Consider the following 72,089-nt stretch of genomic DNA (forward strand, 5'->3'; position numbering starts at 1 on the left):
GTATTATAGGTACATGCCACCATACCCAGCTCAGACCTCCCTATTTGTACTTAAGGAAACAACTTCCTGTCACTTATAAATTACTTGTTTCAGGAAGGCTTCTCAGGATTCCTCTTACAATGCCTGCCACTCCCCTATCAACACTCAACACTTGTCAACACTCCCCTATCTCGGTACACTCTTAGCTCAGTGCAAGCCAGGAACTCATCTGCACTACCTGCTACCCACTCAATGCCTAGCATAGTATAGGTATCTTATAAGTCCTAGTTGAGAGGCTGACTGGATCAAAGAGTCAATGTAGAGAGGAGTAACTTGCTCACTAGGTAGGAAGTGGAACTGAGACTCAAGTTCAGTTGCAGTTGGCTGCCAGGTCACCAAGCAGAAGCATAGCAATTTCTTCCACCCACCAGTGGAATGGCAAACCACGGGTGTTGCCTCTTTTGTAAGGAGTGTAAGGTGTAAGGAGTCTAAACTGGGTCTCACTCAGACGATGGCCAAAGCTCTGCTCCCCTGAAGTCTTGACTTTGAGATAGTCAGGACAGAGGGGTGGGATGCATGAGATGATGCAGAATTGAGGGTGGTGGGGATCATGGAGAATTTCTTTTCTTAAATGAAAAGCCCAAATAAAGTAAATAAATGAAAACATAAATCACAGTGTCTTCTCCAGGCTCCTGGCTAGAGGAAAACAAATTAGAAAGGGCTTGAATGAAAGGCGTATTGAAAAGGCTTGACTTGAATTAAGTGGTTATATATTTTAAAAGCACTTTGTTGGGTTCTGTAAAACTGGCAAATAAAAAGGTAGTAATACCCCTGGCTCTGTGAGGCAAATGCCAGTAATAAAGTAAGCTGGGGGGCTTGGGGGTGGATTTTAAGAGTATAAACTTCAGTAGAAGGAGAAAGGAAAGCATTTGCTTTAGAAATACTTTCATTCCTCCCTTAATAATTCATGATGAGGTGCTACATTTTCAAATAGATATCATGTATCTTACACTATCTACTTTTCTCTTTAAGTGGCCTCAAGGACATAACTTGAAATTTTTATTTTTTTGACAGCCAACCTAAAGGAGCTTCTTCAAGGCTATCAAATTGAATACTTACAATTTTGGAGATTATTTTTTTTTTGTCTTTTTGAGACAGGGTCTCCCTGTAATATATATGTGCCTGGAACTCACTATGTAGACCAGTCTGGTCCCAATCTCATAGAGATCCAACTGCTTTTGCCTCCTAAGTGTTGGGATTAAAGATGTGCACCACCATACCTGGCTTGGGATATGTTTTATGATCTCTTTATTCATGGTTTGAAAAAAAATTTAATAAAGACAATTACAGCCAACATTCATCCACCACAGGAGTCAAAAAGATGCTTTGCAACTCTTTCTTGACCTGCTGTGTTATTAATTTAAAATCGGCATTTGCTGAGGAACTTGGTTGCTTCTCTAAATGTAAAAAAACTTGGGCAATGAGTCTTTTAAGAACAGTTGTAAGAGAAAATGGCACTGAAAAAGTTACCAGGAAAGAACTAGATGAACTTTCTCCTTGTTAAGAAATGTTTAGGTCCTTTTGTTTGTAAATGGCAGGTGGGTTGTACAATTCCAATGTAATTTCAGAAAGCCATCTTCTGAATGTAATAGACATGTCTGCAATAATAGGATTCAGAAAATAGCAGAATGCATTCCAGACATCCTTTGATTGTGAGAACAGAGAATTTAGCTATAATTGGCTATAACACAGTTATGGACAGCAAATGACACACTGTGGAGTTGGGTGATGTACAGTTCTGATTAGAGATGGTTATGTTTCAGAAAAATGCCAGAAATAAAATAGTGGCAGGTACATGGTGACACAGCACATCCCCTCCTCCCTCCCTCTGCTCACCCCTCTCCACCTCTCTTCTCACTCTTCCCCATCTCTTCCTTCCTTCCTTCCTTCCTTCCTTCCTTCCTTCCTTCCTTCCTTCCTTCCTTCCTTCCTTCCTTCCTTCCTTCCTTCCTTCCTTCCTTCCTTCCTTCCTTCCTTCCTTCCTTCCTTCCTTCCTTCCTTCCTTCCTTCCTTCCTTCCTTCCTTCCTTCCTTCCTTCCTTCCTTCCTTCCTTCCTTCCTTCCTTCCTTCCTTCCTTCCTTCCTTCCCCTCCCTCCCTGCCTCTGTTCCGCCTTCCTTCTATCCTCTCCCCCATTCCTCCTTTCTGTTAAATGGAAGTATCAAATTAGACTAGAAAACTTATTGTATTATTTTTCAACTAATCAATTGTCAGCCAATACACCATTTTCTTCAGAGGCTACAATGAAAAGCCCATGGAGAATTGACTTTTGGAGAACTGGGTGTAATTTGAATCAAGAATTATAATAGGAAATAAACCATTACAATAAACAAGGAAACATGTACACAATTACTTTCATGGTGTAATTTTATTCACTCTAGTTGAGAAAATAAAGAGATAATACTGACCGTAGCACCTGGGTATTTAATGCAAACTGTAAAATCTATTATATTAAACAAAGTCAAAAGCAATGTGAAAGATCTTGAATCTATTCAAGGCATGCACCTCATTACAGACTTAGCAAATTAAAACACAAATAGGATTAGAAAAGAATAATGTAACAATCTCCCACCAGGTCCCTAGAGCATTAAGTCATAAATTGGGTTTGCATTAAATTGTGCCTGCAGTATTGAATTCGGGGAAAGAGCTGTGGGCTGGAGATAAACCATGCTGGGCTACTCACCAACTTTGGCAAAGCTATGTGTTTTCTGAGACATGCAGTAAATTTGTTAGCATATAACAGGTCCAGAGAAAGAAATTGAGTACTTCATATCTTAATTTAAAAAATGTCCAGTGCCACACCGTATGTGGCTTGCTGAGATATAAATGCAGACAAAATTCACATATGAAATGGAGCTGCACTCACCAGTTAAGTGTGAAGACATTTCACTACATGCACTGTGTAATACGGGCACATTAAAAAATCAAACAACAGAAACTTCTCAACACAGCTTCTAATGAATTCTGCTTTGCTTTTGTTTTATTTTTGTTTGAGTCTGTCTAGGCAGGAATAAAAGGAGGTAAACAATCTTTTCTAGAGAACCAGGTGAGAACCAGTATTTAATGAAGGTTCCCTTTCATTCTACAACAAGCCCAGACCTTAATTATTTTGGCTGATCTGTAGAAAAATATATTATAAGGCATTTTAAAGCAAATGAATACACTTAAATCAATTTTTAAAATGACACCAGCTTTGATAAGAACTCCCCTACAAAGCATTCCTCCTATTGGGGAGTACTGTGTTGAATTTGTTTCCTAACCCTCTGAATTAGGGAGGCTGACTCAGGAAGAGGAATTGTTCTGAGTATTCTATGTCATTCGTGGGAGAAGCCCCAGTCCATAGGTTAATTAGTTCAGAAAGTCACTCGCTGTCGGTCCTTACTTTGAAGACCATTTTCAGGTGTGGAATACAATTGATTTTTCTTTTCCTTCTCCTTGACTTCTAAGACTGTGATGAGAAATAAAATTCATGTAAAAGTCTAAACAATAGTTTTAAAATGCTAGCTTCTCTCCTTTCACTTCATCATAAAGAGTAGGGCATGAAAGTGACATTTGCAAGGAGTCCCCAGCCTAGAAGGGGCTGCTGTGCTAAAGTGTGCAGGCATCCTTTGGAGCCACAGTGATACGGAGGTCGTGGCCTCTTCCTACCTCTGGGTTCTTTCCGTGGAGCTCTGGCTCCCACCGCTTTCCTCATCCTTGCAGCTAGCCATCCTGACCGCTGGGTGATGGGTGTCTACATCACACTTAGTAGCAGATGATCTGTTTAAAACAGGATTCTCTGTTTTCAAAAGCTTATTTGAAAGTCTAAATGGCTCCCATTTTGGCTTTAGGAAGACAAATATGGGCTAAAATATGCGGTGCCCCTTAAGTATGATGGATACACCAGGCCCCTTGAAGTTTCTATAACCAAAGTCTGGCTTCTCACAGTGGCAATTTTTCTGCCATGTTATTTATGTGGTGGTTTTACTTCTAATTATGGCTCATCATGGCTGTTAGTGCTGAGCAGTAAGAGAGCAAACTGCATTGTACTGCCATTTAACTCCAGGCCATAAAATGGGTGATAAAGCTGAGGGATTGAAAACCAAACCAACCCTCCCCCCTTCCCCGCCCTCCCCCAAAACATAACTTTCTGTGACAAGCTCACATCCATTTCTGCCATTCTGAGGTTAGAAACTTTTCTAGGGAATGGTTCAAGGCAGCTGATTTCCAAGGCCTGGCTGCCTCAGATTTCAGTGAGGACTTCCTCTGAAGTCATCCTTTATTTTAGACAAAACAACCCCAGACCCCTGAAATAATTAACACCTGCCAGGCTTAATCAGAACTAGCCTACTTCGTTGTTTAGAGACTAATGAAAGCAAATAGATGTTACTTAGCACGTAAATCATGAAAGGTCTTTTGTTGTTCTCAATTTTGATTACTATTTTTTGATGCTAAGAAGAATGTCACTTGGTGTGTGTGTAAACAAAGAAGATAGATGGCTGGGATGGGAATGAGTCACCATAACCCGATTAAAGCGATAGAGCTGGCTCCTAGGAGAACCGCACAGGGCTTAATGATTGGGTTGTTGTTCTTAATATGTCTAATGTTCACTCTTAAAGAAATCAGGAAAAATGTTAAGAGGTTCCTGGTATTTCATGGTGGACTGAGCTCTTTTCTGAAGAGCTGGGACACACTGTCCAGTCATGTAAGCTAATTTGCCCCAATGCTATTAGGAGGCATTTTAAAGCTGAAATCTGCCCCCTCTGCAGGCAGAGCATCAGGTTTGGTTTTGCTGAAACTTCAAAGTGTAAAACAGCTGTGAAATGCCATTTTTTTCCCCTCGTCATTCACTGCTTTTCCTTTTCTCTAGAACACTTCTGGATTTTGGTAAGATGTCTGCCAGGCTCTACAATCAGGAGTACTCAAACTGCAATCCACAGGCCACATGCATCCCAGAATATCCACAAATGCAGCCCAACATGTGTAGACCACAATCTCATGTCATAATGTCAAAGGATTAGACACTCCGGGATGATATTTAAAAGCCCATGGGTACTCTGGCCTGTTAGACTATCAGGGAAAGAACTTAGCTGGTGAGGGGGTTCTAAAGAGTTCACTGTGTATGAATAGTGACTCAATCCTCCTTTCTTTCAGCATGAGTACTGTGTTGTGTGAGTGGGAAGTGTATATGTTCACCTAAATTTTTCTTATAAGCAAAGGTGTGAATTCACATACTCTAGCAAACGCTTGGTCTGATTGTGTGTTTTGCGAGTGGCTGCCAGTACGAAATCATGCTGGGGCTTGCGCATCTTCAGATGCTTTTGGGTTCACTCCAGGAACATTCAGCTGTTAGGATCTTTGTTGCCTTCAGAACTCCAAAATTCCAGAATATCATTCAGCTTACTTTAAACCAGCAGCACAAGTGATTTTTAGATACTTCTCTTTCAGTTCTGCAAGTAGTTGAAAATCCACAGTGCTAGGGTTCCAATTCACAGAGAGAGAAGTTGATTCACGTCCTGGAGACACCGGCAGAGAGGTTGGTCAGAGCTTTAAACCCATCTGGTTCCTAAGTCCTTGCTCTTCCTACCCACCCTGTGTTTCTAATCAAGCACAACTCCTCCACATTTCCACCTACAGTAAACCTTGAAAGCTGGGCTCTTTGCTTTGTAGAGTCTGTGAATCTGCTAGAAACAGGCAGGTGACATTTTCCCAAGTCAGGAGAAGCTGCAGCTGACAGAAGCTTAGCCAAACTGCCTTCCATGTCCTGGCGGATGGCTGTAGAGTCTCAATTCTTCTGTTTCCCGGCATGCCTGTGTCCTCTTTCTATCATACCTTTGGCTGCAGTTCTTCCCAAGCCAAACAGGGCAGATCCTCAAAGATACAGGAAGGACACTGGAGTGGAAAGTGGGGCCAGAGAAAGAGAGAGAGACACCTCTTCCTGTCTTCTCTAGGTCTATTCCTTCTCATGGCTCATTTGAGAACTGTGTTATCAACTGTCACCCCAACCTGAGAGCAAGAAGACTCAATAAGAGGAGGTGAAACAAAAGCACAGTTACTGCTTATTTTGCCTTTCATATAATAATAATAATGATGATAATAATTAGAGATGGAAAGAAGACGGAACTAAATTGATTCTCTTAGAAAATGTTGGAAATAAATTTAGTCACAGGTAGGCTGGGCATGGTGATGCATATCTTTAATCCTAGCACTCAGAGGCAGGTTGAGCTCTGTGAGACTGAAGCCAACCTGGTCTACATAGGGAGTTCTAGGCCAGCTAGGGCTACAGGGAGACCTAGTCTCAAAAACAAAACCAAACAAACAAAACAACAAAAATTAGTTGAAGGTTTTTGGCATCAAAATATATTAGCTAAAGGTTTATATTTATTTATTTTAATTTTATGTTTATGAGTATTTTGCCTGAATGTATGAAGTGCATTTGTGTCGCACAATGCCTGTGGAGGTCAGAAGAGGGTGTCAGATCCCCTGGAACTGGAGTTACGGACAGGTCTTAGCCGCCATGTGGGTGCTGGGAATCGAACCTGGGTTCTCTGCAAGAGCAGCCATTGCTTTCAACCACTGAGCCATCTCTCCAGCCCCTAAAGTTTTTTCTTAATTAAAAATTTAAATTAGCATGTAAAGATGGGTTTTATGGCATTTTCATATATATCATCATAGTCTGCTCTTACTCATTTCCCTCCCTCCACTGTCATCCTGCATCCCCCTTGTTCCCCTCTTGCTGGTCACCTTTCTCTTCCCTCCTCTACTTTCTTGTCACATGTATTCCCTCGTTCTCTTTCCCCTCACCCCTTCTCTCCTTCCATAAGATCCTTTCCTCTAATCTCAGGGTCCCTTGTGTGTGTGTGTGTGTGTGTGTGTGTGTGTGTGTGTGTGTGTATACTTAATGTGTGGAGGCAGAAGGGTGACATCAGGTGTCTTCCTCAGTCACTGTCCGCCTTTTTAAAAAATTTACTTAGTGTTTTGCCTGCATGCAACTGCACCCATGTCACAATGCCTGTGGAGGCCAGAAGAAGGCATTGGAGCCCCTGGAACTGGAGTTATAGATGGCTGTCGACCACCATGTGGGTGCTGGGAACTGAACTCAGATCCTCTGCAAGAGCAGCCAAAGCTCTTCACTAAGCCATCTCTCCAGGCCGAAACCTTAATTTAAGACAGGGTCTCATACTGAACCTGAAGTTCACTGATTCTGCTAGACAGCTGGCGAGTGTGCTGGGGATCTGCCTGTCTCTGCCTCCACAGCACTGGGATCATAGACCTGTGCCTCTGTGCCCAACTTTTACCTTTTAATTATATTTTAATTTATTTATTTTGTGTGTGTGTGGTGGGAGTGGGGTACACATGCCATGACATTCACGTGGAGTTCAGAGGACAACTTGTGGGAATCAGTTCTCTTCTACCTTGTGAGTCCTGAATTCAGGTTGGCAGGATTGGTACCAGATATCTTACCTGCTGAGCTAGCCTGCCAGCCCAAGCCCCAGTTTTTGATGTGAATTCTGGGAATCAAAACTCAGGCCCTGACCCTTGCACTTCACCGACTAAGCTATCTCCCCAGAGCCCCATGATTCCTTTTCATGAAATACATTCATAGACTTTTCACCAAGATGGCATCAAAAGTGAAGAAGGAAGCACCTGACTCTCCCAAGCCTGAGCGGAAGCAAAGGCATTGAGAGCCAAGAAGGCAGTGCTAAAAGACATCATCCACCTTCCAGTGGACCCCATGGCTCTGGAGAGAGCCCTAAAACCCTCACGAGAGCCCCCAAGAAAAGCAAGGTTGGCCACTACACCATCATCAAGTTCCCAGTGGCCACTGAGTCAGCCATGAAGAAGACAGAGGACATCAACACATTTGTGTTCACTGTGGATGCCAAGGTCAACAAGCACCAGATCAAACAGGCTGTGAAGAAGCTCTATGACATTGATGTGGCCACAGTCAATACCCTGATCAGACCTGAAGGAGAGAAGAAGGCCTGTGTTTGACTGACTCCTGATTACGATGCTTTGGATGTTGCCAACAATATTAGGATCATCTACACTGAGTCCAGCTGGTTAATTCTAAATATACATTTTCTTCACTATTAAAAATTTACTTTCATAGGATCAGCGTGCTATTTGGAAAAATACGTTACTTGGAAAGAGCCCAAGTAACCACACAGTTGAAGTGACCTTGAGCAAAGCATGCTATTTCAGTGGGCCTCAGTTTCCTTTTTTGCACCAGGTGGTTGTTGAGTCAGACAGTCCTTCCAGAAAAGCACTGAGAAGGGGGCAATGTATCTGTGTTGAGTCAGTTGACCTGCCTGAATCTTGAGTGGCCGTTCGCACAGGAGTTGTGTGATACCCACTGTGTTACTTGGCTCCTCTGAGGCTTGGTGTCCATCTCTGGGAATGGGGTCTGCCTGAAAAGGTCCCTGAGAGAGTTAGATTGACGAAGGCACAGACAGCGTTGGAAGGCATTTTCCTGACCAGCCTGGCACATGCTATAATCCCAGAACTACAAGGCAGAGGTCAGAGAATCACACAAGTATGAAGCTAGCCTCATCTACAAATTGCATTCCAGATACATAGCAAGACCTTGTTTCAAACAAAACAAAAGAAACAGACAAACAGCCTCTCCCCCCAAACTCCCCAAACAAAATAAAACACAATACAACATAAACAAAAATATAAGCAAGATGCTTTGAAGGGGAGGGGAAGGAGGGAGGAAAGCCTGTCTCTGAGGAACACAGGCTGAGGAGGCCTGACCTTGGGCCAGTGAGACCTCTGGGTGGCCCCTCCCATGGAAGAGAAAATGATGTAACTGTTGTCAGCAGGCCAGAAAACAGGATGCCTTGATGCCAAGATTCGGTGGGGACATTGCCGTGGGGAAAGAAAACCCTTCGAACCTCAGCCTCCTTGCTGATTGCACTTCATGTTTCAATTCTTTATTTATAATGAAGATGGGAAAGTTTGCAATTTTGACAGTTCCATTTATTTCTACATTTTCATCTAAAACAATGCAATAAACGGCAATTATTTCTACCCAGGGTTTTATGAAACTGGATAAATGTCAGTATTAATTAAACACATTCAATGGACTGTGTATCTCTTCTCTTGCTGTCTGTTTCTCTTTCTCTACCACCAGCCACCACCCCTCCCCGTGTCTGTCTTCCTTCTTAGCTCCATCTCCGTCCCTCACAGAGGAGAGAGCACAACTACCCTGAGGGGCTGATGTGGTGATGAGGAGTCATGGGCTTGAGCGCACAGAAGAGCTAATCCTCTCCCAGGAAGAGCCAAAAGGAGTTAGAAAGCCAGCTTCCATTCTTAGGCTCCTTCTCCAGGCCTCCAGGGCCCACGAGGCTCCCCAGCTGCTCCCCCAGCCAGGAAGCTGAGTGGTTTCTATCAGCACTTGTGGGACAGAGGAGCTGTACCTGAGCAAGGGAAACACAAGACTGGCAGACTTCAACCCTCTCCAGAGTTGTTCCTCAGGTGTCACTCACACGGCGTGGCTGGGCTCTCTGCCAGCATAACAAGCCCTCAAGCAGGCACTGGATGCTTTCTCTAAATGATCAAATATTTTATATATTTGTGTAGGATTTACTTCTTTAAGATTTTAGGGTTACCTCTTCAGAAGTGGGGAAGTTGGAGGGGAGGGAGTGGGCATGGATTTGATCAAAACACCTTATATGCATATATGAAATTCTCAATAAAGTTTTTGTAAAAGTTAAAAAAAGAAAGCTTGAACTGAGCAATGACTCAGCTATTCATTCATTCAAAAAATAAAATAAAATAATTGGAAAAACTGTGTCATAAGTAAACAGTAACAACCACAAGTCTAGTGGAAGAAGGTGGGAGTAAAGTCACCAAAACAGAGCAGATGTTTGGAGGCATCTGATGAGGTCATCGAAACAACCAGGCATGGTTCCCAGCTATGGCAGAAGGGCAACCTGGAAAATCTACTAACTATGAAGACCATAGCTCCCACCTTCTGATAAAACCACAATTCGAGGCTTCTGAGCCAGTCATACTGTTTCCTGGGACAAACCCAAGGGGGAGTTTCTACCTGGGCTCCTGTTTAAACAAATGTCAAATGATCAGTTGAACAAAGTCTTCAAACAGTCTTGAAAAAAGACAGACTTCGGCACAGAATATGGACCCTTGTGAAAGAAGATAGAATTGAAATTATTCATGTAGACCCAAGATTCGGCCACTTATTAATTTAGCTAGCTAGCATCACCTTTTAAGGAATAACTGCTTGTAATTTTTCTCATATCAAAAAGTATCACTTGCTCCTTGTAGGAAATTTATAAAATATAGAAAAGAGAGAGCATGAGATTTATAATCCTATCATTCATTTAACTACCACCAACATTTAAGGCCAAATGCTCATGTATGTATAGATATACCTATTTTATCTAAAAAGATAAAAGTTGCTACATGATTTTAAAATATTTTATTTAATAACATACCATGAATATATCCTATCCAATGATCTCTCTCTATGACATCACTCAAGTTGAGCCATCTTGGCTTGCAACTACCCTCTTGCCTGCCCTGTGGAGCAGAGTTGTTCGATGAACATGATGTGTTCACCACTGATACCCAGACTGCTCCTTAACTGACATCTAATGGTTTTTGAGAAAAGCCAGGTACATTCTGTTGGCTACAGACCTCTTTGACTTAACATATGAAGTACTTCCTCTGGCATTTGAAATACGGGGATCTGTCCTGAAACTTCCCAACACATATCTCTGCCTATGAGTCCCCAATAAATTACACTTTGCACTGTTCTGGACCGGTCTGCCACTTTCCTTGGTCTCATGGCCCGTCCTGCTTTTGGTAGTTGGATTTTATATACTGGAACTGCTATTTTTTTCCAAAACAGCTTGTAATTACTTTAATACTATAGAATACATTGGGAAGATGTTATTATATTTGAACAAACCTCTGAGTGATAGGGATTTGGTTTTCTAATGTGTCACCTTTTTAAACAATTGTGTGATAGGTATCTTCGACTCTCTCTTTTCTAGGCATCCTTCATGATCAGCTATGATTCAGAAGAGGAGGTCTAGTCCATTCAAAGTCAGCATGTCCAGAGTACCATGAATTACTTATCCAGTGAGTTGTGGGCATAATCTGTACTTTGCGAACTTCTCTAGGCAAGGAAGGACATGGTACTGGGGACCCACAGTCTTTAAAGCATTTCTGGAATTCTTAGCAAAAGGTTAGAATCCTTTGCTCCTGTCTCAGTTCTGCAGCTTCAGGGTGGGCTGGGAGTAGAATACAGAGTATTGGGGTCATTGTGGAGGAAAATGGAAAAGGGACCACATGGGAGCCCTCAGGAGAAACAGTTACAATTTCTCCAGATGTGCTTCTTTACCTGAGGGGTCTGCCTTGAGTCAAGAGTACAATGGCCCTGTAAAGTATTGGCTCACTCTTGCTTAAATTGAGTTCATTGTACTCCAAAGTGTGGGTGGTGTTTGGAAGTAGTTCTTCTCCCTGGCTCTTTGAAAAAGCTGAATATACTTTGTGAAATTTCCTCCAAAGGGCCCATCGCCTCTCATTCCACCAGGGCCTCCCCATACATGGCAATCCTTAGTTAACTCAAACAGATGAGGATGGATAATACATATAATATATAAATAGGTAGATCCATTGAGACAGTGTGAAAGAGAGATGAAGAAAAAGACAGAGAGAAAGAGAGACAGAGACAGAGAGACACACACACACACAGAGAAAAAGTCTCAAGTAGCCTAGGCTGGCCTCAGACTCAATATGTAGCAAAGGATGACCTTGAATTTTTGATCTTCCTGCTTCTGCCTCCTGAGTGTTGGGGTTCCAGAAATGTGTCATCATGCCTGGTTTCTGAGGTACTGGGGATGGAATCCAAGGTATGTGCATGCTAGGTAAGCACTCCAGCAACTGAGCTAAAACCCTAGCCCTGGATAATAGTTTTTAGCTCTGATAAGGAAAAATTGTTCTCAGTAACATAATATAGTAACAAATACAACTGAAAAATACCTCTAAGTATGTCTCTATGAATTAAATATACCTGACAGCTTACTCCTCAGTACACACAGGTAGAATACATGCTTACTCAGCGAACAGTGGAGTTTATTGCAATCCTGCACTATTCTTTCATTCTAAGTACCTTGAATTTTTCTTTTCCAGATCCTACTTCAATCCCAAAGGATATACCTTTGGGAAAATACTCCACTGATGACATTGTCACAGTAACTCTTATTGTTCTGTAGTGTGTTTTAAAGTGGCCCCGAATAGACACGCTTTTTGCTAAAGTAAAAATACATCAGTTTTTATGATCTAATTGTACAATTGGCTAGAATTTCTATCTATCTGTTCAAAGGGAAACTTGGTTTTAGTGAATTTGTTTTTAATAAAAATGTGTTATCTATGATAAATATATTTCACTTTGCTCAAATGGATTTGATTGGGAAAACATATTGAGCAGAAGTACTGGTAGAGCCTAATTTCATTGCTTGGAGAAAACGTATTGAATGCTGCTTTGAATTAAATTCTATTTGTTTTAATAAAAGTGTATTGGCCTGAGTGTACATATATTTGTTTTAGTGGCAGTGCATTGGATCCAATAAAACTATATTGGCTTCACTGCTTGTGTCTCCTGCTCAGTGAAAATGGATTGAATGGGAAAACGAAGTAGGCAGGAAGCAGCCCGCCCAAGGTCTCTGTTTGGTGAGTCCCCAAAGAAACTGGGAGGGAGGGGTTTCCATAGACTTCATATCAAAATTTGCTTTTAAATTTAAATACCTTTCACTACCAAGATTCAGATGTGACACTGAATTGCCATCATAAAGGAGGCAGATTCTGAAGTACTCTTCTGGGGGCAAGTTATGGGGCTGCCCCGGGGCACCAGAGGAAGAGAGCCTATGATAACCCAGAGCAGCTTTGCCAACATCCCTTGAGCTTTATACGGGCCTCATTGGTTCCAACCAGACACTGTCTCCCAAGCATTCCTAAATCCCTCAAATGAACAGAAAAGGGATCATGAGTTCTCCCCAAAGATGGCCTGGCCCATCAGTGTTGAAACAGGTCTGACTTTGAACCGATTATTCTGGAGGAGGAATTGAAGAAAGTACCACCCTGAGACACATCTCTGAGTGACGAGCCTATCTTCAGAGGGGCACTGCCACCTGGAAAATGGCAGCCTTGCAGAGTGCACCGATACATTCCACAGCTGTATGTGGCTTCCAGGTCTCCAGGTCACAGAACTTCTTTGCATAGGGTCCTGACCTTTGCAAAGCCAGAGTTAAAATAATGAGATTAACAGTGACGCTGACTGTCACTCTTATGCAACTGTCTTTCTATTATAAGCACATGTGCTCTGAATTGTTTTTCTCCCCCGAAGATGAACTTGATCTGACTGTTCTACCCAGCTTCATTTAGCCTTGATGAGAAATAAATGCAAACGCTATTTTCATTAACACCTTTGCTCCAACTTAATGTGCTAACAAGCTCTAGACTTCAACCTTCCTAATAACTGCTAATTCTCAAGGAGTGTCATTACCAAGGAACCCTAAGCCCTTGGTGTGTGTTTGCCCATTTTCTGAGTGTCTGAACTCTTGTAAGACCCTACAAGGTTACAGGGGGAAAACTTATTCTCAGACTATGTGAAATTATTCCCAATTATACTCTGGAAGTCAAGATGAAACGTTTTTGGTAAAGAAATTTTCTGTGCTGTCCTTGGTGATGTGGGATAGCAACCCTGGAGACAGCAAGGGATTCACTTGGGGTTCAGAATGTAGTATGTACAAAGTGCACCCATGTGATGTGGTGTGAGATGGTTTCAGGAAATCCCAGAGGAGTGAAGAAACGAGAGCTGGAGAAGGGAGGCAGCCAATTGAGGGCTAGTTGGTTTTGTTGCTTTTTGAGACTAGTTCTCATGTAGCCCAGGCTGGCTTCAAACTGGCTGTATAACTGAAGCTGGCCCCAAATTCTTGATTCTCCTGCCTCTACTGTCCAAGGGTGCATCACCACACCTGGCCAGAGGGTTTGCTGTTAAACAAGTTACCATGGTGATTAGCTAGCGTCTGGTCCTGCTGTGGAAATCTGGGAGCCGATGAGAAATGAGTGTCATAGATTGCACTATCCAAGGAACAGGGAACTGAGGTAGCTTTACACCAACCCATATTAACAGATCAATACCCATCTTCCTTGCTGGCTGAGAGCTGTTCTGGGAGTCATCCATTCTCTAATGCAAGAAGCCTGCCAGGGGAGCCTGTAGGTGAGCTCTACCTGCCAGAGAAAGCCAGAAGGCAAAGGGAAGTGGTGAGGGTGAGTTCTGCCACCTAGCGAATCCCATTTTACAGTTAAGGAAGATGAGATGTAGAGGGTTTCCCAGTGACACACAGTTAGCAAGTAGCCCAGGCAGAATGCAAACCCAGCTCTAACTCCCTTGGAAGCCAGTAGTTTACCTACCTAACTAAACTGCCTGGTTCTGCCAAGGAAGCTGGCATTCAAGATTTCAAAAACATGTTTAATGGGGGGATTCACTGAGTCAAGGTTGGGGATTGAGATCACAGGTAGGAGATGGGACCTGGAAGTGTTATGTCCCCTAAGGAGCTACTCTAGAGATGGCCAAGTACCTGATTTATTAAGGCTTAAACAAATCTTAGTATTTAGACACCTGTCTACTAGACACTAAATTCAAACTGTCCTATGGTAGACCTTTGGTCAGCAGCCAATTGTAAACGGCCTCATGATCCTGAGCCGCTTTGGGTGAGTTCAGGGTTCCCATCTGACACGCTGCTCCGCCGGCCCCCATGTTGATCTTGATCAGCAGTTAGCTCCTTTCACGGCCATCCTTCTGAAGTCAGCTTTTCCATCTCAGCCATGGTTGCTAATGCTAGCTGCTTTGTGGAGTAAGTTATGATGACTTCATGCTATAAAATAAAGCAGCAATCCTCACAGCTGTTTTGATTCCATTTAATGAAATGGTGGTGACATCTGAATGTCATGCAATAGCAGAGAGGCAGACGGGTTGTTGTGGTTGCTGAGAGGAGAAAGATCAGTATTATTCTCTGGGCTAATATCTCATATGACAATTCTGCAGTCACTGTTCTGTGTCAGTACGTGGCTGCTGCCACACTTGCTCTTCCCAGGGAGAGACTGCAGGCCTGTCAGCAGACCTTTGGCTGACACAATGGGACAGTAAGGGTGGAGATGACGCCTATGGTGTAGTGAAGATGGAGAGAAATATTTCTGTTCCTGCCATTCAAGAACTCTAACACTGTGCGGACTGCAGAGAGCCAATGGTGTGTGTGTCAGTCCATCAGAAAGTGATGGAAAAAATCTTTGGTTTCTCCTTTCTTCATCACACACAAAGGAGAGAGAGTGATTCTGGGAAGATATTAGACAGCAACCATGGAGGCAAGTTAAGAAGCCAGCCTGGTCCTCAATCAATTATGCAACAGTATTATCAAATCAACGCATTCACAGTGTGAATGCTTGCGGCAGATGGACGAACACTTGTCTGCTATCTGGAGCCACAAGAGTCAGATTTATTTTCAGAGCTTGTTTGTCTCATTTCTCCTTCCTGGTGCTGGAAGGCAGAGCATGCAGCTGTGATTTTTCAAATGTAAGAGATCTCCAACTATTTTATAGCATGTGAGATTGAGCCCTGTGAGCTAAACTCTCCAGGACTTCTGGCTTTTTCTCTCCTTAAAATAAGGACAAAATTTCTTTCTTTCTTTCCCTTTCTCTCTCTCTCTCTCTCTCTCTCTCTCTCTCTCTCTCTCTCTCTCTCTCCTTTCTCTCCTCTTTCTCTTTCTGCTGAAGTTCTTAATAATAGAAGAATGAAACTGGATCACTTTCTGACTGACTGGCCTCCCAGACCTGGTCAGGGATGGGCCTTATTGGAAGGGAGGAGAAAAATTTCTGTCTGAGATACAACCTGTGTTAGGATATTTGTTAGTCAGCTCCTTGTTATTATAACAAAATACCAGAGATAATCAGCTTATAAATAGATGTTGATTTGGGCTCATGGTTTCAGAGGTTCTGGTCCATAACTGGCTGGCACTTTGAACCTGTGGTGAGACAGCACATTACAGTGGATGCACATGTCAGAGGAAGTCTATTCATCTCATGGATGAGAACAAAAGAGAAATAGAGGAACAGGGTAGGGTCCCGCAACCTCCTTTGAAGGCACACCCAAATTACCTAAAGACTGCCGCTAGGCCACACCTCTTAAAGTACCGCCAAGCTGGGAACTAAGCCCTAACACTAGGGCTTTGGGATTTGAAATCCAGGTTACAACCGATGGGCTCTTCAGCACATGGCCATGCTGGCAGCCCTCCTGCCGTCAGGGGTTCTAGAGTTCTGAGCTGGAAGAGAACGTGAGGTGAACCCTCTACTTGAGTTCAGCCCAGAGCATCATTTTTTTGGACTTGGGAACTTCACGAGAGCTTTCAGTTTCCTTAATATGGGAGGAATCATTGTCCCTACTTCCAGTATTAAACAAAGTAGTTCCTTGTCCAACAAGGAATTAATGAGCAGCCATTGGAATTCATAGCCTCCTGACCTGGTGCATGACCAAGAAGCTGGATAGGCAAAGTCTGAGGGAGTGACTAATCTCCTGGGGTGGTGGTGGTGAGGCCCCAGCTGTATGCCTATGTGCTCATTCATCCTTTCATTCACTGTTCGGCAGTTGGTCTGCAAGTGTTGATTTGGTCAGAGATCATCAGCCCCATCCCACTACTGACCAATTATACCAGACTGTCTATCAGACAGTCAAGGATGAATCCCTGTACCAGGTACGGAAGATACCATGGAGATAGAGCTTCATCTCCATCCCCATGGTCCAGGGAGACAAAGTGAGACAGATACCATGATAGAAGGTCCTGACAGACACAGAGAGAATCATCTCCCAGTCAAGACAGCAGGAGGTAGAGAAGTGAGAGTGACTGGCTAGAGAAGCTGATGCTGAACTGACTGGAAAAGAGGGTGGATTCTGAATTGCAGCTTCTCTGGACAGGGGATGTAAACTGTGCAAAGCCCTGGAGAGTCTGCCAGGAGCCACTGTGGCCTCGGTGTGGGGCTAGGTCAAAGGAGAGTGTGGGTAATGGAACAAAAGATGAGCTGGGCCTGACGAAGCATGTGGTGGCCATGCCACACAGATCAGTCCGTATTTGTAGGAAAGCCCTTTGGAGGCAATGATCAGATTAGACTTTAGTTTCGGGAAGGGCCATTTTATGCCTGAAGAGGACTATAGACAGGAATGGCTCTAACAGTTACTGAGTAAACCAACTGAAACTTCTAGGGTATGCTGTTTCTTCCAACTGGGGCTGGGATCTGAGTCTTGGAGAGTCAAGAAGTAGATGGAAACATTTTCTTAAGAAAAACAAATGCCATAAAACTCATGTTGGGTTGTTTCAGGCAAGTGTGCTTTAGACATTGGATGAATTTGAAATTGAAAAGTTGAGATATCTCTCATCCATCTATCTATGATTCTGATTTAGGATTTTTTCTAAGTTTTTGAGTAATTATGTGTGGTAAGTCCTGCCCCTTAAGCTGAAAAGACAGCACTTTGTAAGGGTAGTTATAAGCTAGACTCTGCAGTCAAAGGAATCTGAATTTAAATCCCAGCTCTGCCCCTGATAGTAGCACAGTCTTGATCGGTTAACTTCACCTCTCCAAACATCAGATTCTCCATCTGGAAAGTAGGGTGGCAATCGCACCTCACACCTGGGGTACACCACCAAATCCGAATACACCCAGGTACACACGTGTCAGCTGGAAGCAGAGCCGGCTACATCAGGACCTTAAGAATGCCAGATGGGCTCAAAGGGCAAAAGACCAGAACCAATGGCTTCCAATGGCTCACAGGGAGACATGAGAAGTCACAAAGTGATCCCTCTTTCTTTTTATTTTTCTGTTCTGGCATGGTCTAGCAAGTTTTATTTATCAATCATTCAGCAAATAGAGAATGGGGCTCCTCCTGGTTGTGTGGGCCAGAGTCCTCCACCAGCCATGGTATAGGATTTCTACTCCAAGCTGCGGAACCAAACCCTGCCTCGCAAAAAATGACCCGCTTCTGCTCTAGCAAGAGGCAGGGGAGAATTTGGCTCCCTCGCTTATGATATCTACAGTAACCCATCGGCCGCTGAGCTGAAGGATGTGTTCTGCGCTCCCCTTTCCCCTTTAATGTGCCATTAAATCAAACACTCTATTAGCAGAATTAGTTCATTCAGTGTCTGCATGGAAACATCCTGTGAATTGCACAACGTCTCTCACAAATGGGCCTGCACTCTGGGGTCTACTTCAGTAGTTTATATCCTGCAGAGGAGGGCTGAGCTGCCCAAAGATCCAACTGCCTTCCTCTAAGTGAAATATTATGGCTTCCACAAAGGATAATTATTTGGATCATTTTGCCATGTGCAAACCTGCTGAATTCCAGACACTTTCAACCAGGCTCTGGCCCAAAGCCTGCTGTCCTCACACCTGCAGCCCACGACCTGCCTTGGCCACCGGCTCCGGATCCTCTCAGCTTCTCTGCTCTGCCTGAGGTTCAGTTCAGAGACTGAGGCCAAAATAGAAGCTTTAGCTGAGAGTTAAAAAATGGAGAATTTCCTCCCTCAAATTTAGGGCAAGGCTGGAACTTGGCCTCACTTCTCACTTATCACCCCGTCCACAAGAAAGCAGACAATGACAACTACTGGGCCATGTCACAATAATGTCATGTTCCAATAATTAGCAAGGATCTCCATCATGCGGTGTCACATTCAGCTTGGGCATGTTGAAAACCAGCCTGAGTCTCTGACTGCCCGGGCTCTCGTTGCTGCTGGGGGCGCAGGCTGCTTTTCCTTCATGCCCAGGTGCGGTTATCCAGGTGCTTTTGCTTCATGACGCTCTTCTAGTGTACTGGAGAGCATCTGCTTTTATACCAGGTGACTCTTACAATGATGTGTCAATAAATGTTTAATCTTTTCTATGAGGAGGAGCATTGTTTGCTATCCAGCAGCAGGTTTCCACATGATGAGCTAGGGAACCTGGTGCCCTCTATCTTGAATCTCCATCACCTGTTGCCCTCCATCTTGAATCTCCATTGCACTCTAGGGACCTCATAGTCTTTTGCTTCTAGCCAGAGAAGAATCTCAAGGGGGTAACTTGATTTGCCAGTTTTGGACTTTTGTTCATGTTCCGTGGGCTGGAATTCTCTCACATGGTCAAATCTAACTGAAAAGGAAACAGGGAGCTATTACCTAGCTGTGTACCCAAGAAGAAAAAGAAGTGAGACCTGTGCACATCTATGTAGTCTGTTTCTACCGCAGCACATCTTAAGATTGACGTCTTCTCTGGCTGCTGTCAGGAAGTGTGTAGCTTACTCATCTTCCTTATTAAATATGCATAAACAGTGAAGTAAATTGTTTTAAGGTTGGCAACCAATATGCATAATTATATCCATAGTAAGGACCAATTTAAATATTATTTACCATTATAGCTGGAACAGGATTACGATAGTTTCATGAGCTGGTTTTTCTGAGCTCGATGAGCCATCATCCTTTCATTCCTCCATTGCACATCCGATAATTTTTATTTGTGGTCTGCGTTAGCTTTTAAGGATACAGAGGTGCTCAGGAGTTATTTATTGTCTGGTGAGGCGATCAGAGTCATTGAAGTCATGGTCAAAGTACATGCTCTAGCCAGGGAGAGAACAGCTGAACATCTGGAAAGTTAAAGAACTTTCTGAGGAGCAAACATTTGATGTGGCTCTAGATGGATGACTGGATAGAATTTTCTAGGGATGGAAGAGAAAAGACATTCCAGGCAGGGAGGACAACTTATACAAAGTCCAGGGGAGTAGCCAAGCATGGCTTGTTCTAGGACTGGTAAGAAACTCAGTATGGCAAATGGTAGGGCTGAGCATGCAGGTTTATGTCAAATTGTAAGTTTTATTTGAACTGCAGAGGCATTTTTAATTTACCTGGAGGCTCTTCTTCTTAGAGTGGGGGAAATGACCTTACTAGGGGGTATGTAAATAAAAACTTCTTGACTTACTTCTTTGGTGGTTAGTCACTCTACATCACTCAGCTCTGGAGTTAGGCACCCACACTAAGCTCAAGGCTAAGAGAAAAAGGGACAGTTCCCTAGAGGAAATCCAGATACAGAACTGAACTTGAAGACTGACAGGTGGCCACAGCAGCAGGTGACCACTATGAAGGGGAAGGAGCAGGTAGACAGCTGTCCCTAGAGCTTGCATTTGCAGTTGAGAGAGAACCAGGTGTGAAAGAGAAAAAAATAATTTTATTTTAGTTTCCTTAAGTTAATGGGAGAACCAACAAAATGGAGAGGGCTGCTTTTACTAGATAGGGCCAGGTGGGAAGCTGGGGTGGGTGCTCCCTCATCTTCAGTCTGATGGATGAACTAACACCCCCTCCTGTTTCCTCTCAGACTCTTGGCCTGGGTGGCTTCAGGGCAGAACCAGTGGTTTCACTGTGGTTGCTGTAATTGTGCCAAGTCATGAACCCACAGGCCGAGCCAGGAAGCCTCTGCCTCAAAGCAGATAAGCCAGGCTAACAACAAATGCTCTACACTCCTTGTCCTGCCTGACAAATGGCTTGAGCAGGAACCCACAGCCTGGAGCAACCCCTGCTGTGCTGTTCTTGGGAAGCCATTTACAGTGGAACTGTCACTGCCCACAAACCCTGAGCCTCTGCAAGATGCATGATTTACACAGGTACTATATGGTGGGTGTAGTATGGAAAGCTGGACCTGGAAGTCACACCTGCCATGTTGGAATCCCAGGTCTACGCTCAACACCTGTGGGTTTGGGGCAAATGGCTTTAACCCCCAAAACTTCAGCTCTGTGGCACATGCCTGGGGGTGACAATGCCCACTGTTGTGAAGACTCAACAGAATAACCAGCTGGCATGGGGTGTGGCACAAGGCAGCTGCTCAGGAAAGCCAGCCTACTCCATGAGAAAATGGTGGGCACTTAACTACTTTATGTGGAGCTGTTGTGTAGGCCCCAGGCCTCCCCACAGTACTCTCGCACAATCCTCATGATCATCTTGGGTGAGTCTTTGTGCTAGTCTTACCTCACAGATGAGGAAAGAAAGGTTTCCAGTGAGGTTCTTGTCTAGGAGTTCACAGCTGGTGAGCAGAGACCGGGGATGTGAACCTAGGCAGCTGAGGAAGTTGAGGGAGGATGGCTCGGTGAAGTCTGGGAAGTGGGGTGGCTGACTTCCTTGCCTAGCACTCTCTTGGGCCATCAACAACCACCCTTCAAATCCAGCCGTTAGTTGCTGGAAGTGTTGAACTGTCTTGAGCCAAGTAGTGCACAGGAGAAGTATAAATGGCGCAAAGTACCCATTAAAAACTTACAGCCACCATCCAGTTTTAGAACCTTCATCTTTCAGCAGAAAAACGCTACTGTGCACGCCACCTAACCATGAAGCAAACAGAAGAGCTCCAGCAGGAAGGCCCTGGTTAAGGATGGTGCTGTAAAAACGTCCAATGGGGAATACCTTCCTAGTGTTAAATCACTCTACTACCTTCCTTTCCTCTCATTTCATGGCAGAAGCAATCCTGAATACACACTAGAAAGCGCTGGGGGCTGAACCGGGGGAATGCTGGTGAATTCTACTCAGAGGAGGCATCATATAAGTGGGCAAAGACCCCTCATACTCCTGCAGCTGGGTAAGGAGCCTTTGGAGAAGTCACCCTAGGAATACTAGGTTTGACAATGCCTTGGTGTCTATCAACCCCCTCGCTGCCCCATGGAGGCAAATCCAGAGACAGCATGGGATGGCAAACCCACCATCAAGGACCAACCTCGAAGCTTCTTGCCTTTGTAGTCATAAATTCCTACAGAGGCTGAATTAAAAATTGTAATAATAATAACAATTAACATTTATGTAGCATGTATAGTGCTCCAGAAAAATATTCTTTTAAGGTCGCGACGTACCTTTATCATTCTATTGTCACAGCCTATCTCTAATGACAGCAGCACCAGCTAACATTTATTGAATAATTACTGTGGTTGCTTTGTCCACATTTCACATTAATCTTCAAAGCTTCACAACCGCACTTTGAGGTGGTGCTTTTATTATTCCCATTGCTCAGATAACAAAGCAGGTTTACGTAGTTAGAGGCTGAGCTGTGTTGCAAATTCTGGTGTGTGTGTGTGTGTGTGTGTGTGTGTGTGTGTGTGTGTGTGTCTGGGGTAGGTGCTCTTACCTGAAGTTACTGCAGTTACTGAATTTACTGCAGGCAGTAACTATTCTCCTTTAATTTTTCTTAGGCTCCTTATCATCCTGAAAGCTAATCCTCCATGTGTCGTGCTTTGTTTTATCAGCCCCAATCCCCATGCCTATTCGCATGATGTATAGGTGTCAGTGTGGGTCAGTGTCTTCAGACTCTCAGCTTCATTCCAGGCTGGGAGGTCAACTTCCCAGCGTTGTTATGGATCCCTGGAAGCCTCAGTTCTCTTTCAGAAATTCACCTGAAACTTGAGCTCCTGTAAGACGTTTCTCTCCAGTGAGCAGGACAAGAGGAAGAGATGGATATTTGTGACTAATGGGGATGGCTCCTGGCCTTGGAGGGGAGGAAGGTGGGCAAGAGTGAGGGCATGAAATGCCCAAAACATTTCTTGTGATTGTTCAGGCACAGAAAAACTAGAATGGACCAGGGCTGCTGCGCACAGGACCAGAAGACCTAGCAGGCCTGAGTTTGTGCCCTTAGCACCCACGTAAATACTGAGTGGGTATGGTGGCCCACCTGTAATCCCAGCACTTGGGAAGCAGACAAGCTCCCCAGAGCAAGCTAGGGCTAGCGAAACTAGCAGAATCAGTGAGCTGTGGTTCCAGTGAGAGACCCTGACAATATACAAGGTGGAGACCAACTGAGGAAAACACCTGACATCAAAATCTGACTTCCATATGAATGAGCACACACGTGCATGCACACCCAAACACACCTGTGTGCCCATACAGAACACACACACACACGCACACACACACACACACACACACACACACACACATGCAAACAAACCCACAAATGAAAACCCCCTTGTTTTAACTGACAAATGGGAATGTCTATTTATAATCTACAACATCCCATTTTTAAATCTGAAATGACAAAATTGAGATAATTAATACATGCATTGTTTCACATACCCATAATATTTTATGATTATTTAAAACCTTAAAGTCTACCCTCAGGGGTTTTCAAGAATATAATACATTGGAAAAAAAAGAGGAGTGTAGCTCACTGGTTCAATACACAGTAGAAAAAATGAACAATAGAACAAAAGAAAAGATTCAAACAATTCATAAATTTAAAAAAGTTTATTATTTATTATTTTTATTTTATGTGTATGAGTGTACTGCCTGCATGTGTGTAAGTGCACCCATGTTGTGCAGTGCCCTCAGAGGTCAGAAGAAGGTGCCAGATTCTCCTGGAACTGGAGTTACAGATTGTTAGCCCATGTGGAGTTACAGGTTGTTAGCTCCTGTGGGTGCTGGGACTCAAACCCAAGTCCTCTGCAGGAGCAGCCAGTGCTTTTAATTGCTGAGCCGTCTCTCCAGCCCCACAACTCAGAAACTGGCACAGATCTGTGCGTGCTCCATCTGAATGATGCAACATGCCCTTTCGCAAAACTGAAAGCTGCCTTGCTGACTTAGTTTCACTTTCTTCATGTGTTCTTTGTGCCGTATTGGTGGGGTCCTCGGACCTCAGATTTTATTTTTAATAGCTTTCATCCCAATGCTTGGTTTCACCTTCTATGGCACCAATTTTTTCACCTCACAGTCCCCCTCACGCCCTCCTCTTTCTTTCTGTCCTCACTGTCTCCCAAGGCCAAGTGATGATTGTACTCAAATACCACTGAGTCACAACACTACTGATGCTACCAGTGCCTTTCCCCTGGGTAGTAATTTAAGCATCCAAATTGCTACTTGGTACATAGAATACACCCACTGATGAAGTTTTATTTGACAGTTTTGTAGACTGCAACAACATTCAAAATCCTCTCTTCAAACCAATCTGCTTGAAGTTCTCTGAACACAACTTCTGTAATATCCCCACTCTGAGCCAACAAATTCAAGTGTGCGGTAGGATGTGTGTGAGGTTCTGATGAAAGGAAGAGTTGGGTCAGAAAACCTTCAAAATTCTTTCTAGGCCTGCAGATCATCTGCAGACAGCCTAGAAATCTAGGACTAATGATTGTTCAGCACTTAGTATATGCTGAACACTGTGTCAGCTGCCTTTGTCTTGAGCTCATTCACTCCTTTGATTCTTATAACATTGAATGAAGAGGTAGCATTACCATCCCATTTTACAGATGAGGTGCTGAGTCGTTGGGGAGATACATTTATTTTGGGTCCAAGGTTACCTAGTTGAAATAAGCAGGACTCCAATGTGAACTCACAGCATCTGTTCCAGGCCTCCTGTCCCCAGCTTCTGTTAAGTTGTGTTAAACATTTCCAAGTCTGTCCTCCTCTCTGTCACCCTTATGTGCTCATATGTGCTCATGTGTAACATAAAACACCAGTGATTTCACCTCAGAGTGGCACACCAGAATTGCCATGGGACAGACACCTGTGTCCCCAGGCCCCTGAGAAAAATCCCTGTAGATAACACATTTTAGAAGATACTCTCCATATCCTGAGAAACTGGCTTTTGTTAGAACCCACTGGGGCAACCAGCCTGCAGAGTCAGGGACTTCCTATCTGGCCAGCATCACCTGGCTTTGTTGAACTGCTCTTAATCCTTTTGTTTTGGTAGAATCCTGATAGCAGACTGACAACTGCATGTGCACATCTTCAGAAACTTAAGTATTTTGACAACATAGTAGAATGGTGCATCTGGAGGTTTGGGGTCCAGCTAAAGCAGACATGCCATCCTAAACAAATGGATCGACTGCTTCCGGCACCATCACTTAACTTCTGCACAGCGACTGACATCTGGAGCTTTACTCCTGACAGCTAGGACACAGGCACAAGGAGAGCTTTTAATTTATAGTAAGCAGAGGCCTGTTCCTTTTCCTGCCCTACCTCCTGGCTCATTTAAAGTGCCAGAGTTACTTGAAACAATAAAATCTCATATAGATTCCCCTCTGAGAAACTTCTCAGGTATATCCCAAAATTCTAGAAAAATATGTGCTTGTTCAAATACCATAAAACAGACATATTTCCAAAATTTGCTTTGAATAGTAAATCTTCAAGAGCATTAAAAAAATATTTGTGTAATCATTAACAAAAATAAGATTTCACTAGGTTTGGAAAACTAGGGCAGAAGAAAAATATCTTTGCTTACAGGGGTGGGAAGTAGGGTTAATTTAAGTTTCATTAGCAGTATCTGAAGTGCAGTAATATTACAACACTCCCAACCTTGTAGTTACACAACTGGAGTATTTATTATTTTTCCTTCAGAGAAAATACGAGTGACTGTTACCTTTAAGCAATGCACACATTTAATTAATGAAGTCGAGGAAAATGATTGTGGTTGCATTTAAATCAGATGCAAGCATGTAGAATTTAAGAGATCTGACCTTAAAAATGAAGAAAATATTATTGTAATTACTCCATTTGCTGAAAACAAATGATGTGGCATTTGAATTTAAGTCTTCTATCAAAAGCATGGAGTGTCTCTAGTCAGTTCACACCTTTCCATTTTAATGGACCTGAGCTTGAGCCCATTGCATTTACAATTATTGAGGCTGACTTCATGCTTTTGAAATGACTTTAAAAGATTAGGATTCATGGATTATTTATTAGCTCCTCGTGAATGTATTTCCAAGAATGGACACAACACATTGCATCAAAGTCCAGTTCCCGAGTTTAACTCTTTTAATTAACAGCAACTCGGCACGTTGTTGCAAAGGCGGTTCCGAAGTTGTGGGTCATTTTGTCCTGGTCTTTCCTCCACTTGGGTCCTTAGTGGCCGTCTTTGTGGCTTTGTTCCTTGCAAGCTCAGGGAGAATGTTGATCAGAGCCCTGGCGGCCGCCTGTGATGTCCTGAAACACCGTGGCTTGCCAGCAATGAGGCTGCTTGGACAGGCAGCGCATCACTGATAGCGGATGCTGTCTCAGGCTCAGCAGAGAACTTCGGTGACATGGTGGCGCTTGCAGTTTAACCCAAACACACTTTCTGCCTAGATAACAAAAATGTCACACATGCGACCCTGACAGCAGGCGCAGAGGAGCTGCAGGTCCACGGCAGTGCTGATGGCGCGCAGTCTATCTGCCATCTGAAGCCCTTCATTGCTAGGCTGTGGACCTGACCTCCTCTGGAGTAGAAAACAGTCCAAAGATACCACCTGGCCCGCAGAGAGTCAAGTTAAAGCTGACAAAGGCGTGAGAAGCACTTTGCAAGGCAGCTGAAACATCCAAGAAAGAACAGGGGAGAGAAATAAATACTGCTTTGAAGGGCCTGCAAGAAAACAGTGCTGCAGGCTGGATCCTAAAAAAGCGAAAGGCTGGGCCGAGCATGGTGGCGCTCGCCTTTAATCCCAACACTTGAGAGGCAGAGGCAGGCGGATCTCTGTGAGTTCAAGGCCAGCCTGGTCTACATAGTGAGTTCCAGGACAGCTGGGGCTACAGGGAGACCCTGTCTCAAAAAGACCGAAAAAAAAAAAAAAAATGCTATGAGAGCCAGCTTGGAGGATGTTCACTGCAGTCTGGAGTTTGTCTCCTCTAATCCTGACGATTCATTGGTGGTGTTTGATTTACACACATCTATGCAGAGACTGTGAATGCATTCTGATCTTTTCCTCTTTATCTAAAGGCATAGTAGGTAAAACTACATGCTTCTTACGTTTAGAAAATCTCATAAGGTAAAATTCACAACCTGTACAAGTAATGGCTTACTTGCTTTGTAGAGCTTGTTCTACAAGACTCTTCTGGGAAAGTTCCACTAGCACTTTGTCTGTAGTGTCCAAACTACAATTTGATTTTTGAAAAGTTTATTTACCAGAAGACACCTCTAATATACAAAATAGGGCTCACCTGTAACTTTTCCCCTACTGAACAGGCTGGAAACACACATACAACCATTTTTCAGTGTGTGTAACCCGAGACCCAAGTTAAGATAAAGTTAAGTGATGAAATTTTGCCTTTACTGAACTAAAATTTGGATTTCATGATATTACAGTATGGAACTGAGCTAGAGGGCAGCATCACAAACCTTATCGTTGTTTTTCTTGTTAGGATCCTTACTAAGCTAGGGGAATGGAGATGGGATAAGCACAAAGCACACTTGAGGAAAAGGATCGATGCTTTGATAAAACCCCAACTTTTCCTTGACTGAGTTGGTTTTTAGATTTGTTCATTGAGAGTTCAGCATTTACAACCTGTGCCATCCATCTGCTTTCACATTCATTCACCATTAAGTAATTTATTTTTATTGCACCTGTGAGTGCAATGCCCATGGACTCCAGAAGAGGGCGTTGGATCCCCTAGAATTGGGGTTACTAAGGGTTGTTAGCCACCATGTAGATGCTGGGACCTGAACCTGAGTCCTCTGCAAGAGCAGCCAGTGTTCTTAACCACTGAGCCATCTCTCCAGCCCCCCATTCACCATTCATTTAGTTTCTTTCCTTGCAGCAGGCATTGTGAGATGTGAGGTAGACACTGCTAGGGATACACAAATGCCATTAAACACAGAGCCTTACCTCGAGGTCAGACTAGAAAGAGAAATAAGTCCACCTGTGGTACAAGGCAGAAAGAAAGATGGAAGAATGCATGAGGGACTGTGTTCGACTTAAGGCATCTTCTCTCCGATGGGCAGAATTTGCACAGTGAGCGGGGCTGGTGGTGGTAAGGAAGAGGCTGTGAACACCTTGGTATAGAAGGTGCAGTGATCTCTGTCATGAAACCATCTGTGTTCTTGAATGCAGAGCAACAGAGGCACATTTGAGTATGTGTTCACTAGGTAAGCAACTGACTCCTCTGTCCTTGGGCATGACATTTATGGGGTTATTCTGAGACGGGTCTCACTGTAGCCCTGGCTGATATGGAACTCTCTATGTAGACCAGGATACCTTTGAGTTCACAGAGATTCACCTGCCTCTACCTCTACCTCCCCAGTCCTAGGCCAGGTCCTGGCCCTCTTCAAAAATATAAGACATTGCTACTACAAAACTAACTTCCAGACAGAATTTCAATTTATGCCATTGTAGAAAAGACACAAATATAGATATTTAAGAAGAAAAAGATGGCCAGGTGTGGTGGCGCACACCTTTAATCCCAGCACTTAGGAGGCAGAAGCAGGCGGATCTTTGTGAGTTCGAGGCCAGCCTGGTCTACGTAGTGAGTTCCAGGACAGCTGGGGCTACAAGGAGACCCTGTCTCAAAAAGCCAGACATGGTGGCTCACACTTACAGTCCCAGGACTTGGGAGGCTGAAGCAGGAAAGTGATGTCAGTCCAGGCCAGCATGGGCTGCAAAGTGAGCTTGAGGCTAGCCTAGAATAAACAGAAAGACCCTGTCTTTAAAAAAAAAAAAAAAAAAAAAGAAAAAGATAAGAAAATATCACACAATTCTACCACTCAGAAGGATTGTATGACACATCCTGCTAGACATAAGATTCATGTCTATTATTTTAAAAATTAAAATTTACATTACATATGTAGTTTTATGGTGTGCTTTTAAAAAGTTTTATTTACATTTATTCATTTTGAATACATTGGAGGGCATGCCACAGCACATGTATGGAGGTCAGAGGACAAATTGTGGAGACTAGGTTCTCTCTTTCCACCAAGTGGATTCTGGAGATCGAGCTCAAGTTTTCAGGCTTGGCAGCAAGTCCCTTTACTCACGGAGCCATCTCACTGGCCCCTGTAATGAGCCATTTACTATTTACAGCACAGATACTTTTCATATCAATGGGTCAATGTTTGCTTCATCATATTCATTGATTGTACTATAATTTTATAATCTGTTTTCTATTTAGCAAACATAACTATATAAAGTCTTTGAATATGTTCAATTATTTATGAAGATTATTTCTTAGATTTATCATTGTAAGATTAAGGGGTCTAAATTTAATTCTGCATGTTTAAAATAAGTTTTTTAAAACATTTTATTTATTATTTTTATTATTCTTTTTATGTGTATGCGTGTATTGTATTGCCTGCATGTAGGTAAGTGCACCCATGTCGTGCAATGCCTGTGGAGGACAGAAGAGGCTGTCGGATCCTCTGGAACTGGAGTGACAGACAGTTGTTAGTGGCTATGTGGGTGCTGGGATTTGAACCAGGGTCTTCTGCAAGAACAGTCAGTATTCTTAACTGCCAAGAATATTTTTAAATTTAACTAAATTCATTATTAATTTAGTTTAAGGTTTTTGTACATTTTGCTACAATGCTATTTGAGAAAGTTTTTTCAATTGCTATTCCCACTAATGGAATGAATAGTCAATATTATGTCTCTTTTTAATTTTTGGCAAGCTGATAGGCAGTCTCATGAACTTGTTTCTTTTCCATTATATTTGATAATCTTCTTATACGTACACACATTCTTGTGTGTGCAAATTGTTAGTTTGTGTCTCTCACCATGATTAACATGTGGTGTGTGACTTTTCTGTTTAGAAAGAGGCTTCTGCATAGAATACTCACACTCGGTCATGTATTTAACAATATTAAGGCCTCTTTCAAAGCCTTTCATTTGAAATATTGCCAAACACAAGAAGGACAGAAATGAAAGCATTGGTAATTCCACAACTGTTGCCAAGCCCCCTTAACACCAATATATATATTTCAGATCTTCTGTGTGTTTTTGTTATAAAAATTGGAATGTCATGCATATTTTTACTCACACTCGGTCATGTATTTAACAATATTAAGGCCTCTTTCAAAGCCTTTCATTTGAAATATTGCCAAACACAAGAAGGACAGAAATGAAAGCATTGGTAATTCCACAACTGTTGCCAAGCCCCCTTAACACCAATATATATATTTCAGATCTTCTGTGTGTTTTTGTTATAAAAATTGGAATGTCATGCATATTTTTTTTCAGGAGATGGTGAGTTTTATTGTGTCTTGTCTGGATAGAGGTTTGATTTGCTCTTGAATGTTCCAGGGTGGAAAGACTACAAGACAGCACAGGTTGTGGAGGTCTACTCAGTGTAGTCTCCCTCATTCTCATCCTCACCATCGACGGAGAGAGCAGCATACTTGCTCACAGAGCTGAACTTGGAGGCTGGATTTTCTTCAGGTTTCTTTGGCTCAGGTGCAGATCTGGAGTCTTGATCCTTTTTGCCATCTTTCCTGTCTGACTCCTTCCAGTGGTCTTTGTTCCCTCCGTCTCCAGGACCATGGCTGGAGTTCCCACTTTGGCCTTTGGGGACACTCACTCCATCCATTTTATTTTCATCTTTCCTTGCTGGTCCTTCCTCAGATGGCTGAGCTGTAGCTACTTTCCCTCCACCACTTGTAGGGGACTGCTGCTCTGTGTCTGAGCTCTGAGATCGAGCAGGAGGGTTAGAACTCCACTTCACCCACGCATTCTCCTTTGGTGGAGGGGCTGGCATTACCTTTAGAGGCTGATCAGGTTTGGGAGGCTTAGAAGTTGGAGAGTGACAGTTGTCTTCTTTATTAAGTGTTTCATTTTCTAGAGACTTCTCACTCTCTCTCCTTCGCATATTTCTGCCAGATGTGGCTGAGGTCCCAGTCTGTGATGACTTACTTCCTGTCCTCGACCGTTCTCGTTCCTGAGTTTCTTCACTTCGCCAACTTGGGTGTCTCTCCCGGGGCCGCAGGTCTAGTTTTGGCTCGTCCAGCTAACGCTGCAACTTCTCTTGCTCCTTCTGTAGCCGCTCTTCCACTTCTCTTTCTCTAGCAGCTGTGTCGACAGGCTTTGCCCCTCCAAAGATAGAAGCCGCTTGGCTGGACTGGGAGGTGCTAGCAGAGGAATCGTCTTCCTTAGGAGCACTCCGAGGCTTTAGATTCAGTTTGGGTCTTTGGAGGGGACCTCTGTCATCTAGCCTGTAATCGTCCCAAGAGTAATCATCTCTGGAGCTCCACGACCGATCATCCCGTCTGTCATAGAGGTCTTCATAGCGGTCCCCACCTCCTCTGTAGTCATCATCCCTACGGTACCCACTACGAAATGCTCTTCTGCCACTGCCTATCCTGGAGTCATAGCCCCTGTCATAATCTCTGCTGCCTCGGTCATCGTAGCGATCCTGGCCCCCGTAGAGATCCATATCCCGACGTGGGCGGTCCCGATACCCGTCTCGATAGCGGTCTGAATCATAACGATCTCGATACTTGTCTCCAAAGCTATCATCCCCTCTTCTAGGCGGGTAGTCATCAAAGCTGTCTGTGGAAGGACGGGCTCTCCAGTCTGTGTCTGTTTTGTCAGAATCTCGATTTCTATCTCGGCCAAAAGAACGATCATCCCTGTCTTTATCCTGTGCTTGATCAGCAACATCCACTCGAATTCTCCTGTTCCCTAAAGACTCTTCATTGAGACTCAGGGCACTGAGCAGGGAATCCAGGTCCTCAAATTCAGCATAACCAAAACCTTTCAACCTCTCTGGATTGCTGGGTTCATGTGGTAAGCGCACTGCACTTATATTTAATCCTCTGAAGAATTCCTTAATGGAGTTTTCTGTCACATCGTAGGGCAGGTTCCCTAGAAAAGCAGTGTAGGGTGGCAATTTGGGAAGACGGCTCCGGTCGATATTGGGTTCCCGAGCAGCCCGTGGAGCAGTGGGAAGGATGGAACGGTCAATTGGAGGTGCCCTATACACATCGTCATCGTTACTGTGCCAAGTTGTTGACACATCTCCTTCCAGGTCGTCTGTTTCATCAGCCCAGCTGACTGGTTTGGGGACATAGGTACTTCCTCCACCAGTTCCCCCATCCTCAGCCAGAAAGTCTGTTAGGGAGATGGTCTTCCCCTTCTTATTCTTCGTTTTTGCTGAGGCCGCCATGTTGGGAGAGGGAGAGAGAACGCCGTCATGCATATTTTGAGACATGCTTTTCTTTCTACTTGGCTATCATTAGTTTCCATGGCAGTAAACATTTGAGTACTTCCTTTCAGTATATCTTGACTTTCCCATCAGAACATGATACTAAAATTGAAATTTCTGGGTCAAAGAGTAGACACTCTTTAAATAAGACTTTGATATGTGCTGCTCAGTCAGGATTTCGCTGCCATCTGGAAGATGCTCATAGGAGGTGGCCTGGGTGCGAGGGTCTGCAGGACCATGCTGCCCTTTCTGCTGAGCTCCTGTGCATGGAATGTTGGAGTAGGCCATGGAGTAGGGGAGAAGACCTTGGAACAAAGCACATGGTGGAGATCCCAGAGCTGGAAATGGGTCACTTGGATGGACAGTGACCTGGTCTGATGACCTCGGGTCTCTAAGGGACTGGAAAGTGTACCCACATGATCCAACACAGGGTGTCTGCCTTGCTTTTAGAGAGGTAGTGAGGATGGAAATCTCATTTGCTGGGCAAAGAAGGGGAGGGAGAGTCATTGCTCAGTTTCTGAGGTTGGTGCTGGGGTGACCAGGAGTCAAAGGAGGCTAAAGGGGTTCTTGGGTGGTAAATATACCCTGTGTCCAGGTGAGATTTTTTTTTTTACTTAATTTTTATGAAAAAATTTAAAATTATGGTGAAGTATACACAACAAAATTTACTAACTGGATCAGTTACTTCTGTGTTACTGTGGGTAAAATACTCAACAGAAACAACTCAAGGGAGGAAAGATTCATTTTGGCTCACAGCTTTAGGGGGGTCTCAGTCCATCGTGACAGGGAAGGCACAGTGGAGCTCCTGGCAGGCAGACTGTGTAATGGAGGCTCCTCATATCACAGCAGATCAGGAAGCAGAGAGAGGCTGGCATCAGAGGCTGGGCTACAACACTCATCGGCCCATCCCTAGTGGCCCACTTCTGCCAGCCATACCCTACCTTCTAAAGATTCCAGTCTCTCAAAACCAGTGCCACCAGTCAGGGACACACTCGAAATGAGGGGGACATTTCAGCCTGAAACCACAGCACTTGCTTACTATTTACAGACATGCAGTTCTTTAGTGTACACTGTACATTGTTCACAGTGTTGTTCAGTCTCCACAGAGGTTTCATCTTGCCAGACTGAAACTTTATGCTCATCAAACAACTGTCTGTCCTTCCTCCTTCTAGCCCCTGACAACTACCACTTACTTTTTGTCTCTATTATTTCTCTTGCTCAAGGTGCCTAATATGTGTAGAATTTCACACTATCTGGCTTATTTAGCTTGGAACAGTGTCTTCAATTTGCAGCATGTTGCTGCATATGCCAGAATTTTTTTTTCTTCCTTTTTAAGGTTGACTATTCCACAGTTTGTATAAAGCACACTTTGTTTATCCATCCATCCATTAAGAGTTTTGTCTACCTCTTGACTCTTGTGAATATCACTGGGATGAACATGGGTATACAGATGTCTTTTTGAGATCCTGCTTCTACTTTTTTGGATATATACTTAATGGTGGAATTACTGAATGGCATGTTAATTCTATTACCTTGTGAATCTATGGACACTTGTTTTTAACTTAAAAATTCATGTCATAACTTTGCTCACTAGTCTCACTTCTCTCACACACCAAGGGCTGTAACATCCATCCTACCTATGTTTGCCATGCCAATATTAAGGTGCTTTGAACTAATCTCCAAGGATAACAAAGCCCATATTTCCATTTCAGAATCAGAGTCACATGTAAACACCAGACACTCCAGGCAGCTCATCAAGAGCTACACAAAGGCTCAGAGATCAGGGCAGGACCCCAAAGTCACGTCATAGGAAACATTATTAGCCACTCTAAGTCTTTCAGTGACATCTATTTCAAACTACTGCAATCCACTCTGAACCCAGTACTTATCAGTTTATCTGCATCATGAGCCCAACCATATGTCTCTGCTTTTCTCCATCAGTGACAACAAACGCATACAAAAATTTGAGTTTCAACTGCCCTATTTTTCCAGCCACTAAGACAATAACAGATTAAATAGGATGAGCCAAGTGGCCATACTTCTTGTAAAGTTATCCCCAGAGATGAATGTGCGACGTGGTTGGGGAGGCTGTGATGGTGTCTGCAGTGTAACTAAGGTTGACAGACTGCCTGCATGTGGGTGGCTGTCTCCTTTCCAGCTGTGACCAGCTGAATTATATCACCTGTCCCATTTGATGTATTAGGATATGCCCAAACTCAAGATGCATGTTGCCGCAATAGGGAAATTAATGTCCACCACTGGAGGCAATTAATAATGATTAGGAGCAAAGCAGCAGGGTTAAATCTGCGCATTTAACAGAGTGTTCACACACTTTTATGCTGTATTTCAGCCTACTTGCTCAAAGAGGGGGAAAAAACCCTTTTGGGGAGCTAGAACAACCTTATCTTAATTAGCATGTAACTTAGACGAAACATCAAAGTCTCTTCAATGAGATGTGCTTATTCATTGTTTCCTTAATCTTCCCTTCCTGGGGACAGGTGAAAATATGGCTCACAGAAAAGTAATCTTCTGTAGAGAGATAAATGTTGAGATTGAATTGAGTAGAAAGCAGAACTCTTGGACTTCAGAATTGCATTTGATCTATGAATTGGGGTGAGAAGTTTTTGCTTCCTTTATTTTGCAGTTTAAAAACAGCACTCAATTAGCTCAGCATAGATTTGCAACAACCTGATTGGTGAAACTTTGTGAAGTCTGCACGTAAGATTAGTGGCAACTGACTTCCATTGGGTGAAACATGGATCTGTACAAACAAGAATATTTGGAACATAAGCTGAATAAGAAATTTTGCTCTCCAAATGCAGTAAATGGTGAAAACTGACAGACTAAATCTGACAGCAGAGCCTGCGGCATTGATATGTGTAAGCATAGTCTTGCTTCTGAAAAGGCATTCCTGCCACCACATATTAGTGCAGCACATACACAATACAAATATTGATCAGTCAGATATTTTATTAGGAAATTTCATTAAACAGATTAAAGCCTAATTGGCCACTAGCTAGACTTTACAGCCCAGAGAAGATTATATACTTAACCCGAGGGATAATGCAATTCTCATTAATGAAAAACTATGAGATAAAGGTCTTGGAAAACCTCCGAGCTGTATTTTATTAAGATAGAATCTAGAATTAGAGACTCTGAAATAATTCTTTTGCTATAAGCCTGCAATGGCTGTGGGAACATTGGAATTCTGGTGGCAAACTGAGTGCCAGGGTCACCAACGGCTACCTGAGGGGTGCCCTACCTCCACCTCCCTCCACTGTATCCTCAGGGTGTTCAGTCTACAGGATCTCAAGAGAGATCCAAAGAAAAGTGGAAAATCCAGGGCTGGAGAGGTAGCTCAGCAGTTAAGAGCACGGGCTGCTCTTGCACACGATGCAGATTCCATTCCCAACACCCATATGGCAGTTCATAACCTTCTATAACCCCAGTTCCAGGGATCCAACTCCATCTTCTGGTTTCCACAGGCACTAGGCATGCAAGTGGTGCACATACATATATGTAGGCAGTCATACAAATAAAAATAAAAATAAAATATTTTAAAGCAAGAAATCCAGACAAGAATCAGTCACTCGGCTCACTTAATCCAGACATTCAGGTACTTGGGTTTAACTGAAATATATGATTGGGTTTTTAATAACACCTTAAAATACTTGGCACCACCTATTGCATGGATGTCTAGCATCCTGTGACTGAAATAGTCACACAGTTCGGCTTCAGTAATTCATTTGTTTCTTCACTGGTCTTTATCACCATTATTTTATCATTAGCCTTGAAACCTCAGAGACGATGCCTGTCATTGGATCACATCACTGTGGTTATTGTTGGAATCTGTTCACTTTTTTCTGAGTGCTTTCCATGTGTAAAGTAGTCTGCTAGGTAACCTAGAAGATATTTTTAAAAAACCCTGAAACCACAGGGACTTATTCTCACTGAACAACATTGATAAATACTGTGCTGGATGCATTCCATCAGCTCTCACAACTACTCTGTGAAGCAGGCAGGTTCCTATTGATATTTGAGGAAACATACTTGGGAAGATGACCTTGTTCAAGGCTACACAGAATCAATCTGACAGTGGACTTAACTGAACTATGTGATTCTGTTTTCAGTGTCTCATGGTCTTATCAACACACAAGGTAGCTGCCTTGTAAGGAGTTGGTGGGCCCAGCTCCTGGGGGGTTAAGTTCACTCACCCTCTCTCTTGACTAAACACAAGTCCTTCTTTTGGCCAAAGACAATGCTTATGTTTCAAAGTAGAATTTCATAATCCCTAGGCCAATGTTGGTAATCTTGTGCTAACTGGAAAAAAAAATCAGTAAAAATAGAAGATTAAGAAACACAAGCTTCATTTAATGAATGTTAAATATTAGTGAATAAACACTAATCCAATACCCCCAGAGTAGAGATTATTTTTAAACAAAGAACATTTATGAATAAACTGCATTGTAAATGAGAAGAACTGACAATTTTCCAGTTATTGGCATGGATCGAGTCAAATTCAGTGTCTACAATTAAATGAAATGATAAAAATGTAATTTCTATCAGCTGTGGTGTAATCCTAGCACTTGGGAAGCTGAGGCTGGAGAATCACTATGAGTTTAAGGCCAGCTGGCCTAGCAAGACCCTGTCTCAATTGTCAAAAGGTTATCTTGTATATGATTCAGTTCATAAGACATCCTTGAGAAGTCCGTCAACTATTAGTTGTTGCTAGACATGGAGGAGCAGGGAGAGGTGGGGGGAAGTGAGAGCAGCCGTCAAAGGCAACACTGGGATCATTATGCTGGTTGAAATACTCTCTGTCTTGACAATGTCAGTGTCTGTATCCTGCTGAGACATACTGTAGGTCCACAGTATGCCACTGGGGAAAGCTGGTCAACAGTATAGAAGATCTTTCTATATTATTTCTTACAACTGCATGTAAGTTCATAATCATCTTTAAATATAAACTTAAAAACAAAACTTACAGGATTCAGTGGAAATTATACTTTAAGAAAGGAGGAGAGAAGGAAAAATTATTACTCCATTTTCTGTTACTATCCTAAAACAAAAGGCCAAACGAGTTTATAAAGAAAAGAAGTTTATTTAGTTCAGAGTTCTGGAGGCTCAGAGGCATGGTCCAGGCATCAGCTCAGCTTGGATAGGTAGCATCACAGGGCAGGGCATGCATTCAAGAAGAAAGCCATCACACTATAAGACAGGAAGCCCAGTACAGGACTGGGGTTCCTGGAGATTTATGTTAATCCTTTCTAAGAGCAAACTCCCTGAGATATAATGACCTCATCCTAGGCTCCACTTCTTAAAAGTCCCACCACCTTCCTTTACCACACTGAGGACACAGCTTCTATCACGTAAGTCTTAGGTAGAGAAATCACATCTAAGTCATAGCAAAAGAGTGGGACGATAGAAGGAAGGAGAGAAGAGAAGGAAGAAAAGCAGGTATTTTATAATTGATGTTATGAGGCCAAATCCAGAAAAGGGCAGAGCAAAATCTAATAATAATAATAAAACAAAAAGCAAACCAAACCCAGAAACAAGACACTGCATAGTGTTCACTCAAGAAATGCATTTGGTTCAATACTAGAAAACATCGTTACTATAATTTATCACAGAGAGAGATCGAAGGCAAAAATGCTCATGCTCACCTTAACAAGTTTGGAATTTGATATTCATCTAAAACTATTCAATCTAAGGAGTCTAGCCAATCAGTTGCATGCTCGCTGCATACACATCCATGTGTGGGAATGTTCACAGAAGCACAGACCTGGAAACAACACTGGTGCTCAGGAACAGAAGGTTGGGTGGCCAGCTGTTGTATTGTGCCAAGGAATACAGTAATGAATGTGAACCGTGGCCACAGGAAACTATGAGCCTCACAGGGCTGTTCAAAAGGAGCATGACGCTGGTTTCCTTTTCCCCTATGAGGCACCCACCATAATCACCCTCGTCTGTCAGGTGAAGACCCTGGTCACATGATTGGGATTTTGCAGAGCAAAGATTGGACCCAATGCTATTTGTCACGTGCTATATTTTGTAAGAGTACAGAAATTAGAACTGGCACTTTTAGAGACTTGATTTGGGTAAAGCAAAATGGCTTTTGAAATAGTATCCAGTGCTAAGAAACGTGGTTATAGCCCTCACGTGGGGGACAGGATCTCTAATCAGCAGAAAAACTACATTATACCAGGCTTTTATTGAATGTAGTTACTGGCTTTGATTGGCCCAGATGTGCGTCTGCAGCCAGGGAAGGTCATGGGAAGCCGTACCTCTGTGTACCACTGTATTTCTTGATAATCAGTCAAAGGAAGCTGAGGACTTCAAGACCAAAGGCACTTTCTTTATACTCCTCACACCAGCCTAAATCAAACATAACTATAACTGTCCTCAGGGTTCCAAGGTGACCTCTTATTAAAATCATCTATAATTGTGATTTGTTCCTATTGCTCTCAGAGGTCTGGACCTGTTGACTCCAAGTTCTCGGGTTTTCTTACTCATTTGCTTGAGATGGTCCTTTGAGAGGAAGAGGTGGGGCTTCTCTGTTCAAGTTAACTCTCATCTGCCCTTATTGTTATTCTAGATTGCTCCTTCAGATACGTGGCCTAATTTACTTCACCCTGTTCTCCCAAGCTCAGTCTGAGGAAGTGTTATAGTGGGGACAGGGGCTGTGTGGCTCAGTCTACCTCATGATAGAGAAAGTTGTCATGTATTAAGATCCACTGTGTATGGTTTGAGACACTCCATAAACCTTATCTCTCCTGATAGCACACTATTTTTCTTTCTTTTCTTTTCTTTTTCATATTTTTGGAGTTGGGGATTAACCTAGGGCTCCTTGTATGCTAAGCATGTGCTCTGTCACCGAGCTATTCCTCTGATCCTGATAATTTATTTTGAATCTATATGAAAGATGAAGATCTGGAGACTCAGCCAAGTGAGTCACAAAGACAAGTTTACACAGTTGGGAAGGTCAGAGATGGGACTTGAGCCCCAGTCAATCAAACCTCTGCTCCTCCCACTCACAAAAGTTCTACAGTTGAACATGGTTCTGAGCTGCTCAAAGAAGTCAACCTCGGGTGTTGGGGAGATGGCTCGGTGGTTAAGAGCACTGGCTGCTCTTGCAGAAGACCTGGGTTTAGATCTTAGCACCCATGTGGAGGTTAACAACCATTCATAACTCCAGTTCCAGGGGATTCAACACCCTCTTCTTGTTGGGGGACCCTGCTGCTAAGGTTGTAATCCACCATGTCCGGATAGCTCTAAGGACCTCAGTGCTGTATGGAGGACTCCCTTTCTCAGCGGGGGCTTCCTGCTCTCTACCTGACCTTATCTGGAAAGTGCCTCCAAGCACAGATGCCTGGCCTTATTTGAAACATGACCTTGGGCATAATTACCTGCAATAAACTGTCCCCAGGTTTTTTCTATATGATAATTAGGCATTGCACTATAGCTAGATGATAGGGTCCTCCTGCCACATTCAAATAAAGCATACTATGAACACCTATCAGGTGAAGCTTTGGCTACCATCTCATCTCCACCCTATATTTTTCCCTGACCCCCACTGAATAAACGAGCTGTATCACTGAAACTGACTCCCGGAAGGTCTTTTCTGTCCGTGCTCACTGGCCGTCCTGACCCCATTTGTCGCCTCTGCTCCCTTTGTTCTCATGGGTTGGTGGCCAACGGCCCATGAGGAGAGGGAGAGACCCACATCTTCTGACCTACATGGGCAATGCAGGCATGGGTACACTTACATACATGCAGGAAATACACTCACACATATAAGAAATAAAAATAATAAATAAAATATTAAAAAAAGAAGTCAACTTCACATCAGAAGTTCATGGCCATTTCCCCACACACCGTTTCTGTGCAGCATGTATAACAAGGACTGATCGCCTTCAAATGCAAGCACATCTCAGACACTGAGGGCAAAATGGTATTCTTTCATTATCCATTGTTGCTGGGAAAAGAGATGAGAACAGCTCTGTCAACAAGTTTGGAGAAAGCTTGGACTCCACCGTTCTCTGCCGGAGGATGCTGCTTTAGCGCTGCCTATCACTTTCATTTGAAAGTTGACTTGAGACATGGATTCATTTCAATATTCGCATCATACCAGCAGCTCTATAGCTGGACAAATAAGCAGATAGACCTATAATATCACCATTCAAATGATTAAAAAGAAATAAAACGATGCCAGATGTTTATTTGGAATAACCCACAGAACACATTGGAAACAATTCTGATTTCTGCAACTGGAAATTGGAATTGATCATTACTGGGCATTAAATGTGCTTATGTTTTTCTGAAGTTCTTAAATCTATTTAATTTCTGTGTTGACAGAGATATTAGGCAGCTGTTTGAAAATCTGTCTCTCTTTCCTGAGCTATGCGCAAGAAATCTTTATGTTAAGCCATGGAAATGTCAATGAGAGCTCTTCAGTGTACTAATCAGCTGTGGGTGGAATGTGCGCGGCTGGAAGCAATAACCTTAACTTACATTCTCAATAGTCTTGATGGCCCCACATGCACCCCCTTAAGACATGGATGTGGAAGGCGACGTATCCCAAGTGCTGCAGTGCAACTCTAGCTTGGTGATTAGAGTCAAAGACAATGAGTTAGGAGGCACGTTCACCGAAAATGGCTTTGAAGTGACTTGCTGTGCACCCAGGGGTACACTCCTGAATCCTCTGCTCTATTGCCCTATTACCCATCTCAACCCCATGCGCCACCCTCCAAATGGGATCAAATGCTTTCATCTTTGAAGCCTGTGGCAAACTACGGTGGGAACCAGGTGCATGAAAAGAGAAAACCCACTTCATTGCTTCCGAATCTTTCAAGGGAAGCTGGTGAACTTGCTAATTGGAATCCTGACTTCACTAAGTATCTTCAAAAACAGTTCCACAGCCCATTATAGGAAGACCATACTGTGGTCTTTGTAGTATGATTTATAAAAACTTTGTGTGGGGATACTGCAGATTAAGACTCGATGTCTTACAAAGAGATGATGACTTTTTGGACCTGGCACAAGTAGATTTGTTAAAAATCAAACAAAAAGGCATCAGGAAAGGCTCCTGGGCAGAGGGGGCATGCAGTGTGGTGTGTGTTTGTTTGGGGGGTTTAAATGTGGGGAGCCAGGACAGGGAGGCAGAGAAGAGGGCTTCTTGCCTGAGAGGAAACAGCAACTTCCTGGAGTGCAGAGGCTCGGGGTCAGGAACTTCCAGAGATGAAACCGAGAGGAAGGAAGGCTGACTGAGGATCCTGTACCTTAGGTCTTACCAGACATTTAATTTTGTAGTATCTTAATGAAGCGGAGCCATGCTGCCTGACAGTATTGAGGGGCCTTGGCCTTTCCTGACTTCTCTCTGGGATGATGCCCAGTTGCTCTGGTCATTTGGCCTCCCTCTCAGGCACTCCTAATCTCTTCTTTAGGGTTCTTCAGTTAACATGAGGCCCCAGAGCTGTCTTCAGCATCTACCCTGCTGTTTTCTCCATCGCAGATTCTATCTCTGGATTTCTCCTGTTTCTTAGTTCAAACTTACATGAAAAAATTTTTTTAGTAGCTAGTCAGTTCATCCTTTTCAAACTAAGAAGTCTGACTTTTTAGCATGAATCAGTACTGGCCACCCTTAGGTCAGAGACTGACCCTGAACCCACAATCCATGTCCAGGAGTCTAGAGCATTCTAGGATGAAACCAACCAGACCACAGCCAACTCTTGGCCTTTAGGGACAGGGGCAGGATAACTGTCCCCCTCAAAAAACTTGGTGACCTTCCAGCATGTGCAAATCACAAAAGATGCAGAAACCCACTGCAAATTAAGACTATAGAACACAACAGGTGAAAAGTGACATCTAGGAGGCTGAGCAGAGTGCCAGAGCTGCACCGAATGAGGGAGACCTTTACTCTCTGAAAGAAGCTTTTGTAAGGCTTTTTCAGTGGATCCCCAGGGGACGACAGGCAATTAAACACCCAGTATAGATGTGTGGGAAGATATAAGATGCGCCTCTACTCATTTATTGAGTAAACACTAATTGAAAATCTTCCACTGCATAAACAAGGATACAGGGATTGAAGCACACAAATGGAAATGCCAAACTTGAGAACGTTTGTACATTTCGAAGAAATACAAAGAGACAGCAATGGAGATAGTAGTGCATAGAAAAGATGGCAGGAGCTTGGGTAAAGGGGAGTTGGAGGAAAATAATTAAAATCAAGCCTGTGAGCCAAGTATTTCAGATCATCTGTCTGAACAAAGAACACATCCGCCAACAGAAGTTGGGTGAGACCAACAGATCCATGTGTAAAAAGGAATGAGCTCAGTATGATTAGAACAAGAAAAATGCTAAAAGTCTAATAAAACACAACGCTTGTCAGTGACTGAGCTGGTTTTCCGGTCACACTTCTCATGGTCTTTCTTCTAGTTTATAAAGCAGGGATTTGATACTTCTGAGCCTCTGAAAAGTTCAGGAAAATTGGCCAGATGAGTCATTACATCATGAAAAGTAGAAGAAATGGAAACAAAATCCGAGAGAGTATCTACTGTCCCTATCACCAACAGAACAGCAATCTGTTTGCTCTCTCTCTCTCTCTCTCTCTCTCTCTCTCTCTCTCTCTCTCTCTCTGTGTGTGTCTATGTTTGTGCCCCAGAGCTGGACTTCGAATAGACCAAGCAGTCAGCAACTTAGGGTACCAAGTCTTAAGAGGCTGCAGACTTCAGGGACACTAAGCAAGACTGGGGTGCACTGAGATGGAACACCAGATAACAAAACTCCCTAAGGAAAGTCCCAAAGGTTGAGAATAAATGTTTTTTCTGGGGTAACAGAAGTTGATGCTGGACTGTTTTATAGAAAGGGCAACTTGGGGAACCTGGTGGGTGGGACTCTTCTGGTGAGTTTGGATGGGAATTCAAAGGCCAAGCAGAATTTCTCAGAACAGCAGTGGGTGGCACCCAAAGCCAGCCACCAAGAAATCCTCCTCTGGCTTTCTGGGAACCATGCAGGGCTCTATATATTCTCTGCCTGAGTGAATAGAAGGGGAAGCTTGAAGAAATCACCTTCGTGAGGTTGCCCTAGAGGTGTGTGTACATGTGTGCATCTTGTCACAATTACCTAATGCTTAGGAGGCACATGGGTCTGGCTCAAGTATTCGTGTCTAACTGGGGTCTTCCATTCCCCTTGGGGTACCTCAGGGTAGAAATCAACAAAAAGCCCTCCCATAGTGGACAGACCTCCAAACTTTAAATGGATTGCTCTCCTTGTCTTTGAAGGAGTTCCACAGGCAGGGGCTGTGAGATTAAAGACTTACCAAGCCAAGCCTTCAGAGAGTGGCTGGTTCTCTGCGGTTTGGAGGAGGGCCTGCAAGTTCCTCCTCTAGAAAGCAAGAGGAGGCTCCTAGAGATGGAATATTGGCCCCCAGCCCATCCCTGCTGGAGCAGCTTAGCACTTTACTGGCAGAGACCTAAGGGTGCTCGTGCCAACATGGGAATACCCTGAAACAGTAGCTCTAGAATTGAGCAGCAACTGTACTGTGGTATAGAAAGAGAATGTATCCAAATCTAGTAGATTCTGCTGTTTCTTGCCCCACTACAGACAGTAGAACACGAACCAATAGCATGTTTAAGATACAACACAAATGGAATCTCAGTGCCCACTGCCTGAGTACATTGTCATGGTTAAGCAAGTTAAGGGCACATAATAGGGGTTTAATAAATGTTCAATGATGTACATCATAGAAACTCAACAAATGCATGTACCTTCATTCTGCCCGCTTTTTCTAGAGATGAAGGTTTCAGTCACTTGCCTTACTTTAAGTATAAGATTCTGTTTGTTTTCTTGAGTATTTCTTTTTTCTAAGACCTATTATTTATTAAATTTATGTACATGTGTGTGTGTGGTGGGGGTGCTTAAGGAAGCCAGAAGAGGGTATTGGATCTCTTGGAGCTGGAGTTACGGGCAGTTGCGAGTCACCCAATGTGGGTGCTGTGATCCAAACTCAGGTCTTCTGGAAGAGCAGTTCATACTTCTAAACACTGAGCCAGCTCTCCAGCCCAAAGTCTTTCTGTTTTTAACAATATTTTAATTAACTCTTTGAGAATTTCGTAAATGTATACAATATATTTTGATCATATTTACTGTGACTCCTCCTCCTAACTCCTCCCTGACCAACCTGTTTCACCTCTCCCTCCCAACTTTGTGGGGGTTTTCTCTTTTCTTTTTAAAAATAATCCACTGAGTCCTATTTGTGCTCATGAATTTAGGGTCATCCACTGAAGCATGGCTGACCTACCAGGGGCCACAATCTTAAAGAAACTGACACTCTCTCCCCCACAAACCATTAGCTGTAAATAGCTCTTCAGTTAGGGGCAGGGGTCTTGAGCCTCTCCACCTCCATGCTAGAATGTTGACCAGTTTGATCTTGTGCAGTCTTGTGCAGGCAACCACAGCTGCTGTGAGTTCATGAGTGCAGTGGTCCTTCATGTCCAGACTGTTTTGTTCTGCTCCTCCCCAACTTCTGGACCTTATAGTCTGCCCCTCTTCTTCAGTGGTCTCTGAGCCTCGGGACAAATGTTGTGATATAGATGTAAAATATGTGGCTGAGCACTGTACAGACATATATTGACCAGTTATGAGTTTCTGTGGTAACCACTGTCCACTGCACATAGAAACTGATGAGGTCTGACAGCTGCACTTATCTACGGGTATGGAGTTAAGAATTTAGAGGGCTGTTTGAAACTATGTCCATTTAGCAACATAATAGTAATAGGTCCACCCCTAAGGCTTATGAGCTTCCCAGCCGTGGGTTCTTGACCAGATTTGCAATACCAGGGATGAGTTTTTCTCCTGTGGGATAGGACTTAAATTCAATCACAAAACGGTTGGTTGCCCCCATAACATCATGCTATACCCATGTTATTGCCACACCACCATTGCAGCTCACAGGGTTCAGGGCTGGGTAAGACTATTGATGACTTTTCTCCCCTGGCCACCTACATGCACCTTCCAGTATTATGAAAGCTAGCTAGCAGGGAGAAAGCTTCATGGTCAGTACCAACTTGACTTCTCCATGTCCTCTGATCCAAGTATGTGGTGTCTTCAACAATAGGGTCTTATCATCAAGTTCTGGTGAGCAACCAAACTTGACCTTAGCTTGTATTGTTTTGGGGGTGTCCAGGACATCTTGGATCAAGAACTCGAGGGGAGGTATTCCATACCCGCCACTGGGCTTTTTATTTGGCAACTTATGGCTTATTTGAGGAACATTATCCTTTGTGTAGCGTGACTCTAACTGAATGCACACACACGTACGCGTGCGCACACACATGATAGTAGGTTTCCACATGTTTTTTTCAAACATCCTTCCAGCTAGTTATCCCTCTCCAGGCCCCTCCTCTTCCCTGCCCTTCCATCCTTCTCCCCACTTAAACATCCTCCTCTATTAGCCCCCTCTTTCCCTTTCTTATCACCTGTGTTCTACTATTCTCCCACTTTTAAGATCCTTTTCTCCCATCAACGGTGCCTTTCTACCCTCCTGGATTCTATTTTCCTGTATTCCAACTTAAACACATAAATCTAAAGATTCAACGTTAAGATCCACATAGGAGTGAGAACATGTGACGTTTGGCTTTCTGGGTCTGGGTTACCTCACTCGGTGTAATGTCTTCTGATTCCATTTACCTGCAAGTTTCAGTTTCCGTTTTTCTTTTTAGCGGAATAAAATTCTCATTTTCATTATTTTCACCACTCATGGGCATCTAGGTTGTTTCCATGTTCTAGTTATGGTAAATAGAGCAACAAGGAACATATAAGGACCTGTCTACCCCTTACTTAGGGTGCCAAATCACTTGACCTCATCAGTCAAATGGGTAGAATGTCCCAGAGAGCTCACAGGAGTATTGTTTGGAATAACTAAATATGCATATGTAAATGTTTTGTTGATGGCAATGTTATTGTATATATACATATATGTGTATATGTATGTATATGTATATGTATATGTATATGTGATGTTGAAAGCAAACCTCTCTGTTAATAAGATGTAGTCTCAACCTGTGCAGGATAGCTTTAGTGTCAACTTGACACACCTGGGCCTCAATTGATGAATTGCCTCCATTGCACTGGTCTGTGGCCATATCTGTCTTGATTATAGAGTGATGTGGGAGGGCCCAGCCCACTGTGGGTGGTGCCACCTCTGGATGGGTGGGCCTGTGTTGTATAAGAAAGCAGGCTGAGCAGGGCCAGGGGAACAAGCCAATAAGCAACATTCCTCCATGGCCTGTGTGCTTCAGCTCCTGCATCCAGGTTTCTGCCCTGAGTTCCTACCTTGGGCTCCCTGATGAACTGTGACCCAGGAGATGTACGATAAATAAACCCTTTCCTCCCCAAGTTGGTAGTGGTCCAAGTATTCTGTCACAGCAATGGAGAAACAAACTAAGACAATGTCTTCTTTCTCTTATAAAATATCAGAGATGTTTAGGCAAACTCCCAGGCTTATTTAATTAATGGATAATATACTGGTGACAGAAATGAATTGCATAGTTACTGTGAAACACCCTGTCTTGTTACTGATGACACCCAACAATGCAGAAAACATGGGCAAGTCCATGGAAAGCTGGGGTAGTTGCGATGGCAGCAACAGCAGTGGGGTCATGAAGCTTCCTCCACACATGTCTGTAATTAGCTTATGTCACAAGGGCTGTACACAGAAGCACCAATGCATCACATGGGCTATGAGATAACAAGGGAGAGAAGGAATGTGCTTGTTTAATTTTTCTAGCTTGAGAGAGTGGCGTGCCTGGCAAATAGGTTTATAAGAGTGCTTAATCCTACTTTAGACAGTAGAGCTGTCACCATGGGTGGGCAAGCTCTGTGTCTGGTTTGCTGTGGTTGTGCCTTGTTTGACGTGACCCAAAGGCCATGGTCACAGAGTGTTCCTTGTGGATTCGAGTAGCTGGGAAGTGATTGTGGATAGACTTTGGCCTGAAATCCTTCATATGTTGTCTCCAAGACAAACTCTACTTTCCTAGAGGGTCTAGTTTGGTTTCTTTTCACGTTTAAAACTTCAGATGAAAGCACAAGGCCCACAGAGACTGTGATGCTAGAGACCAGCAATAAGTATTTTCTAGGAGGCTTCCCGGCCCTGCCTAGTCCTGGCACTTCTCCTTTTCCTTGACTCATTGCAGCTTGCTTTTCAGTGTTCAGGATTACTAGGCTCCCGGCTGTACTTGGGCTACCTTCTCCATATAAAAGTCAGAGGGCTACCAACACATAACAGTGCGCAATCACTCTATACTCATACCATGAAATGTTACATACCACATGCCACAACTCATGTAGACACACAGCATCAGTGAAGAATTGAAAACATGCTAAGTGAAATAAGAGACTCGGAGGATAAATGTTGTCTGAGTCACTTATGGTACCTAGAATAGGCAAATTCGTGGAGACAGACAGTAGAGGCTCAGGGGGCTAGAAGAACTCCCTCTGTGGATGGTGGTTATGTTTGTCCAACAGTGTGCTTGCATTTAATGCTCCTGCTTTACTCTTGGAGATGGCTAAAAGACATAAATCTCTAACTATAAAAATAAACATATATGTCAAAAGCCAGAGGCACCTCCACTCATCTGACCAGCCTAGCACAGACTTCTCATTGATACATTATTTCATGCTAGTTCAGGTTCTGTCTCCTTTTCAGAACAGGATGCTTGTCACAGTTTTTTAAGCTATGAGACGATTGTGACATGACAAGAATAAACGGTTTTAGATGGGCTGTAATTTTGTGTTCTGACGTATATAAGCAATTTGGTATAAGGTGACTCTTCCAATATTTTAAGCAATTTCCAGGTAGTGTTAAATACCTGGTTAAACCCCTCTAATGTATCTGGTAATCATTTTAGCTGTTAAAACATAATGCGGATGCAGACATACAGTTATACTAAAATCTTTCCCACTTGCCTACCTCTCATGCAGATTACAGAGGGAATGTTATAGACAATAAAATCTGAGGGGAAAAAAATTGCCAGCCCGCTTCAGTTCTGCCATTAAACCCAACGATGGCGGCCATTGCAGTGTAAAAGGAAAAACAACAAGTTTACAGTTCCTCATTTCCCATGGTAAACAGATTGCTTATTTTAATTTTGAAAATAAAGCGATGGAGGCTATGTAGGTCTGTAAATAAGAGTGTGCATCTCAATTTTCTGCAAATGCTTAAGTGGTTTACATCTGTTTCCTCCCAGTTGTATTTCTCAAACATGAATTTCCATTTTAAAAAGAGTCGTAAAATCACTACTGTTTCTCTGTGGATCTATTAGCAATAAAATAGCCTACAGAGGTTTGCACAGCCATGGAAAATGTACAGTGATAATAGGCTGTCCTGCTGTTACATGGCTTATGCAAACTTTACATTTATCATGGCAGAACCATCTATCCGCGGGGTTGTAGCACAGCAAACAACTGAATAAAAAAGACCAAGGAAAGGAAGACGAGACCGAAATCTCTGTGTACACATCATTAATCAGACAAGATGAATTCTCAAACTGGGAAGCGTGTTTCCTCAAAGCCAACGGAGAGAAGGAGCAGGAGGACGAGAAGTTGTCAGGTTGATCCCAATCTGCTATGTACAGCATCCCATAATAATCTCCAACAAACCTCATTTGCATGCTATGTGATTCACTTTTCTTGCAGTTTTTGTAAAGAACCAAGAACCGAAGGGGTCATCTGTTGAAAGCTTTTAGTTATCAGACAGTACAATTATTCTTTCATTGTTTTAAGTAAAAGCTCACAGAATAGCTATTGCAATCCAAGTAACTGGGCCTTCTGAATCCTCCACAGACAGGGGGCAGATGTGTTCAGCGAGTCTCCTACCATGGTGGGAGTGAATACTTTTACACTTCAGTTTTGATTCACATCTCCATGAGACTGCCACCTCCAGAGAAGATGGTCCTTATTCCTGACACCAGTAATTCACTATAAGTCTGGAATGACAGCAAGAATGTGTCAAAATGGCCTCCTTCCAAAACACTGTGCATGTGATTCATCGGATCCTTTGTCCAGGAGTCTATCTGTCTCAGTCCTAAGAGTAGTCACACTGTACCAAAATAGAAAAGATTTAACAAAATAAACCTGTAGACTTCACAGTCTTGGTGTCCCACAGCCTGTTGTACTGGATGTGGTACTTTTTAAAAAGTGGTTTTTGTTTTGTATTATTGGTTTAATGGAGAAGGGAGTTTGAGAAAGGATTCTAGAGGCTTTAAGAGGAAAGATGGAAAGGGTACCTTCAGCTAATGCCCACATGTGACAATTGACGTTTTGATCCTGGAATAGGGGAAAGGCCACACAAGAATGATGGTCTCTTGTCTCCCTGACTTCTTTTGTAGACTGCATTTGGAGCCTGGCGAGCTTGTCCCCTTGGCGTCACAGCACTTAGGGAGGACAAGAAGGAAAACAAGGGAAGAAAGGGCAGGAGGAAGAAGGCGGCTTCTGTATCTAACAGCACAGCAGCACCTGTGACCCCATAGTGGTGGCTATAGCCAAGGACTTCACTGCTTTGAATTAATTAGTGTTGTGGAGGTCCTAAGGGTTCTTTCAGTGACAATGTCCTAAATCATTAGATCAGTTCAAACAGTTTGATGGGAAACAATTCCACAAAGACAGCCTCAGCCTGTTTGTGGACAAGGCAACTAGTTATTATGACTCAAACATTTTCATTTGGGTTTGACAGCCCATGCGCATCATTTAAGGGTGCTTTGCTGGGTGGAGGGAGTAGATCTGCATTCTGGATCAGGTCTTATATCAGATTGCCTCAGGAGGAATGCACGCCTTCTCTGACCACTGAACGCTCTGAAGACCCCACACTTGCCATTCTTTTAGGACATTGCTCCCCTCTGCTCCCCTCCTGGATGCCCTATTCCCCTATCATTAGCTCTCTGTGAGCAGCACCCAGGGGCACTCTTCCAGTGGACTCCCCTAGACTCTGCAAAGCTTGTAATATGGCTATATGAGCACACAAGTTGTCCCAGCCTCTTGCGGCATGCTGGAAACAGAGATGTAGTAAGTTGCGGTAAAGGTCCCTCAGCCCCACATCTACTTCTAATGCTCTGGAGAGAAACAAGCAGTTCAGTAGGCAGCATCACTTTCCAAAAATATCTTTCCAGAGTGATGGGCACTGATCCTGTTCCTCAGTGATCTGTCTTATTAGCCCCTCTTCCACAGACAGAAGGCCAGGGTTCACTAGCCAGATGCATCTCTCAACCAGGGTTCAGAAATTGAACTGAAAAGCCCTGGTGGAGGTCCTTGTCAATTTTCAGAGGTGGCATCTGACCCCTTCGGGTAGTTCTATATTGGCTGTGGGTACCCAGTTCTCCTGGCCCCCTTTGCTGACCCCTCCCAGGAAATCCTGACTCTAGTAGAAAGAGTGTTTCTGAACATGAATCAGACCCTTCTGAAAATTACTGAAAACTGGACCAATTCCTAATAATAACTGTGGTACTGGTGGTGATAAATAATTGCCACGGTTCTATGCTCTAGGTGCTACACACTGGGGCCCAGACAGCTCATAAGTTTGTCTAGAGCACACAGCACATATTAAGCCTGGGATTTAAACACATGCTTCTAAGCTCATGATGGGCTTCTTCTCTCATCTTAGCTTCTCTGTAGTATCTTGTGCTGGTTTAGTGGTAAATAAACATTCCTTGCCCTTGGCTGTAAGTGTGTGCCTGGTGGAGGCCCCATGTGGGAGGTACTCCCTGTCCCTGCCCCTCTTTAGCGCACTTGGTTCTCCTTCCTCCAGCAATCTCCAGGCCTCTCCTCCCTCCACTCTTCCCTATCCCACTATACATCTTCTACACAGCAGGACAGGGTAATTCGCTGCATGCTAGGCAGTAACTATGTAGTAATAACAATAATTCTTGGTACTTAGAGCTCCTCATCCGAGGATGTCACCCAAGCTTAAAGAAATTTAAATGTATCTGTTCACAGCAGCATGGTGGGGTGGCTTGGGTCTCATTTTCAGGCCTGGAGAGAGGCATGCACATATAAGGGAAGGAAGCACCTGTACCTTCCTAACCACAGCTTGGTAAGACAGAGAGTCAAGGGGAAGGATCTCTCAAAGAGTGGTGGTTTCTTGTTTCTCTGACATCTCCTTGAAGACTGCATTTGGAGCTTGAAAAACTTCCTCTCCAGGACATTGAAGAAAAAGGGCCGAGTCTCTGTTGTAAAATTAGCAATATCTAAGCCTGTCCCGAGGCAAGCTCCACTGGGTTCTGATGGGAAGGACAGAACATTGGCCTCCACATCCCAATCCTCATCCTCAGGGCTCCCCATGCCTCTTCCCCTGCAAAGTGACCCCTACCCCTACTCTGAGGGTGTATTCACCTATAGGCTTCCCCGTCAACCACCTATACCAAAGCCTTCCTCAAGGGCAGCTGCTCTCCAGGGGAAGAGGCCCTCCAGCTGAAGGTTAATGTCCCAGACCCTCATTTTCTATTAACTCTGCAGAACCTGTTCCTTGCCAGAACTGGGCTCCTGGGCTTGCTCCTCGCCTACCTGGACCTATAGGTTGCACCCTGTCCCCTGTTTAGCCTAGAGCATACTCTATGACCAGACTGATCTGTCAACATGTGCACCCAGAATAATGGGAGGGCAGAATAATGGGAGACCACGTCCACACCTAAGGCAAAGCACTGTCCTAGAGACCCAAGGACTTGCAGACCAAGAGCAGACCTTGGCTTTCCTCTTGAGGAGCATGCAATCTCAGTAGGAAGACAGAGAAACACACCAACAAGCACCTCCTGAGTCTCAGGTGTGTGTCCCAACTCCATATTCCATGCACACACCAAGCCTGGAGACCGAAAGGTGTTTTCTACCTCCAACTTGGTTACAGTGAAAAATTCAGAAGAAAGAAGAGCAATTCAGTCAAGGTAGAGCAGAGGCATTGCCATGGTAAAAATCACTGGAGCCTTTCCCCCTGATTCAGAGCAAATGCATTTGTCAAATACACCATAAATATACATTTGCACTATTTATTACCTCTGCCTATAAAAGAAAATTGTATTAGGTGATTGTGCTGAAAATGTGTCAAAAATATAATTTGCATCTCTTTTATGTGGGCGTTTTTGTGTGCATTTGCTATATTTCAGTTTGCTAATATACATATATATCTCTGTAGAGACATATATAAATGCTGTTTAGTTCTTCTGATCTCTGTTTTTATTTTCTTAGTATAAAAATTTCAATATAATTTGTGATTCTAAAAATATTGCTTTTGAAAAATATGGTATGGATCCTTCATTCCTCTAATTCCCATAATCCAATACAATAAAACATTTACTAAAAGTATATTAAAGAGAATGCCCTGAAGGATATGCTTCTCTTTGACAAATGGCCACTGGAGGCTTCACAGAATGTTTTGTGTGCTGTCCTAAATTTCGTAGAATCCATCTCTTTTCAGTTAGGTGCATTTCCCCAAACTTCCCCTTAACCCCCAAGGTGGGAACACCCAACTTCCCTCTTATCTGACCTACAAACCACATGGAACTGGAATTTCAGCTGCCAGAGCTCCTGGCTTATTCTGTAGATGTCACTGCCTTTGAAAGAAGGATCGTTCTGCGTCATTTTTATCTACAGCATCTAACAGCGTTTTGTGTCTGCAAGAAAAGATTTTCGCAAGTATGTTTTTTGCTGGTTCCCCTTAACCACTGTAGGAAGAAGGCCATCAGCCCCCTATATTAAGGAAGAAGGCATAAAGCCCAAGAGGCAAATTATGTTGCTTTAGGGTCATACAGAAAATCATTAAAAGATTAAAACTCAGGTCTCCCAAGTCACAAGTGTTCTGCTTTGCTGTTAGAAATGTCATCTTAGTTTTCTTTTCTCACCCACAAGCCACATACCTTCATTTTTTCCTGAACTGGACAACACCTAGAGCTGAGAGGCCACTGTCCCTTCTACACCAGAAAAAGATCCCCTCTCAAATATCCCAGGGCACTTGGCTTCACAGGGTGACCAGGCAAGAGAGAAAAACTGCTATTCCCAGCCCCTACCCCAAAACTCAATATGGAAGCCTTAACCCTTTGTGATTGAGATAATGCTTGTGTGTGGGGGGGAGGGGTCATGAAGTCATAAGGATTCAGTTCTAATCCAATAGAGCTGGTGGCTTTCTAAGGGGTGGGGTGGGAGATATCCATGAATACACGAGGAAAGGTCATGTGAGGACACACTGAAAAGGTGGTCTTCTAGAAGCCATGGAGAGAACCCTTACCAGACATTGACTCTGCCAGACTTTGATCTAGCCTTTAGAACTGTGAGGAATGCATTTTGGGGGGCAGCCGCCAGCCATTTGCATCTTGCTGTGGCGGTCTGAGCAGATGCATACAGAGACTTTAATGTCTGACTTTCATCTCTTGAGGTCCATGTAGCACCGGTGGGAATTAAAACTGCTCAGTATGGCTAGGGATAAGCTTGTTAGAAGGGGTCAGTCCCTGTAAGAGGGATGAGGTAGGTGGTCTTATAGCAAGGGTTGCAGAGTGGACCCAAGTCAGGGCCTGCTGAGCTGAGTCAGCAGTCAGTGAGCTAGTGAGCACTGTCAAGCAGAAAGTACCAGGAGTTCAACATCTGCCAACTTCAGCTGCCATTGCCAACAGGAGCAGTCCTCAAGTGGACTCCGGCATCACCATGGTGAGTAGAGGAGCTGAGGACTTTATACCCAAAAGTGCCAGGAGTGATGGCTCTGAAATACAGAGCAGTATTATCAACGAGCCTTGCTTGATACCACCTATAGGGGCTAATGGACTGACTGTAGGTAGGATTGGAGGTGAGTGTATTTTTTATCTTCTCTGCTGGTAGGTGCTCAAGTGAAAGTCCCTCTCCGTCACAGGCAAATAAATGACCCCTCTTTTATTAGTTACCTTGTCATTATGACAAAATACCTTGACAGAAGCAATTTTAGGAAAGAATGTTTTATTTTGTCCCCATCATGGTTGGGATATCAAGGTGGCAGAAGCTTGATGCAGACAGTCACATTGCATCCACAGTCAGGAAGTAGTGGGAAAAGAAGGCTGGGTTTTGTTTATTCGTTTGTTTGTTTGGTTTGGTTTTTAGAGACAGGGACTCCTTCTAGCCCAAGATGGCCTGGAACTTTCTATGTAGACTAGGCTGGCCTCAGTCTCACAGAGATCCACTTGCCTCTGCCTCATGATTGCTAGGATTAAAGGTATACACCACTATGCCTGGCAAATGCTGATTTTTATTCAGATCAAGACCCCAGTCCATGGGATGGTGCCACCCACATTTAGGGGGGTTCATCCCACCCCAAACAACCTAATCTGAAGATCCCTCACAGACATGCCCAAAGATTCTTTTCCCATGGTGAGTCTAAGTCCTGTCAACGTAACAGTCAAGGTTCAGCATCATGTTTCTTTTCTTTGCTCTTGAAAGTTGTGACTTAGGGTAAATTTGTGACCACTACAGAGAAATCCGTGGGGAAGGTAGCTCTTCCCTAGGACAGGCAGAGTTGGTACTGGCCAACTACCACCATATCCTATGATACTTGGGAGTTAATGAAGATAATGTTTGGCCCCCTCCACCTGTCTTCCATGTGCTTACTGTAAATTGGCTGCATTATTACTGCATATAATGGATAATGCTTACCTTCACTGTCCTGTATTGTTATCTCCCCAACTATGTTATAGAAGAATGCTGAGTACAGCGTGCTAGGGATTTGTCAACGAAGCAGTGATGTTGCTGCCTGTATAGTATGTGCTAACTTGGATAAGAAGGAGCCTGTGGGCCACATAGGGCCCTAAAATGGAAAGTAGGTTTGCTCAGAGCACTGTAATCTCTGGCCTCTTATGGAAAAAAAAATAGGTGGGACTGGGAGGGGGCAGGATTTCCAGAGCTAGCGAGGTCTGTGCCCACCAGTCCTTAAAGTGGCAGCTGGTGGGCACTAGCCAAGGCAGCTTCCCTTCCCAACTCCACCCTTAGCCTGGTGAAGGAGGTGGTCTGTCCTCCTCTGCAGTTCCTGGGCAGAGCTCCAAAGAGAATGTCAACAGGGACGACATCTTTGGCCTCAGCAACTTCCTTAAAGCTGGCAATGGCAATGGCCAGGAGTCAGCAGCCCACCCAGCCCTTTCTGGAAAGTGGCCATTTTGACTATCTGGTGCCAGTGAGTCAAAGTGGTGACTCTGAGCTGAAGGGAGGCTCCATTCATGTCTAGGAGAAGCAGAAGGTTCAATCATCTACAGACTACATTTTCCTTCTAGACTATGGCTTCATGTAGCGAGAGGGAGAAAAGCACACAAATGTGTGAGTACACACTACACAGACACACTCATATACACGAGACACCAAGCACAGAACAACATCAAAGCTAAGCTCACACTCTGTCTTTCACATTGTTTCCTAGTTTCAATAGCTACTGGGTGCCAGAGAGGAAAGAAGCAACTTTAAAAAACAATTAGTGGGACATGTGGTGTTCATTCTTGGCTGGAACTCTGCCGCCTCATCTGCCGACAAATACTCTGCAGTCTTTCATGAAAAATGTTTTAGAACTAATGAGCTATATTTGCATTCCCCGTAGAATGAATTCAGAATTTTTCATCTATGCTGCACCATGAAAAATGGATGTGTTTGGCACAGAAGTCATTTGAACAGAAAACCCAGCCTCAGTGGAAAGACAACCTTCAGAAAAAAACTTTTCAAGTAACTTAGCTCATTCGCACTGCTTCCGCCAGGGAAGGTCAGGCTCCTGTGAAGGATGAAAATTTCCTGCACAAACCTAGATGCTGATGAGATTTGTTTTTGTAGATAATCTGCAGCAGTGAAATTTTTCATAATGTCACTGCAAAATAAATTAAAATGTTCATCTTCATATGGCTGGTTCCATTGCATTAAAATAAATGTTGCAAGCTCATTTAATTAGTATAGTTAGGAATGTCTCTTCTCTGCTTCACTGACTCTCCAAATCACAAGTTAATTTGTCAAAATCAGACCATTGTTTTTCCTTCATTCTTCATTACTAGAGACAGCCCCATTTAAATAAATGTTTATGCTACAGAGAGCAGAGCAGTGAACAACCCCAAATATTTTCATAAGCCAATACTAGAAAAGTTTAAGGCACAGGGAGTGGAGGTGTGGGTTTTCCCCTCCTTTTGTGGTTATTGGATATTTGACTGGCTGAAAAGGTACAAAATTGAGCAGTCTGCTGTAACTGATGATGCTCTACCCGCCATTGCTCATGTTGGCGGGCCACATCCTCTTGAAAGCAGTTCTCTCCTATGTTTTCAAAGACAAATGATGACAAAAGATACTATCTCTATAAATTACCCTCCTCAAATCATTCTCTTCAAGAACCCTTGGTTAATCAATTAGTCAGTTCTGGGAGGGGGTCTGAGGTGGGCTGGGGCTCCAGTCTCCCAGCCATTTGCTCACCATTACCGGCTGAAAGCTGAAAAGATAACCAAACTCCAGGGGCTGCCTTCATTTTCGTTCACTTCCTGACCCTCCCAAACCTCCAAGAAGAGCCAGAACTGTGGGAACATGGCTGCCATTAATAAAGCGTGAGTTCCTGGCAGACGTGTGTTGGGGTTAATGATGAAGACCAGGGGAAAGGGGTTCACATAATTGGCTGAGTTAGTGTGTGGAGGTCTTCTAGAAAGCATCCATCAGTAATGGATGAGAAGACTTCTCAGATCATTATCAGCACCCCAGACCAATGAGACGTATTCTCCCTCAGCGAGATTCCTCCATGGAAACCGCCACAGGGCTTAGCTCTATATTCAGTTCCACGGGCATAGATCAGCTTTCCTTCCTGAAGCTTTGTCCTCCAGCATGATGGAATGACCACACCTCCCCTCTCATAAGGGAGAGAAAAGATAGGCTAGCCCTTTTCTTTGTACTGGATAGTTTTCTGTCTTTTCATTTTCCTTTCCCCCTTCCTCTTCCCTCCTTTCCCCCATTTCCTTTTCTCTCCCCTCTCCCTTCCTCTCCTTCCCTGCTGTCCCCTTCTCTCCCCTCATGTGCCTTTCCTCCCCCTCCCCTCCCCTCCCAGCCTTCCTGTTCCCTCCACTGTTCTTGTTCTGTATGGCTTCTCCTCCCCACTCCCCTGCAAACGGGGACAGTAGGTGTGGCTCTTCAGACTTCTTGCAATGAAGTGAAAAGGCCTTCAGAGTTGCCCTCCCTATGACTCTGGTAAGTCTGGTGTAGAGAATCAACCTTTCCTGTTTTTTCTTTCTCTTTCTTTTTGAGAAAATCCTTGGGACCAACTTTGCCTCATTAATAAATTATTTGATTAACCAGGGAATTTAATTGCTGTATATCATACCAATGTGCAATATAATGACTGCAAATTGTACAGATGTACCTGACTTTCAGAAATAAGTCCTTCAGGCTGCCAAGGACTCAGGCAGGCAGAAAACACTAGAATGCCTTCTCGGATAGTTGGGAGCTATCTGAGAATAGCAGCTGAGCATGAGGCCAGGCACTCATTCATTCATTCATTCATTCATTCATTCATTCACCTACTCACTTACCCATGTGGTAACATTTGTTGGCAGGCGCTAGAGTAGACAGTGTGTAGATAGCCAGCCTTCTTTCCTTACATGGAACAAGTGGAGTCTTTTCAATAGGTCAGCCGGCCCTGTAGCCCAGTTGTCTGATCTCTGAACCATGCCACCTTATCTAATGACAGAGTGATTTTCTGAGGACAACACTTACATCTCTGGCTGGCTTTGGAGTGGTCCTTGTGAACTGAGGAAGTTGGAAAGCAGAGACAGGCACCTAAAAGATAAGCAATTGAGCTGGGGTAGAGTGAGCTTTGGTTTGAGAGCAGTCTAAAGGGAATATAATAATGTAACTATGAGTCTTTTCCCCATGGGTCAGTACACTCCATGTGTTTCTCAAGGAGTGTGAGATGTGCACATACGCTGCACATCTAGAGGACTAGAACCAGAAAGGTCCCAGCCTGGAAGAAGGGCAAACTAGGAGCAGAATACAGTTTCCTTAAAGATTAAAAAAAAATGTGCTACCACATAATGCTAGCCTGGTTCTCTGTCCCCAGATCAAATGCCAGGCTGGAAGCATGCAGCCAGTATACGTCTAGGACAACAAAGCAGGCAGGAGCCTTGCCAACTCTGGGAGCTGTCTCCCACACCCCCACTTTCCAGTTGTGATCTTTGGTAAATGATGGTCCCTTAGAGGCCAATTAAGTAACATAAGGTGGGTATGAAAATAGTATATTATATATACATATATTTGCATGGTTGTTGTGGAAATTCAGTGAAACATTCTATGAAAGTGTCCTGCACATACCAATGCTCTTCTGAGGCCTTTTGGAAGGAATGAAGCTGGGAAGGGGAGGGAGGACTGGTAGATCAAAAGGAATATGAGAATCAAAGTGTCCTTTTGAAAATTTTGAAAAAAATATTTTATCTTATTTTTGTGCATGGTGGTACTGGGGATTGAACCTATGGCCTGGCCCATACTAGGCAAGTTCTCTGTCACTAAGCTATACCTTCCAGACCAATAAAAACCAATTTTCAATGCAGAGACTTTTAAAGTTTGGCTGCTAAATTTTTCCTGAAGGGGCACTGCCCTGACTCTCAATCCCATTTATCTCTGGTTTGTATGTGTTACAAAACTCCTGGTCAAAACACACAAATTGCAAAAACTTGGCATGCTTCCCAAGGCCAGATGCTTATTGATAGCTCCACTCCCTGCTGCCTCACACCTCTCTTCAGTGGGGTGAGAATCATAGGTCACCTCTGACTCGGATACCCCATCACTTCTACCCCATCCTTTCGCCCCTCTCAACTGCTCTCTTTTTAGTGTCTTTACTCTTAAAGTATGGTGTTCAAATAAAAATAGAGTATCCCAAATGCTTCTGTCTATGACAGAATGAAGAAAGGGAGCAGAGACTTTTGATCTGAAAAAGTCCACGATTCAAGCAGTCTGCTGGCAGTCACTATACATTGCCCTGGCAGTCAACTGAAATCCTTGGATGGATGCTAGGCAGCCCCTCTCAACCTGTAGGTGCTTCCTCCGTTATTTATCCTGATGACAGAACCTATACTTAGCGCCATTAAATTCAATGAGTTTAGGGCTATCAAGTTTCAGACTGTCCAGATCTTTTTGCATCATAATTCTGTCACCTGGTGGATTAGTTTTACTTCCAAGCCCAATGCTGGGTTGTTATTCTGCCAGTCACACACTTGCCCCTCTGGCCCTCTCAAGGATAACTTGAAATGCTTTATTATAAGGTTTGTTGATCTCAAGGTACCCCTTCCTCTGAGCCCTGTTCCTCTCAGCGTCATGCATGACTAACAATCACACCATGTGAAATCTCGCTGTCTTTCTGGAGACCTTTCAGTGCAGGGGGGTGGGGGTGATCCCCTGGCAGGAGGTCGCCACTGATTGTGCATGAACATTTTCATTATCAGTTAAGACTGGGAAGAACTATGAGCAGTGGAGCCTAGGAGCGTGTGAGTCCTGAAGGCAATGTGTTGGAAACATCATCCCCAACACTCCAGAGCTAAGGAAGGGCCTTAAAAAGGTGATGAACATTCAAGGATTCTGCCCTCCTGAGTGGGTTAATATTGTTATGAGAGTGGATTGTCATCCAGGCACTCTCACTAAGTCACACTCTGTGCCACAGGAGGCACAGCCAGAAGGTCCCAGCCAGATATAGCACCTTAGGTTAGCTTCCCAGCCTCTAAAAATGTAAGAAGTAACTCTTTTCTTCATAAATTACCCAGTCTATGGTATTCTGTTATAGTAACACAAAATGGTATTAGAAAGAAGGGTCCTTGAGAAAAAAAGAAGATGGAAGAAGAAAGACAGATGGTGGATGGAGAGGGCACTGGCCTGCCTGCTTCATCTATGCCATAAAACAAGCAGTATAGTGGATGATTACTGAGCACAGAAAGTATGAAAGACATTTTTTGGAAAAAATTCAGTTTATTCAGATGTGAAAACGAAAAATGTTTTTAGATTAATTCAGTTTTTGTCACTTAAAATCTAAGAATTACAGTTTATGCACATTCTTGTATGTCTGCACATTTTGCTTTTTATCTATATTCTGAAAATATTATGCTTATGAAAAGAACAGAGCTGGCATGAGCCTATTTATATAAAATTCAAAAAACAGGAAAAATTCACCAATGGTATGAGAAGTTGGGATGGAGCTTACCTCTAGATAGGACAGTGGAGTGACACCCAAGAGGCTTTGAGGGTAAGTAGCCCCATCATTTTTGGTTTGGTGGTGGTGACACAGAGTGAATTACGTGTCTTTATCTGTAAGGTGAGTAGAAACCTATTTGCAGTGTTCAGAGGCTATTTGCAAGTCTCTTTTTTTGTTCTCCTTGAGACAAAAGGTAGAAAAGCATGTAATTTAATTCACCAAACTTCTAATTTTGACTGTCTTCTATACATAAAGCATTGCCTTGGCGTTCTGGAGACAAAATAAAGATGGAGAAGGTATGGTACTATGCCTGTAGAGAGCTAAGGACCTAGTGACGGGTAAAAATGGGTCAAATGTGGCTTCACCCTGGGAAAAATTTCCTGGGATCCTAAGGAAGTACAGACACATGGTCTTCACAGACAACACTTACAACAGCATTTATATCTTCAAGAATGACAGGTAATCTTTCAATGTGAATTCATATTTAGTGAGTTCCTTGACATTTCACTACCTAGCACATACAACAAAGACTTTCTTTTCTATTTTTGTGGCAAAAGCTAGAAGACATTTATACAGAATCAGTAAGTGACATGTGATAGCCAATTAATGCAGATATAAAAATAGCATGCACTTTATTTCAATTTTTCTAAGGTTCAACTTAAGAAAATACATTTATTTACGTGTGTGTGTGTGTGTGTGTGTGTGTGTGTGTGTGTGTGTGTGTGTATGTGTGCCACCCATGGGCATGCAGGCTTGAAGGCTACAGTATGTGTATATGGAGGTCAGCAGACCACTTGTTGGAGTTGGTTCTCTCCTTTCATCATGTGGGTCCCAGGTCATCATGTCATAGGGCTTGGTGACATGCATCTTTACCCACTGAACCACTTCACTGGCCCCTACCCAGCATTGTTAACGTTGTTCCTGGGGATCTGAACTCGGGCCTTCATGCTTGTGCAGCAAGCTCTTTATCCACTGAGCTATCTAACCAGCACAAGTTCTCACTTTTCCAAAAATATTCGAAATAGGAGACAATGTTGGGCAACATACTTACAAGTCAACTGTTGAACATGTAAATGAAATGTTCTTTTTGAGACAGGGTCTCCCTTTAGCTCCAGCAGACCTGGAACTTACTATGTAGACAAGGCTGGCCTCAATCTCACAGTGATCTACCTGCCTCAGCCTCGCAAACTAGAGGCATGTGCCACCATGCCCACCCAAACATGTACATGAAATTCTTAACTAATCTATAAACTAGAGGGAAATGTGGTGTATCCAATAGAATGTTGTTCACCCACAAAAAAGTTAAAGTGCTGTCACATGCTACAGTATACACCAACTTTGGAAGCATACTAACTTGAGTGAGCCCGACATAACAGCTGCAGAGGACATGATCTGAGGTGTATAAAACGTCCATCAGCAGATCCATAGAGACAGAAAATAGATTACTACTTGTGGCCAGAGGCCCAGAGATGGGAAGAATGGAAAATAACTACAGAAAAGTGCAGTTATTTTTTGAGATATAAAAGTGATCTAAAATTAGATAGTGATGAAATGGTGAAACCTTGGCTAGACTGAAAACCAGTGAATGAGACACTTTAAAATGGTGAATGTTACCATATGTGAACTCTCAATAAAAATAAGACAATTTTAAAATAAATAATTCCAAATAATAAAACTTTTTAACTTGAGAAGTTTCCAACACAAGTTTATGATACATCTAAAGAATGGGTACTTAACACCCACACAGACATTAAGATAAGAACAGAGAAACGCATTTGCAGTTCTGTGGAAATCAAATCAGGAACCAAGGCACCTCTTTCATACAGGGCTAACGACTAGGTCTCTTCATAGCTACAGCCCCCCACCCCCAATCCTATCTCCAAAACTCACTCAGGTCTGGATTACCTGTGCCAGAGAACGTGTTATAGATTCTTACTTTTGTAGGAATTGGCAGCAGAACATTTTGCGTTTACATCTCTCATAAGCAGCTTTCTCCTATCCCTGACTATAGAAATTAGAGAATGGTTCTTGAGAACCGGCTGTATCAGCTGACCAAGACAGAAGGAAAAAATTCAGAGCAGCCTAGCACAAAGCTCTGTTGGCACCAGGCAGGCCCCTGGTAATAAATACATTTATTGCTTGGACAGTAAAAAGTACTGGAGAGTTTAAAATAAATTCAGAGTTATTTAAACTTAATTTATGACCAGGAAAATAAACCCTCTCTTCCACCATTAATGTTTTTTATCTGGGCCATCAAATGTCACACGCTACTGATTTTGGATGTAAGGTCACTGGAAACAACATATCAGAGGTGTCAGCACCACAAATCAAGCAAAATTCCCTTAAAAATAAAAACGTCAGGAGTAAAATAATAGGCAATAGTTATTTCATGCCATGGAAGACTTGTAATATATCAAAGGGTTCACCTTTTTCTACCTTTATGATGTATCATTTTGAACACTAAATATACTTCTGCTTAACAGATAAAGTAAAGAAAACAGGCATCGGAATGCTAATGATGATAAGCGTGAAGACATATAATAAGACTATCTGGAGGCGCATAAACATGAGCAGGCAGACCGTTGAATATATCACAAGACAAACAATGAGCCTGCATACATGGAGACGCCGTCTAGCATGTCAGTTAGTTTTAGAGGGCACCTCAAAGGTCACTGCACACTCAGCCTTTGGAATCAGAATACAAATTACATTGGGTTTTGGATAAGGAAGAAAAAAATTGCAAAGCTGCTGTCGTTCTCTATGAAGTCCAAATCCTCTGGTCTTTTATGCCAGTATTGAATGAAACAGAAGCAAGTGCCAATCTTCAGGGAGCAGATGAAAGATAAGGGAGACTTGGAGCAGACAGGTTCTTCATGATGCTCTTGTTGTACACCTGACAGGCAGTGGCGTTTGCCATCATACGCTGTTGCTAAATGCATTAACTCCTGGCAGGGCAAATTCACCCAGGATTATACTGTACGTAAAAGCTTCTGACTAAAAGGCTTATCAAAGTCTCAGGTAAAAATGACTGTGTTTCATCCTTGTGACATACCTTACAATGACTTTCTAGGACATTAAGGGTAAAATCTTGTTTCTTGATTCAAGGACACATAATCCAGTAGATGAAATGGCTCTGGGGAAGCATAAAGGAAGATGAGCCATTCACGTAGAAGTACAAATTTCGCCCAAGATGGTAGTAAGCAGTTAGAGGAAAAGCTATAACACTTTAGTTTAAGCCTCTTAAAGTCCTTTTATCATGGGGCGGGGAGGGAGAGAGGTCAAGCTTCCAGCCAACAGGTAACAACAGCCATAAATATCACCAGTGTGTTCTGCTAGAGTCCTTGTTCTGAGGGGCTGCCTTCCAGAAGGATGAACTGTGCTGCTCGATAACGAAGGGAGTCTGTTTCCAAAATGCCTGACAGACACAACTTAGGGGAGAAATCTTTAATTTGGGTCATAATTTCAGAGCATCTCAGTTTATTGTGTCAGATGGTTTGGTGAAGCAGTTCAGTCTGCAGTTGTGAGCGTGTGTGGCAGACTGTTCACATGGGTAGACCAGGAAGCAGAGAGCAGAACCAGAACCAAGGGCTGGAATAACCTTCAAAGCCTATCCCTATTGGGCTACTTCCACCAGCTAAACCCCACCTCCTAAAGGTTCTACAGCCTCCCAAAATGGCGCCACCAGCTGGGGAACAAGTCTGTAAATGTCACATGTCTGCCCACACATGTGAAAGCTGTTCCGCCTGGAAGGCAGTTTCCCTGAAATGCTTTCTAACTGCCTTTGACACATGTGAGCTCTTCATAAGTTACTGAATTTTCTACACATTGGTTTCTCCATGACGTTTCCTCTATCCATACCTATGGACGTTTCTGAATTCCTCTATAAGACATGGGTATCCTAGAGGAAGAAGCTATAAGAATGTGCCAGTCTAAAAGCCAGGCGTGGTGGCACATGCCTTTAATCCCAGCACTCAGGAGGCAGAGGCAGGTGGATCTCTATGAGTTCAGGTCAGCTGGGGCTACAGAGAGACCCTGTCTCAAAAAGACCAACAAAACAAAACAAACAAACAACAACAAAATTAAGAATGTGCTAGTCTAAGCAAGTAGTCAAAAATCTGCTACATTTACGTAGGCTTCTGACATGCATCTGCGGTAGGGTCTTGACAGATACTAAGTTGTTCTAAGTCCCAGCTTCCATTTTCACAGGGAGGCACTGCAAAGACGAAATGGAAAGCGTTCAGCAGAGCCTGCCTAGAATCAGGGATCATGGAGTATGCATTTATAAAACAGCCACCCCAAAAATCCCTGAAAAGGAGAGAGCCAGAGGCCACTGTTGTTCCGTGTGATGGTTAATCTTCACTGTAAACTTGACTGGATTTAAAATCACCTAAGAAACACCTCTGGGTGTCTATGAGGGTGCTTCCAGAAACCTTTAGCTGAGGAGGGAAGACCCACCCTGAATGTGCTTGGCACCATCCCGTGGGCTGTTGTCCCAGACTGAATGAAAAGGAGAAAACAAGCTGAGCATCAGCATTCATCTCTTTGAGTCCTGACAGCACCATGATGTGACCTAACCCTCCTGCTGCCATGATGGAGTGTGTCCTCGGACTGTGAGCCAAAATCAACCTTTCTTCCCTTAAGATACTTTTGTTGGGTATTTTGTCTCAACCATGACAAAAGCAACTAATCCATCCTGCTACCCAGTACAGCACCCCTTCACCTGCAGACAGACCTGAGCGCACAAGGAGTGTGGACTGAATAGTGTGATATGTGGCATGTAGTCCCCCAAATGGCCCAGGGATGTCCTACTCCAGTCTGTCATCCTTTGGTTATTCTGCTTGATGGATGGTTCATTTGGTCAAGATGGGGTTCAGTTCAGAGTCCCATCAGGAAAGACAAGTACCTTAATGTCAGCTAGCACCCTGCCCTGTTTATTTGTGGGGTTGGCTTAGTAAAGACAAATGATGAGGCAGTTCTATGGCTGTCCAAGGAATTACTTGTACATCCAATGAAAATGTTTTAGTGAGATTTCAAACCTGCTTAACTCAGACTTTCAGCCTGGTATGTAGAAATCCCACTGAGCACATTCTGGTCACTTTCTAAATTGTACTTTGGGGGTCCCACCTTGAAAATGCATCCATATTAGACTGTATGGAAAGATGTCCAAACTTAAGAGTGTATAAAGAAAAATAATCAAAACCAAAGCTTGATTTTGAGGAAAATAATTGGTTCTACCAGATGTTTATTGACGAATCTGTCTTATTGAATCAATTAGACCTTTCAACAGCTAGAATGAAAGATATTTAAGATCAAATGTAGTGACACAGTACTTTCATTCATCTTCCAGGAGTTTAAGGGTGAGCTTTCACTTCCTTTAGTCATACAATTTCACTCAGAAGTAACTGTTAGCCTTGCTCTCTCTTACTTGGAAATTCAACCTAATTACAGACGTAGTTGGTTCTTTACCAGCTTGAATTTCTGCCCAGTATTTTTTTTTCCAGCCTGTTGCCTTTTCAAAGTGCTTTATTAAAAACTTGTTTTAGTGTCACATTCTTTAAAGGAAAATAATAACTCCTGAGTACATTTTATGGGAGTTGCTCAAAATATGGGCCACAATGCCAGAAACTAATAAACTCAAATCACAGAACTTCCATCAGAGGGCTGCCATAAACTGCCGCAGAGCAGCCTGGGCATGCTTGACCTGAAAATTGAAATTCATGTGCTATAATACTGAGTTTTATTGGAGAAACTGTCACCAGGTCCTGCAGTTTTTAAGACCATGTTCCTATTCTGTTGACTATAATGCAACTTATTCCTTCAACATCCTTTTTCCTCTAAAGAAACCCAGCACTTTCCCTGTCATGTCATGTGAAGTGCCAGCCTACAGGTTGGCATTTATTAGTTGTGTTTTATGGAGTGAGATGCTTGAATGGGTACTGGTTTTCAGTCCAGACCCTTGAGAGAAGGAGTTCTGAGCTTGAGGCTTTTAATTGTGGGCAGAGGGAATTTCAGACGAGAATACCCTCACAGTTACAGTGTTGAGAGTGGAACGCGTGCGCACATGGGTGCCTGGGCAGCATGGGGACAACGAATTTAAGGTTAGCTCCTCAGGGAGCAGAGAGGCAAAGCAGGAGAGTCCTTCTGGAACCAACAGCCAGTTGGTGTGTTCTTGGCTCTGATGGAAAAGAGAGGTTGCTTCAGGCCACCTGGTTACCTGGTGAGCTGAGTACTTGCCAGGGAGAAGAGCACCCACCTCTTAAAAGGACTCTTATTTCAAATGGCACATTGTGGAGGAGGGTACTTCCAATAGCACCTTTATTTAAAACTGTGGTGGATCAAAGCATGATGATTTATCACATGGTTCTGGAAGTGTTTGTTGGATTGATGCCACACTGTGCCTGGTCCATATTATACAGATTCAAGGAATCACAGCACATGAGCCTCTTAGAGCAATAGCATTTAAGCACTGAGGTATGGAGAAGGTTTGATGGTTAACACTGATTGTCAGCTTCACTGGATTGACAGATGCCTAGGAGATCAGTAAAGCACACTTGGGTTTGTCTGTGAGGATGTTTCCAGAGATTAACTGAACAGGGAAGACTTACCTTAAATGTGAGTGACACCATCCCATTGGTTGGGGACCCAGATAAAATGAAAGAGGGACAGGAGAAAGCCAGTTAACATAGGCATTCTCTCTCTCTCTCTCTCTCTCTCTCTCGCTCACTCGCTCTGACTCTTGCTCTCTCACTCTCTGTCTGCTTTCTGTCCACCCTACCAACCCTCCCCACTATGATGCACTGAACCTCTAGTCAGAATAAATCACTCCTTTGTGAAACTGTTTCCTTCTGCTCTTTGGTCATAGTGGGGAGAGAGCTGACTAACACCAAGGCCGGCTCTGTACTCACTGGGTAGAAAACCCGGGCTCTGACGTGTAGTTGCTACAGTCTTAATTTCAAATAAAATACAGAAAATTTTCTTCCCTTCCTAAGAGCCAGATCCTTTGTTAATCTAGGAAAGATCTATCAAGAAGATATAAGAATTTCTTCTGCTTTCTATCGGGGGAGAAATATGGTGCAGAGTCCAGTGAAATATTCTGACCAAATTATATATTTTAATAATAAATTTAAATTCTAGCACCATATTCAATTTCAGGAACCTCTGTATTCATGAGTATGGAAACAGCCACTGGTGGGATCTTCCTGATATTTATTCTACAGAAAAAAATGTATCAGGTAAAGTAAGAAGAGCTGAAAACCTGCATGTATTTCCACTTCTACAAAGCAATTTGGCTAAATTTGAAAAATTAGCAGAAGAAATATTTAAGTTGTTTAGCAACTCTGCTGAACTCATTTTATAAGTGATTTGATTTACATTTGCACCCTGAAGTAAAAAACACCTAGATATAAATCCAACCGTGTACACAAGATCTATGTGACAAAACGATAAAATTGAGGAAGGGACTCAGAGAAGGTCTGAAAAAACGGAAAGATGTTTCATGGTTAAATCGGTATTTTCAGATTTAAGTCTCCTCCAAATTAATATTTCACTTAAACTCAATTCCAATAAAAAATCTCAATTTACTTTGTGGATATCAACAAACTGATTGTGAAGTGCTTGTGGAGAGGCAAAAGACCCAAAGTAACTAAAAGGAGACGGGAGAAGAAGGGGTATTGATGCCCAATTTCAAGACTTATTATAAAGCTACAGGGTGGTGTTGGACCTGTGCAAAGCTGTCAAATACAGCAAAGCAGAGGCAGCTTTCACAACAAAACGATGTGTAAACTGAGTGCCCACATGTCAAAAAAATCTAGGCACCGATCTTACACCCTTGGCAAAATTTAACTCATAAATCAAAATTAATTGTAGGCCTAAGTATAAAATGCAGAACCATAAGTTCATAGACCATAACACAGGAGAGAAAAAAATGAAAGTAACTTTGGTTTTGGCAATGAGTTTTGAATATAATATTGGCAAAAACTAAATCAAAAATTTTAATTTCTGTTCTGCATAAAAACACTAGAAAGAGGGTAAAAACCCATATAACAGACCAGGAGAAAACCTTCGCAAAACACCTATCAGATAAAGGACTTGTATCCAAAACAGATAAAGAACACTTGGAACTCAACAAGAAGAAAACAGGGGCAATACAATTTAAAGGTGGGAAAATGATCTGAACTTACACCTCACAAAAAAGAGGCATACAGATGCAAAAGAAGCACATGGGAACGGGCTCAGCATCACATGCAATTACAGAGTCTCAAATGAAGAGGACAGGACTGCTACATACCCTTTAGAATGGCTAAAGTCCAAACACTGATACCTCCGAATACTGCCAAGGATGTGGAGCAAGAACGCTCATTCTTTGCTAAGAGCAATGCAAAATGGGCAGCTGCTTTGAAGACAGTTCAAGAGGGTTTTGTTGTTGTTGTTTTGTTTTATTTTTTATTACATTTACTCACTGGGTCGGGGAGGGGATGTGTGTGCTCCAGTGCCACATCATGCATGTAAAGGTCGGACAACTTCCGGGAGTTGGTTCTCTTTTTCCACTATGTGGCTTTTGGGGATCAAACTCAGGTCATCAGGTGGTCAGGCTTGGCACCAAGCGCCTTTACCTGTTCAGTCATCTCACTGGCAGCAGTTTAGAGAATACTAGATGCTCAACTGTTTGATACAGTGATTGCTTTCCTTGGGAGTTGTTCAAATGAACTGAAAACCTAAATCCACCACAAATCTGCACAGACATACTTACAGCATAGACATGGTTACAGCACAGACATGGTTACTGCACAGGCATGTTTAGAGAACAAGGATGTTGACAACACAGGCATACTTACATCATAGGCATGTTTACAGCACAGACATGCTTACATCACAGGCATGCTTACAGCACAGATATGTTTACGATACAGACATGCTTACAGCACAGACATAGTCACAGCATAGACATGGTTACAGCACAGACATAGCCACAGCACAGACATTGTTATGGCACAGGCATGTTTACAGCACAGACAAGCTTACAGCACAGATATGTTTACAGTACAGACATGCTTACAGCACAGACATAGTCACAGCATAGACATGGTTACAGCACAGACATAGCCACAGCACAGACATTGTTACAGCACAGGCAAGTTTACAGCACAGACATGTTTACAGCACAGACATGCTTACAGCACAGGCATGTTTACAGCAGTTTCTTTTCTCTAACTAACAGAATTTGAGGTCAACAAAAACGTCCTTCAGTAGGCAGATTGGTAGACAAACAACCAGAGAATGGATTAGTGTTCATCAAGGAGAGAGATGCACTGTGCCCCGTGAAAAGGCAAGGAGGAAGCTGGAATGTGGAAGGCCAGCTGGGCACAGCCAGTCCGGGAAGGCTACATGGGGTATGGTCCAACCTCATGACATTCTGAAAAGGGAAAAGTCTGGAGACAACGAAAACATTAGACACTGCCAGGGATTATGGTAGACAGGAGGAAGGGCACAGAGGATTTTTAGGGCTGTGAAACTGTATGATAATACCATGACGTTCTTCAAATCCCGTAGCATGTTCCCCAGCCAGAGTGACCGTTGGTGCAAACCATGGATTTTTGTCAAAAATAATGTATTAATATCACTCTGTCAGTTATAGAAAATGCCCCTTATTTCACTGCTGTGAGCAATAGGACATACTGTGTACAGGGGACATGCAAGAGAACTCTGTGCTTCATCTTCTTTTTCTTTACATGTGCCACCACGCCTTTAATCCCAGCACTTGGGAGGCAGAGGCAGGCAGAGCTCTGTGAGATTGAGGCCAGCCTGGTCTACAGAGTGAGTTCTAGGCCAGCTGGGGCTACAAGGAGGAACTGTCTCAAAAAAAAAATTAAAAACTTGATTTGGTGGAGACTTCTTTGAGTAGATGGCCCTAACTGCTCACAACAGTTCTCTTTGCCTTGTTCTGCAGATATTGGTCAGTGGATAGTTTCCGGTGAGAAGCGATTTAGTGGCCTTCCATCAGATCTAAAAATGCAAGCATAATATTTTAAATAATGAACACTCAATACCATCCTTCCTAATCTACAGATGAGGAAATCAAATTACAAAGATGAGACACAGTGGCAGCTGGAACTCGAGCCTCCTGGCCTCCTGGGCACTGGAACCACAACAATCGATTCTCTGGTTTTCATTCACCTGTGGCCCAGTGATTTTAAGAAGCTAAACAGAGGTGTGTTTCTATCATGAAAGACAACTGCACCTGCTGTCTGTCACTTGACACTTGGGAAGCCCAATGCATGACTGAGCAGTCAATGTAAAGGACCTTACCTTGAGGACCAAGCATACCTGGTAAGAGAGGCCTCTGAGAGAGTAGGAGAGGGAAGAGGGGAGTGTGGGGGTAAGAGAGACAGAAAGAAAGCGTACACATCTCTAAACCAGAGCATGGGCATCTGTCATCCTTTCACTGCTCAGGAAGGATATGTTACGTCTCCACGATAAACCAACTTTTCAGGAGTACAAAATACTGGAGGTTGGCTTCCTCCTCACTCTGCCAGTATTCCCAGGTGATGGGAGGGGTCTGTCTCATTTCATCTTCACTGGGGGTTCCAAACATTGAGCCTCCCCACCTTCTAGAAAATTACTGGTCATCAGAGCAGGGAGATGAGGAGATGGTAGTCAAGACTCCCCTGGGGGACACACATCATGTCCTCTCCTTTATCATTGGCCAAAACAAATCTCGTGGGATGTGGAACTTGGAGGACATGGGAAAATGAAATCCTCTGTGTCTTGGAAGAAGGGAAAGAGGGACCTGTGAAGGACAGCAATGACTCTGCTCTCCATCTGCCTTTATCAAAGTTCTCTTTCGATGTTATGCGAAATGGATATTGTTGGAGGAAGCAGAGGAGAAAGGACAAAGCACAGTGGAATTTAGCATTCTGTCCCCTTGAGCACTGTCAAAATGGGAGCTTGGCCAAAGTTTGTCTTGGTTTAGAAAATAACATGTTCTATGATATTTCAAATTAGTCTTTATAAAAATGTAACTTAGGGAAAGATTTTAAATTACACCTGTGAGTTTCTTAGACACATAGTATTTGTGGCCCAAACGAATCTTATAGGAACAGAGTATTGTTAAGCCCCTGGTAAATTAATTTATCCCATAGTATTCCATGTCTACAGTTACACTCTTAACTGTGTCTTGACACAGTCATGGAGAGCTGTCTAAGGAATGGAGGTGAATATAAAAACAAACAAAAAGAAAACAACAACCAACAGAAATCACACCACCAGGAAAACGAAACTCAACACACGTGACTTAGAAGGAGGCAAAGGCATTAGCATCACAGGTTAAGGTCAGGATTTGTCACCGTCATTGCATCATCAACATCATCATCTCCATTACCACTCATGTACATACTCACTCCAAGACTTCTCACCAAAGTCATGTGTGAACAAACAACTTTATTCATTCAGTAGCTATTTATTAAACACCTGTGTCTCTAGGTTCTAAGAAGCAAACACAGATTTCTACTCTGAAAGAATGAGTGAAAATTTTCATCTTGGGTTAATTTTAAAATGATGATTATCATTATTTATCTTAAACATGTCATAACTCCAACTTCTCCTTTCACACATTAGATAAACTGAGTGTTCAGTCTTTGAGAAATCTGCGTGGGTGTTCTGCCTCCTGGCCTTAGGGTTGGTGATACAGGCAGCCCTACCCTGAAGAGTGGCTCTGATGCCCCTCATGCATACCGCGATTCAGAGGAGGGACAAAATACAGGGTCAGAGGAGCATCAGTCTCTACCTGCTGCTGACTTCTTGTGTCATCTCAGGAAAGCATTGTCTGTTCCACAATGAATTTCCCCATCAGTGAAATAAGGACAGTGTTCTTGTTCCTCCAAGGACGGTCCATGCACGAGCCCCTATGGTCTGGAGGAGCCAGGTCTTAAAGAAGCCAGGGTGTGGTTCAAAGAATGAT

The 72,089-nt window shown here is 43.3% G+C and overlaps 2 pseudogenes across 1 annotated transcript; one reads left to right on the forward strand and one right to left on the reverse strand.

The window, feature by feature from the left end:
* Positions 1-7,635: 7,635 nt before the first annotated feature.
* On the forward strand, positions 7,636-8,113 carry LOC103740858 (annotated as a pseudogene).
* Positions 8,114-30,014: 21,901 nt separating this feature from the next.
* LOC103740809 lies at positions 30,015-31,935 on the reverse strand (annotated as a pseudogene). Its single transcript, XR_001872641.2, has one exon. The product of XR_001872641.2 is annotated as a eukaryotic translation initiation factor 4B pseudogene (transcript).
* Positions 31,936-72,089: the final 40,154 nt, after the last annotated feature.

The sequence above is a fragment of the Nannospalax galili genome, unplaced genomic scaffold, assembly GCF_000622305.1.
Source record: "Nannospalax galili isolate Female #2095 unplaced genomic scaffold, S.galili_v1.0 scaffold158, whole genome shotgun sequence".
NCBI classification, from domain to species: domain Eukaryota; kingdom Metazoa; phylum Chordata; class Mammalia; order Rodentia; family Spalacidae; genus Nannospalax; species Nannospalax galili.